The sequence below is a fragment of the Bos indicus genome, chromosome 5 (assembly GCF_029378745.1).
Source record: "Bos indicus isolate NIAB-ARS_2022 breed Sahiwal x Tharparkar chromosome 5, NIAB-ARS_B.indTharparkar_mat_pri_1.0, whole genome shotgun sequence".
Classification (NCBI taxonomy): Eukaryota; Metazoa; Chordata; class Mammalia; order Artiodactyla; family Bovidae; genus Bos; species Bos indicus.
Genome location: NC_091764.1, coordinates 30,183,276 through 30,254,509, shown reverse-complemented (window position 1 = coordinate 30,254,509; position 71,234 = coordinate 30,183,276). Strand labels below are relative to the sequence as shown.

The 71,234-nt window shown below is 44.1% G+C and overlaps 2 protein-coding genes and 1 long non-coding RNA gene across 9 annotated transcripts in view; 1 reads left to right on the top strand and 2 right to left on the bottom strand.

The window, feature by feature from the left end:
• The window catches only part of FMNL3 (formin like 3), a 51,524-nt gene extending 32,625 nt beyond the window's left edge, over positions 1 to 18,899 (bottom strand). For 4 of the 5 annotated variants that reach the window (XM_019960626.2, XM_019960627.2, XM_019960629.2 and 1 more), the window contains exon 1: positions 18,523 to 18,898. In XM_019960626.2, coding sequence (XP_019816185.2) covers positions 18,523 to 18,648 — 126 coding nt within the window. In that variant the 5' untranslated portion in view covers positions 18,649 to 18,898. Of the gene's footprint in view, positions 1 to 18,522 lie in introns of all 5 variants that reach the window. The other variant, XM_019960628.2, reaches the window with a different exon arrangement.
• Positions 18,900 to 24,740: 5,841 nt separating this feature from the next.
• LOC139183094 (uncharacterized) lies at positions 24,741 to 41,551 on the bottom strand. Of its 2 annotated transcripts, none has more exons than XR_011566566.1 (3): positions 41,349 to 41,551; positions 39,547 to 39,635; positions 24,741 to 24,888 (listed from the first exon to the last, which is right to left on the bottom strand). It is a non-coding gene; the product is annotated as an uncharacterized lncRNA (long non-coding RNA). The 2 variants fall into 2 exon arrangements; XR_011566567.1 differs by lacking the exons at positions 39,547 to 39,635; positions 41,349 to 41,551 and adding exons at positions 34,169 to 34,240; positions 34,680 to 34,853.
• Positions 41,105 to 57,788, top strand: TMBIM6 (transmembrane BAX inhibitor motif containing 6). Of its 2 annotated transcripts, none has more exons than XM_019960624.2 (10): positions 41,105 to 41,258; positions 48,369 to 48,456; positions 48,828 to 48,936; positions 51,585 to 51,705; positions 52,922 to 52,970; positions 53,078 to 53,175; positions 53,377 to 53,456; positions 53,944 to 54,044; positions 54,589 to 54,664; positions 55,777 to 57,788. In XM_019960624.2, the coding sequence occupies exons 2-10, from the start codon at positions 48,401 to 48,403 to the stop codon at positions 55,795 to 55,797; spliced, it is 711 nt and encodes a 236-aa protein (XP_019816183.1). In that variant the 5' UTR covers positions 41,105 to 41,258; positions 48,369 to 48,400; the 3' UTR covers positions 55,798 to 57,788. The 2 variants fall into 2 exon arrangements, with proteins under 2 accessions (XP_019816183.1, XP_070645251.1); XM_070789150.1 differs by lacking the exon at positions 41,105 to 41,258 and adding an exon at positions 41,860 to 42,009.
• The last annotated feature ends 13,446 nt before the right edge of the window (positions 57,789 to 71,234 follow it).

Below are 71,234 nucleotides of genomic sequence, written 5' to 3'. Positions count from 1 at the left end.
TTTTGAATGAGATTTTTCAAAGAAAGTTGTTTTTAGGGTTCCACCTTATCTCAAGTCCCTCGCTTCCCCGTTGTCTCCTGACTTCCTCAGGTTAAACCTGCGGTCTGCAAAGCTGAGGTTTGATTAACCACAAATCTCTGTTTTCGGTCCCCTCAGCTAACCATTTTTCTCCACAACTCTGTTTCTTCCCTTGTGACCTTGCAGAAGTCCCTGGAGTTGTCCCTCCCAGACACACTAAACGGCTGTGCTGTCTATGGGAATATAGAGAGAGGCATGAGAATGTTTAAGCCTCAAATTTTATTTGACCAATAGACACCGTGCATGCTGAGTTGCTTCAGTTGTGTCCGACTCTGTGAGCCCCCATGGACTGTAGACTGCCAGGCTCCTCTGTCCATGGGATTCTCCAGGCAAGAAAACTGGAGTGGGTTGCCATACCCTCTTCCAGAGGATCTTCTCAACTCAGGAATCGAACCCACAACCCACACGTCTTATGTCTCCTGCATTGGCAGAAGGGTTCTTTACCATTTGCATCACCTGGGAACACACCAATGACTCACTCAAACATGCATTTCTACCTCAAGCTAGAAATCTGAGTGCCATCCTGAATTCCTCCTTTCCCGCTTATCTCCACCTTTCCAATATCAAATTTGATCCATCGAGCTCCCTAAACTTACTCTTTTAAACTATTTGTTGAGTCTCTACCACACAAACCAGCCCTGGTTCGGGCTGCCACCAGCATCACCACACTGTTAGGCATCCACTTGGCTGTCGACCTCCAACTGATTCCCCTCCCACGGCTGCCACACTGACACCTCAAAATCTGATCGTGCCACCCTCCTACCAAAAGCATGATGTGTGGTTCATCCGCTGTGCTGTGCTTAGTCGCTCAGTTGTGACCGACTCTTTGCAACCCCATGGCCTGTAGCCTGCCAGGCTCCTCTGTCCCTGGGATTCTCCCAGCAAGAGTACTGGAGTGGGTTGCCATGTCCTCCTCCAGAGGATCTTCCCAACCCAGGGACTGAACTCAAGTCTCCTGCATTGCAGGCAGATCCTTTATTGTCTGAGACACCAGGGAAGCCCATCCACAGAGCAGTCAAAGTGCTTTCACCACTGTCTGCTTTACACCCTATACTCCAAAAGCCCCGAGCAGCTCCAGAAGGATTCTCTGAGCACATTACGCTCTGTCTCGTCCGGACGCTGCCCCTCTACCTGGAATGCTTTCTCCTCCACACTTCTCTCCAGCTCCTAATTATCCTTTTAGCCAGCAGAGATTTCCTCCTACAGGCAGCATTCCCCAAGCCCTGCTCTGTGCTGCCCAGGTGCTCCTCCCTTTCTACACCATCACACTTCCCAAGCTGAAGACTGCAATTAGATGTTAATGTGTTTGTCTTCCCCTTCAGACTGAACTCCTGGGGGCAGACACTGGCTCGGTCATCTTTATTTCTCTGGCACTTAACACAATCCTAAGTGCTTAGTAAGTGCTTGCTGAGTGAATGACCAGGCTGCACTCAGAAGGCTCTGAGCACTGGCATAGCATTCCTCTCCCTTCTTCGTCTCCAGGCGAGGAAGATGACACCTTCACCATTCTCAGTGCGCAGCCTCAGAAGCCCTCCAGAGTACTGAGTGACTCTATACCTAGCCGTGGTGGGATAAGGCCGGAGTAGCCTCTCTGCCCTCTTGCCTCTGAGACAATCAGAAGCAGCCTGCAGTGTTTTATAACACTGTGACACCACCTGACATTTCCCTACAGTCATCCATAGGCAACAAATACTAGATGGTTTCTTTACAATTCCCGGAGGGAATCAACCGAGAAGCCTAATGCCACCAGACACTGTCTAGCCGCCGACCCTTCAACTCCTGAGGTTTTACTCCCAACTTTTAACAAGGGTATTCTGGGGAAATGACAGATAAATGCTTTGGGAGCTCACCAGGACCTGCTGCCCCATAAATGCAGAAGAGACTCTTAATCCCTTACTCACCCACGATGCCAGCAGTAATTAGGCAAGCCCAAAGGGAGCAATTAATAGCTGCTATTGGACCATCAATCTGGAACTCATGCCAGATGCATCAGAAAATAATCTGCAGACGTGAGCACTTTACAAGGGATTTACCAAGTGTCCTGACTGCCAAAGGGGTGAGGATAATGAGTGTTTGTGTGATGCTGATTCTGCTGAGCAGCAAGTGAAAACAAAATAACCACAACCATAAACCAGAAATCTGTCCAAAGGGGCCTAAGCATACTCTGGACACAGACGATTCAAACAAAAATACTCTTTCCCACTTAGCTATCTCTCATCCATCTGTTTTAGAACATTATCTGGGCATCATTCTGAGGGAAGTTTTGAGAAGAAAGGGAGTCTGTGACCCTTTCAGTCTGCAAATGAGCCACCACCACCCCAAAGTTCAGTACAGTCCCAGGAGCACAGGTCTGGACTTCAGTAGGCCTAGGCTGGCTATTCTAGCCTTGGTAAATGCCTAAAAGGCTCTTCAAGTTCCTTCCATGGCTACGCTAGAGATGAAAGGTGCTAAAGGATAGGCCAAGGGCTACATTGGTTCCTGGAGGTCCTAAGGCCTGTGGGGAAGTCATGACAAGGCCAATAACATCAAGAAGGAAAGCAAGCTGATTAATGTGTGGTATGCAATTCAGTGATTTTACAACTTTGAGGTACATAGAACCAGCCTCTTACCCATCAACAATAACCCATATTTCTCAATTAATACCAGATCCCTGACTTTGAGGGCTTCCCAGGTGGTGCTCGTGGTAAAGAACCCACTTGCCAAAGCAGGGCACATAAAAGACACTGGTTTGATCCCTGGGTTCGGGAAGATCCCCTGGAGAAGGGAAACAACAACCCATTCCAGTATTCTTGCCTGGAGAATCCCATGGACAGAGGAGCCTGGTGGGCTACAGTCCATGGCGTCTCGAAGAGTCAGACACAAATGAAGCGACTTAGCAGCCCTGACTTGAAGAGGTTGGTGGACTGAGAATAATATTTCTACTTAAAATGTACTGAGCACCCCACCACACCAGACATTGCCCTGGACCCTTAAATGTTATTTAAGTCTCCTAAAATCCCTAGAAGCCAAGTACTCTTATCCTGATTAGACAGACATAGAAACTGAGGCTCAAGGAAGTTACAGCACTGGCCCAAGGTCATGGAGCTAATAAACAGCAGAGCTGGGATTCAACTCCAAATCCATGGAGCCCCAGGGTCCTGAAAAAAGGCCTGGCTGGGCAGCAGTCCCAGGCTGAAGGAACCCCAATACCGCTTATAGCTTCCCGGGCCAGACTCCTTAGTCCTCCTCTAGCCCAGAACACACAGTGGCTTCAGGAAATCTTAAGAGAATCAGGCTTGAGAAGCCCTGAAAAGACAAGTATCTATTTACAGTTAATCAGCACCCTGCCCGGCCCTGCAGACAGTTTTGACAAGTGGAGCCAGGAGGAGGCAACCACAGGCTCTGACTGGGCCCACCTGGGGCTAGGAGCCAGCCAGGCCCCTGGATGAGCAGCGTGGACCGGACCCTGCCCGGACGGGCTGTGCTGCCCAGGGACCCCCTGCCCTGGGGGACTCTCAGGAGCTGGGATCCAGAGTCCACAGAGAGCTGTCTTCACCATTTTACTTTTCTCTTGTACTTCAACTCCCCAAATTGCCACTTTACTAAAATATCACCGCTCTTCCTCTCTACCCCTTTAGCTTCTTTTTCTTCATGGCACTTATCCCTACTCAACATTCTATACAGACCTGTGTATGTGTTGATCACTGTCCCCACGAACAACGTGACATCCATGGGGCAAGTCCCTCTGTCTCTTGTTCACTGTGGGACCCCTAATGTCTAAAATGCTAACACTCAATATATTTGTGTTGAGTGAATAAATGAGTGATCACACAATCAAACATTTAAAAATTCTACTTTCGGAACTTCGTGGCAGTCCAGTGGGTAAGAATCCATCTTCCAATCCAGGGACACGGATTTGATCCCTGGTTGGAGAACTAAGATCCCACATGCCACAGGGAAACTAAGCCACAAGAGTCCACATGCCTCTCGCGTGTCACAACTAAGGCCAGATGCAGCTAAATAAGTGTTTTTTTTAATGTATCACTTATTAAAATGAAAAAATACGTGCTTCCCAATGGGTTATTTGAGAGGCAACTGAATAATGCCAGCTTCCTAGGAAGCCTCATCAAACCTGTTGTTGGACACTAACAACCCTTGCAAATATCTCCCTAAAGCTCACCACCCCCAGGCCCACAAACCCTAACTCACCCAGAGCAGGTACTCCAGGGAGAAAATGGAGCAGCGCCTAGGGAGGAGACACATTTCTCTTCCAGTTAAACACAGCCCAGGAGCTCTGCAAATTAAAAGCTCCCTCTTTACTGAATCCACTCAGCTTTAGTTATAGGTCGCACTTTTTATTTTTGTAACCAGCCAACCCACCAAATTATAGGCTCAGGCCACGGGCAGGCACGCCAAACACTGGGGCCAGCCTAGCAGAGGCACTGCCCTTTCTGGCCTGAGGTGGGTATAGGAAAGAGGGCTGGACACCAGTCAAACCTGAAAGAGCAGAGGGTTCGATCACCCTGCTGGGCAGAGCTGACTGAGGAGCCTGGTCTCACTCAGGCCAACAGGCTGCCCGGAGGAAAGCCAGATTCCAGGATTCTCCACACAGCAGCGACAGTGAACTCTTCACACTATACAACACATTGGGTCACTCCCCAAACTCCTTATCGAGGCTGATAAGGTTCCATGACCTAAGCCCTGATCACCTTTCTTCTACAATCCCTGACGTCTCTTTAGTATCCTTGTTGACCAGTCTGGCATTCCTTCAGTTCCTCAGATGTGCAAAGTTCTTTCCCATCCCAAGGTTTACTCTTTTTTCTTAGAAAACCTACCACTCAGATTTGTATATATGGCTGTGAAGATGAATGGGGGCGGGAGTAGTAGGCACATGGGGCTGGGTCTGCAAGACTGGAGGAGAGACCCCTAAGGAGTCTACTACAGCAGACCAGGCAAGAGATGAGGATGAACTACGGCAGTGGTGGCACACAGAGAGAAGGCAAGAGGAGCACAGCCAAGAGTAGCCCCAGGTGTCCAGCTGGGGTGACTGGCTGGGAGAGGGTGCCATCCCACTGCCCCCCACCCTAGTACAGTGTACAAGAAAACACTAGCAAGCAGAAAGGAGAACACACGCACTGGACACTATGTAATGAGTAGTATGAAATGAACACCTAACATAACAAGGTATTGTTAATTATATAAATTATTTAGTACACGACCACATTCCACTTTAAAGGAAGGCAAGATAAGTTTGGCAAAGGCAAGAATTAGCCCCAAACTTGGCGACTAGAAATAGAAGCATCTATGTTTTTTGAAAGTCAAAGTGTTCATTGTTCAGCTGTGTCGGATTCTTTGTGACCCCATGGGCTGTACGTAGCCCGCCAGGCTCCTCTATCCAAGGAATTCTCCACTGGAGTGGGTTGTCATTTCCTCCTCCAGGGGATCTTCCTGACCCAGGGATTGAACCTGGGTAACTTGCATCACAGGCGGATTCTTTACCGTCTAAGCCATCAGGGAAGCCCTTAGATTTCTCCAATTCAGGGGTGACATTTGGGATCATCTTCCATCCAGTTTTACTTAAATCAAATTATTCAGATTTTCTAACCTGTAAGGACTGAGTGGGTTTTTTTGTTTTCTTGTATATTTCAATCACTCATTGTTACAAGCAAGACCATGAATGGCCAGGAACCATTTATCAACGAATCTCTATTCCCCTCTGAAACTCTGGGCAGGAAGGCCTCCAGAGCCTTTTCTAACAATCAGGGGCTCTTCAGACCAAACTCTCTATGAACTGGCCAACTGTTCTGATCCAAGCTCACGTCTGTGTCTAGAGCTAGGATCTTCTACCCTGACAGGTGGGTCTCCTGGCTGCCCTTCATAGATCTGGCTCATTCCTCCTCTTTACTCCCCTCCCATTCTGCTCTAGCCTTCCGCTTCCTCTCTCCTAATCCACACCTGTCCCCTTTAAGGCCTGACTTCAAGTCCACTTCCTTCTGAGAGCACTGCCTGATTAGCAATCCTAGGCCATGCTAATCCTTCCCTAACCCTCTAGTCCTTCTGTGCTTGGAGCTATGCGGCCCCTCATCACCTCATGATCTCATTTGGTCTTCTCAAAAAACATGTGACTGGGCAAGACAAACAGTAACCCCACGTTATAGATAAAATTACTGAGGCACACAGAGAACCTCACAGATAACCCGAGGACATGTACTTGTTTTAATTCTCTAGTCATTCAAAGTACAGCTCTAAATGCATATTTTATCTTTCCAATTATCTTCTATTTTTTGGTATTCTCCAAAGCACTCAAGAAAGTGTTGTATATACAGCGGGCACCTAAGACCTATTTTCTTAGTAAAGCAAGATAGGAAGGAAAATTAGATGAACGTAGAGTCTCTCATAGATCCCAAGGCTGCCTCTGGCCTTCATTTAAAGGGGAGTGTTGGTTACATTCTCTCCTAACAACCTGTTCTTTGCCTTCCAAGGACATACGATTTGTAATTAAGTACTTATTCATTTAATATCTGCATTCCCATAAACTCCATGAAGGCAGAGGTGATATATGTTTTTCACCACTGTATACCCAGTGGTATCACTGGCACAGAGTAAATGAAGAAGGAAACATTTGTTGGACAGTGAATGTCCTACAGGATAGCTGGGATTCAAACCCAAACCTGGCTGGGATTCTGAAGCCCAGACCTTCCCACCACACCTCTCAGCAAAAGATGACTTGTCCTACTTCCCCTGATTTCTGTTGTAATGTACACAATCCCCACCAAAACAATACTGAAGGCGAGGGAGGTGCTGACCCCAGAAAGAGAAGGAGATTGTGGTTAAGGATGTGGGTTTTGGAGTCAAACTGCTTAGATTCAAATTCTGACTTCACCACCTACCAGCTGTGTGATCCTAGGTGAGCTATTTAGCCTTCTTGGACGTCCATTTCCTCATCTATAAAATGGAGATAATAATAACTACTTCATAAAGTTGTGGAGATTAAATGAGATAACGTGTATAAAGAGTCTGCCAGGTGACCAGCCTACCATTAGCACACAACAAACATTAGCTGTGAAAATGATGAGCTATTCGTGTTTCTGGGAGACTAGAATCTAGAGAACACAGTTTCCTAAGTCAGTTCGCAGCTGCTGAACTGACTTAACTTTGAGAAGCTTAGCTGCAGTGAAGCCCAGAGCTCATGTTTATTCTCTTTGCTAACTTTATCTGCTAAAGCTCTGCTGAGGCTGGAGGTGCAGCTTTCAATAGCCTAGAAATGAAAGAGGCTAAAAATACACAACCTGCCTGTGTCTAGGGGACCGAGATTGTGCCTACATTTATGAATTTAAAATACAGCCTCAGGGAATAAGGGCATCTCTTAGGATTCTTCCTACTATGAAAACTAGTGCCAACCTCAGTACAGAGCAGGGAATGACCCCAGTGGTGTCCTTTCTTCCTCCTGCTCTCTTCTTTTGGATCAGTGCAGAGAGACAGGAGCTTTCTTTTTTGCAGCAAAAGTTGAATCTTCCTCCCCTATTTTTATTCCTCCTTTTCCCTTAAAAGAGGAACAAATATGTGGATATGTGTAGCTTAAAAAATTAATCAACTCAAAAGCTTATAGAATAAAAAGGAATCACTGTTTGGTCCCCAACTCTATCCATCCCCCTCCACAGGTAACCACAGGAACCCACAACTTGGTATTGATTGTTCCAGGCCTTTTTTTCTATACATTTACATACAAACATGTTGCTTTATAAAGCATTATATGTAGTTTTCTTTTAATTCCCCTTTTAGACTATTATATTTACACACACACACATATCTTGGAGATTCCCATCAGCCACAACCATTTATTGAGGGCCTACCCAGTGCCAGGTATTGGGGTGGATAGTGATAAGCATACAGAAAGTCTCTACCCTCATGGAATCAACAGTGGGGAGACAGATAATAAACAATTAAACAAAGAATTTTAAAATAGAAAATGATACAAAAGAAGTTAATAGGATGCTAAGATAGAGAATAATAAGGAAGAGAGGCCTCTCTGAGAGGTGATATTATAAAAACTGAGCCCTGAAGCATAAACTAGATTGAACCATTTGAAAATCCAAGGACAAGACATTCCTGGAGAGGAAACAGCTTGTGCAAAGGCCCTGAGACAAGGAAGGAACTTGTCCTAACTCAAGGAAGGCTAACGTGGAGGCTAGCAATCAGGAGGGCGAGTAAGGTTAAAGAAGTCAGCAGGAGCCAAAATAATGCACTCTTAGGGGCCAAAGCCAGGAGTTTGCTGTTTTTTCCTTCAAGAAGGAAACCATTAAAAAGATTTCTCGGTAGGAAATGATGCTATTTGACTTGTAGTTTAAATTTGGCTGCTTTGTGGAAAATGGATGTGAGGATGGAGAAAGGGACAGTGGAAGAAATCGGGAGGCCAATTTGTTGGGTGTAATACAAGTCAGAGTTGATACTGGCTTGGACTGAGGCAGTAGAGATAGAATGTGTAGATCTGAGACATATTTTCGGAGATGGAACTGGCAGGGTAATAGAGTGGGTATGGAGAAAGCAGAAGGAAAAATGAAGGATAACTCCCTGTATTTGCCCAAAGTAACCAGATGAACGGTAAAGGAATAGATATGGACAGGAAATGGACAATCAGGTTTCTCCCAGATGTTTATTGTAAACAATGCTGTCCTGAGGATCTTTTCCATGCACCTTCATGCACATGCATAAACAATTCTGTAAGACAGCTTCCTAGATATGAGATGACCAAGTTAAAGGGCATGCACATATGAAACCAGTAGACCCTACAAAATACCTTCTAAAATGTCTGTACCAAATTACACTACCCCTAACGGTGTATTAATGTACTATTAGTGACAACCATGTCGTTGTGTTAGTCACTCAGTTGTGTCTGACTCTTTGCGACCCCATGAACTGTAGCCCACCAGGCTGTTCTGTCCATGGAATTCTCCAGGCAAGAATATAGAAGTGGGTAGCCATTCCTTTTTCTAGGGGATCTTCCCGACCCAGGGATCGAACCTGGGTCTCCTGTGTTGCAGGCAGATTCTTTACCATTTGAATCATCAGGGGAGCCCAATGACAACCACAGATGCTGTCAATCTTTAAATTTTGCCCTGATGATGAGTATATAAGTGTATCATCGAAATATTCATTTCTTTGATTTCTAATGAGATTAAAATTTCTTTAACTTTTAATTGTATAACTAACACATAAATATATTCTCCTTGTAAGAAATGTCAACATAATATATAAACCTAAATTCCCTTTGACTTTCCTGTTCTTCCTATTATGATTCCTTCCCTGCATTTCACAGGTATTCATTATTAGACTTATTTGTATTCTTCCAGAAAATTTTCTCTGTTCTTTAAAATCTATATGAGCATCTTTTAGAAGCTGTATTTCTATCAATCCTTTTAGCATGAACAAAAATATCTAAACAAAAATTTTTACTTAAGGCCTCTAAGTGACATTTAAGCTGAGACCTTCTCCAGGTTAGTTAACTCCTCTGAGTCCTGGTTTAATCACCTGTACAACAGACATAAAATAACTAACACATTTAATGAGATAATTCGTGTAAAAGTATGTGGCATATACCCAAAAAATGTTGAATTCTTTCCTTAAGCTATACGAGTTAAGTCTAGGCATTTGGTGGAGCAGAAACCGAGCCACTCCTATAAGGGTGAGATGGTAGACTCCACCCAGAAAAAACATTCTTAACACTGTCCTGAAAAAAAAAATTTTTTTTTCCATAATAAATAAAGCCCTCCAAAGATCTGAACTTTTCTTCACAAAATTTTGGTATGAAATATTCTGAGCAGTCAATAAAAGCAAAGGTCTTTTTTGTTTTTCTTGGCAAGGTAGAAAGCAAAAGGATTTACTCATAGAAGTAACTGCTAGAAACTGTATGTCAAAAATCCCCTTTAAGGCATGCCCAGGGAAGCCACAACCGCCTGGATTTCCCCAGAGACCTTAGGCCTGTGGGAGAGATCTGCAGATTGGGCAGGTAATACCTACAAACACAGGGAGATGACCTAACCTTAGGGCCTCACTGCAAGGATGCCCCTGGTTCCCCTGGCTTGTCAAAGTACATCCTGCCATCCCTACCTGGATGTTCCTGGAGGTTGAGGGTCTGGCTCAAAGGGGCAGACCTCACCACAAAGTATCCTTAGTCAAAGTTGATGTCCAGGGACCAGAATATCTCCCTCAGAATGGCAGTCAACCACGTTTCAACACGCTCTCTTTTTGGATCCACCAACAAAGGCATCCTTTTATCTGAACTGATAAACGACTCCTTTCCTCTTATAAAAATATTGAGTACTGTCTGTATGAAGGAGCTCCTACAGTGGCTTCTCCTCGTCTCCCTTCCTATTCCTCTAGGCTCAAAGCCAGGGGTTCCCTAGCAGACCCAAGAATGGGTTTAAAACCCTAAAGGGCTGTGTGCACGCCTAGAATTAGGAGTCACAAATTTAAGTGGATTTTCAAAAGGGTCCTTTACTCAAAAGATCCAGAAACACTGTTTAAAGAGCTCTTAAACATATTCCCAACCTAAAAGAACACTTCTCCTGGCTTGAGGAGCTAATGGGGTTAGTAAAGGTCAACAGTGAAATGTGTACTCCAAATTGCTCCTTGACAAGTTGTAGGATAGAACTCACAGTACAGAAGGAACCAGGGAATCCGCCCTTAAACCTATAGATAGAGGTAATAAAAAGATGGGAGGTCCAGCTCTTCCTTGAAGGTGTACCAGGAAATGGGAAAACCATGAGAAAAACGAAAAAACTGTTGCTCTGCCTTTACTTTTACTGCCCTTAAAGCTTCATCCCCAACTGGAACACAAAACAACGAGGTACAGATCAACAGAAGATAATTCTCAGCAGAAGTGCTATTAGCATTTTGGGTAGGATCATTCTTTATTGTGTGGGACTGACCCAAACACTGTGGGATGTTTAATATTCCTAGTCGTTGGGCACTAAATGTCAAAAGCCACCCCCATCTCCCCTAGTCAGTGTGATACCAAAACATCCTCACTTACCAAAAACTCCCCCTGGGACAATACCTCCCCCATCTGAAAACCACATTAAGAGGCGGTATACAGTGGGTAATGTATATGCCACAGACATTTAACTGTAGAACCTTTACAGATTACACAGTATTTTCACTATGTTGTCTACTTTAAACATCTTCAAAACCTCGTAAAGTAGGTATAATCATTTCATAAAGATGAGACTTGAATCAGAAAAGTTATAGACTTTGCCAATGGTCATCAGTTGGGGGAAGAAAACAGGCTATCAAGCTGGATCAGAACCCAAGTTTCCTGATTCCAAAACTGGTGCTTTTTCTTTCAAAATAACATGTTTTTAAGGCTTCATGGGAAATACTGGGAGGATCTAGGGGCTGGCTTCCCAGCTCCCTGCAAGGAAGCTGGCAAAAACTGAGAGGAAACTAACTCTGCTCTAAACTGTAGATAGTTTGTAAAACTAGATAACCATCTCTGAAAGTACCCAAACACCAGGCTCAGGCCCTGCTCTTCCTTAGAGAGGGGCTGAGCAATCAGAGGAGGGCTGTGACACTCTAGTCTAGATCTGAGTGGAAATGAGCGAGCACGGGAGGAGGAAAGTGCATCACTTCCTCCTTCGTGTTTTCAGGGCTGACCATCAGCCCAGCCAGCCCTGGGAATAACCTGGGAGAAGGGGAGAAGGTGGTACAAGGAGGGAACAAGGAAAGAGATGAGGACAAGAACTGAACCTTCATGGGAATTCAACAGCCTAAATCCTTCCTCTACTTGCAAAACTAGTCACATAAATAATTCTGCTCTCCCCCTGTGGTTCTGAATATTACTTAGAACACCCTTCAAGTACCTCAAAGCACTTTATAAACTGAGAAGAATATGCATATTAGTAAAGGGAGTGGGGAAAACTGTTTCCCCAAAACCTATCCAGGTCCTCCTCTACCTAACACACAAACTCCCAACCCACAATTTTGTTGTGAAGTGATGAAGACAGAAAGCATAAGAGAGTCTGGGAAGAGGATTCAGAAAGATGAAAACAGAAGAAGTATAGAGGAGGGTGGGAGGCGAAGACAACCAGAGTATCTCAAAGACAAGAGGCGGCCTGATACCTTTACATCTTTCCTGGGGGACGCATTCTCCCGTGCAAGGAAAACAAGATATAAAAATGTGGCTCTGCTGAGGGAGGCAAAGACAGACTGGAGATGGGAACTCGGGAATTCTAGCTGCCTAGTTCATCTCTATTCTGGAACCTTCTTCTTCGTGGATGACAACCTTAATACCCTACGTTTCCATACGGTGCTATTCAGAGAGGGGACTCTCAAGTACGCGGCAAGAAGCAGAGGGTGGGGGCTGTGTGGAGACAGCACCCTCTCTTATCTTCAAAGAAAAAGATCCTTCCTCTTCTCTGAAGAGCATTTCCGAACTGGAATGAACCCCCAGCCTTTCCCTGGCACTGCTTCAACTCAGCTCCGACTTGGGAGAAACATTTCCCCGGAATGGAGGTGAGCAGCCTGGCTGACCAGATCACACGCTGGCTTCAGGCGGCCAGGGCTGCTGTCCCCTGGGCCTTCTGCACTCGGCTCCGGGGCAGATTCTTCGGTTTCGACCACAGAACTGGGGCCCTGGCTCCGTCCAGCCTTCCCAGGCAACCCCAGGGGCAGGGGAGGATCTGTGGTCTCATTTCCTCTCCACCTTGGCTTCTTTTTTCACTTCACTGAAGATTAGCTATTTCCACCACAGCCGGTTCCTGCTCTCACCAGTGCAGCAGTTGTTTCCCCACAGACGCAGCCATGAAGCGCTGGTGCGGCTGCCACCTGGACCGCCCCCGCTGCAGCCACAGATCCCAGAGGTCCTGAGCTAAAGGGCTTTCTCATCCCAGATAAAAAAGCAGGGAGAAGAAATTAAGGGGCAAGAAGCAATTCTAAGAACTCCCCAGCGGATATACTAGTACCCATTTTATCGTTATTTTAATCTTACATTATCGTTATATACGCTCTTTCATACACGCAAAATATTTTATAATGAAAAAGTATAGAAAGTGTATACATTTTTTTCTACAGAAATATGTATATATAATAAAATCCCCAACAGAGAACTAAGAACACATATAAAAGATGGCCAAAACACTTATGAGGAAATGTTCAAAGAAATGCAAATTAGAACAAGCTACTACTAATACTACAAGATACTACAAGATACTGGCTAATTAAATTGGCAAAAGTATTTAAAGTTAAACTATTCAGTCATGATTAGCTTATCAAGAAAGCAGACACATGGTCAGTGGAAAAGCCAACTGGTACAACCTTTTCAGAAGGCATATTTCTCAAAGGCCTTTGATCCAGTAATTTCTCTTCCAGCAATTTATCCCAAGGAAATAGAGATGCACACAAATATTTATGCACAGAAAATTCATCACAGTGTTAATTATAGTAACAAAAAGGAGAGAGAGAGGAAATATAAGGCATTAATAAAATACTATATTATGGAATATTCTGCAGATATGAAATCACGATACTGAAGAATAAACAAATGAAAAAATGCTTAAAATAGTCAAATTAAAAATCAATTTACAAAACAATATGCACAGTATGACTAATTGTTAAAATATAAGTACATCAAAATGTTAAAAGTAAATGGAGAGATTATAGGTGATTTTAATTCTCTTATTTATATTTTTTATGTATTTTATACTTTACAAACTTTTTACTTCTAAATTTGCTTAAAAAGTGTTTTATTTTCATAATCTGGAGAAAAGAAGCTATTCTCAACCCTCCTCCCTCCCTTTAAAGACACTCACATGCATTAATCTCTTTTTTAAAAAAAACATTTGGAACATATTTAGGACCTGAAAAACATTATTTCCTACAATCTGGCAAGATCAATTTTGGGTTTCTATCCCAAAGAAAACTCTACTGAAAATGTACACCAAGATATTCATCACAACACTGTTCATGCCGGCAAACAGAAGCAAACAAATGTCCAACAATAGGAGGAGAGTTAACAATAGTACATTCACTTGATGGACCATTGTGCAAGCATTTAAAAATGTTTACAGTGACTAGCCTGGGAAAACTACTGAAATAACAAAAGCGAAAAAAAAAAAAAGCCATATTGGATAAATATGTATGTATACACACACACACTACTATCACAACATTGTATTGATACAAAACTCTACACAGAGAAACAAATATGAAAACTTTTAGAACACATGTCTCCATTTGCTAAAGGAATGGAGAAAATCTGGACTTTTTCCTTTAATCTAAATTATAAATTGCCCAAACATTTTTTTTTAGAGAATGAGTATTACTTTAAGAAAAAAAAGAAAAAAAGGTTGAATCTCCTTACGAGCAATGAAACATCCTCAAATCACAAGGAGTCTACTGCATCAGTTCCATCCCTCTCCCACCCAGCCCTACACCTCCCCAGTCTAAAGCAGGGTCACATGGAAAAGTCTAGGAATTAGGCTCCTCTCTGTGGCCTAGGGTCTTCTAAATGGGGTCTCTTAACAAGGGGGTTCCTCTGGCCAGAGCTGCTGTCAAGAGCCTTTTCCCTCCCCCAAGTTCTATCCCAGCCTGAACTAATTCACCACAATCCCCAAGGCTGGGAAAAACATTTCCACCATGGCGATTTGGAACTTGATATTTAGTCCAAGTTTTTTCCAGCCCCTTTCTATGTCAAAGGAGGCCTCTCAAAGTCTCTTGACAACTAGCACCCAGGCCAGTTTAGCTCCCACATCAATGCTACACTTCTAGCAAAACCCCAAGTCATCAGTCATCACCAGGGAAATGTGAAAGGAGGGGCCATGGCAGGGACAGGCTGTCACACAGCCCCTCCCTCGTGCCCTGAGAGCCTCCTCTTGCGGAATACCCAGGGCTTTTTCTGGCATCAGAACCTTTAGACTTCATCTCAAATCTGTAATAAGCTAGCAAATAGAAAAATCAGGGTGCAAACAAGAAAAGCTATCCTTTCAAGACCATTAAAGCTCGCTGTCTCCCCTCTCTACGCCAGCACTGGCCAGCATACTAGCTTCTGAGCAACTAAGATTGGGTAGTAATCCAGCCAGGACCAAAACACAGAAGGGGGCCTTACCAGACCAGAGATCGGCTCTCATCCTGGTGTTAATAAAGAGGAGCTCCAATAACTGCCCATCCTAAACTCTCAGTTCTCAACAGAATAGGCGCTGCTGTCAAGACATGGGGTAAGGGAGGATCCCAAGGAAACAGTGTAACATACATAGCAGCTTCACAGCTTTTTAATATGAGGGCACATCTAGAAAATAAAACTGTTTGTACTGTACACAGAATAAATGGTGGAAGCTGATCCAGCCAGAGGGGATCCATCCGGGATGTCAGCTGCCCCCAGAGCAAAGAAGGGCAGCATCTCAGCATACCAGGAGGAAAGCCCCAGGGGAGGACACTGGACTGGGGCAGCACTCTTGGGAATAATGTCCTGCACAAATCACCTCATGGCTTCAGACCGGAGTTCTCCAACCTCAGCTGACAGATTGTGGGTCAGATCACGTGTCTGCACCAAAAAGCAGGGAGCCTGTGGTCTTGACTCAGCAGTGATACAACTTCCCCAGCCAGGGTGTTTTTCAGGGGGGGGTTTCCATAGATATATTGGGACTGGGGACGCCCTCCATGTGACAGCAGCAGCATATCCTGGGACTGGCTGTACATAATGGGGTAACTGGTTTCATCAGATTTCTGAACTGAAAATACTTTTCTGGGAATACAAGTGCTCTCAGATCTGAGTCATAGCTGAGAGTTACACATTTAAAAACTACCATTTACTGAGCATATAGTAGATGCCAGACTATGCTAACTAAGGACTTCACTTCTAGTTTTGTTAAATTCACACAATAACCTCATGTGGGAAATACTATTACTATCTTCATTTATAAGAGGAACCTGGGACTTACAGAGATTAAGTAACCTGCTGGAGGTCAAATACTTTTCTAACTGGAGACTGTGAGGAGCCATATATGAGCCCATTTTGACTTGAAAATGCATATGCTTAACCAGGACACCAGCGCATCACCTCAGCAAAACCAACAAATAACTTTTTCATAAACCACGTCAATCACAGTGAGGCTGACAATCTGGGAAAGAAAATGGTGAAAAAGGAGCAACCTGTCACACAATCAAAAAAAGAAACAAATCTATATTGAGAACCAGGTGCTAAGCACTTTATATACATACTTCACTTAATTCTCAAAATCCCACCAGCATGGGAATCATTTGCCCCATTGTACAGATGAAAAAAATCTAGGCTCAGAGAGGTTAAGACAATTGCTAAGTCAGAGCCCCTGCCTTTTCTACTTTACTAAGCTTATCCTCGCTGTTAGGATATACACCTGAGCCTGTTCCAGGGTCAAACAGCTAATAGCCAATGGAGTTCCCAAAGGATAGTGGAAAGGGCATGTTTTAGGAACAGAGGAAAAAGGGATCTTTAAGAGCCCCCGAGAAGAACTGAAATCTCCAAGAAAGCATGATTTCCATGTGTTGGAAAAATGAGGTAAAATTCCCTCTTTTCTTAAGACAACTAGCCCCGGGCCTGCCCTGTCCCAGCTCCCCATCAGCAGTAGAAAGATCAAAACAAAAGCAACAAGGAAACAAATCAAAACTTTATACAGAAAAGAAGGCTTGTGAGTGGGTGGTCAGGTCTCTGGCTTGACCTGGGCTTGCTGGCTAGTAATCAGGATACCTTGTACATTTTGTGAATATTAAGCCATTAACCTGCCAACTAAACAAACGTGTCAACCAAACCCCCAAGAGGACATGACCAACTCTGGTTTTGAGCTCTCACAACAACCAGCCTGGTAGCCCCTACCTAAGGCAGCCCCCAATCAGTCCACCTTTGAACAGCCCTTTCTCTCCAGTTCTGTAGCTACCTCATGCCACTGGGGGGTTTTCACACCCTTAGTGGAGTGCAGATTCCCTCCTACTCTTTTCCCCAACAGTTGAGCTCTTGTTCTCAAGGGCACCAAATCCCAGGCTCTCCTCCTCAGCCTCTGAGATGGCCTCAGCACATTAGTAATCACTGACTCACCCCATCCCCCTGAAGAGGCTAGGGGAAATGCAGAGGGCCACAGGATGTGTGGCTCAGATCCCTCAGGCCCTTCACAGAGCTGATGGGCAAGAGAGGTGCCAGCTTCCCTTTGGAACTCCGTGGACCCTCTCTGATCCCGCTACGGTGCCAATGGGCTGATGTCAGGCTCTGCACCATTGGAGAGGCCAGGATCTCTAGACAGCTTCACTGATGCCAACAGATCTAATCTGCCTATTCCAAAGCAGATGAAATCCAATAAGGCTGCTAAGTCCACAACTTATCCCTCCTCACAGGCAAAGGCAAAGTCAGCCTTTCTGGCCACAGTAACAATAAAGGCAGCATTGGCACTGCCTCTAACAGAGTTCTTGGAGCAACTGGGAACTATTTCCCCAAGTTTCTCTAAGATTTACCTCTGTTAGCAAATGTTCCATCACCTAGTTCACTTTCTCCAAAATATCATTTTTAGCTCCAACATATTCTCTGTCTCCATCTCAGTGATATCAATCAGATCCTCTGGTTCCAGACAGCCACTAACATCAATGTCCAATCTCCACATCAAAGGAGGGTCCCAAAGTCAGCCCTAAAACCTCACTCATACAGATCACTTAGGAACCTACAGAAAGACTAAAAAGAAGCACAGGCACAAAACAAAAACCAACCACTAGGGCTTAACATAAAAAGGGGGGTTGTGGGGGAGGCAGGATGGTTTGTGTATTGTTTCAATTGGAAAAATACACTAGTGAAATGGTTTATCCACATGTTCAGCCCTTTTAGGCAAACCCACTGTAACTTTGCAGGATGCCTGCAGGCCGTTCTGAAAATAAGTAGAATGGCATCACTCTTTATTCCACCCCCTTCACGAGCTGCCAGCCCCTCTCCATTCCCCCTCCTCTCCCCTAAACATCTGGTCTGGGCTGGGAGTAGGACCCACTCCCTGGAAAGCCTCCATGTTAACACGAGAGGCGGTCTCCCCAGTCAGAGAACCCGGACTGAGGCTGAGGAATGGGCCGGCCCAGAGCTTCTGAATTCCCCCTCTCCCGCCAAAGATTTAGAAATGAGAATCCCAGGGATCTGGGGAGACTGTCAAGGAAGTGGGGAGAAGTGCGAAGGGCGGCAGAAGGGGGAGAGAAGAGGAAGAACTCTGGATACTGGGGCGGTCCCGGGTTAGGGACCCCTCCTCCTAAGTGTCTAGAGGTAGAGGCTTCGCTTGGGAGGTCCCCGACGGGGCTGCTCAGCGCCTGGAAAGGCGCTGGGGGTCGAGGGCCATTGGGGATCCTGACTGAAGGGGTGGGCCGGACCGAGGAATCCGGGCAAAGTCCCCCCCGGGGCGCTGAGATCGGGGCTTGAGCGGGGGTGGGGGTGGGGGGGCGGTAGGAGGGGGAAGGGACAGGATCGGCTCTCACCAGCACCAAGGCGAACCTCTCTTCCAGCTCACAGGGCTCCGGCATCGGCATCTTGCCAGGCGGCGGCAGGAGCGAGACAGAGGAGGGCTCGCCCGGGCCCCCCTCGGCGCTCTCCAGGTTGCCCATCGCGGCGGGGCCCCCTTGGGGGCCTCAGCCCCCCCACCTCCACGCCCGGGGCTCCTGGGCACGGCCGCTCGGACCCAGCTCTTCCCTCAGTGCCAGCTACCCCGGTCCCTACTCCTCCGCCGGGTCGGGGGCTCCTCGGGGTCCGACAGGAGGCGGTGCAGCGGACAGCTGCACCGCAGCGACAGGCACCGCGGCCACGGCTCTCGCTCACACCCGCCGCCTAGCCGATCTCAGCGCGCCGCCCCGGCGCTGCCCCTCCCCGCCCCCCGCGCTCTTTCCCTCCCCCCAACACTTCGCTTCCTCCCACCCACTCCGGGCCAGGACTCTTGCTTCCCCCCCGAGCGCCGACTGCAGCCGCGCGCCGCGCGCCCCATTCATGCAGACCCCGCCTCTCGCCCACGGGCCTCCCTGGCGCCCCGCCCCGCCCCGCCCCCGCCTGCGTCCGATTGACTGCAGCAACTGCCAATCACAGCGCCTCCTGCCCACTCTTTCTCCGACTCCCTCCCGGCGGCCTCGCGCCTGGCACTTGGCGCGCCCTGGCGGCCCTGGTGCGTATCTAATCACCGCAGTTGCTGAGGGCGTGAGGTGTGTCGGCTTGGGCGCGGAAAGCGGCCGTTTTCCACAACAGCTCATAATATACACAAATAAGTAAGGTATAGTGCACATTGTGAAAAAAATAACTACAAGAGAAGTAGAAACAAGTAGGATGCTCAGAAGTGGGAGAGAGACCACATCTGTTAAAGAGTCAAGATGAGGGAGATCATATTTGGGCCATTCAGGGATAGGGAAATACCGTAACTGACAGGTGAAAAGGCAGTTGAGAGGACCTTACCAACGTTCAGAGGTTGATCTGATTGGATGTGAAAATGGAGAGGCAGGACAATGCTGTTCTGGCCGAGGTCTGCTGGGTGGGTCATCATTTATGTGATGGACATCTGTTGTTTCTGCCAGCCGAGCCTATATCCCTCTTCAAGTGATAGCACCCCATTTGGGAACTTAACGTTCTGCTGTTCTGAGTCTATGTAGAGCGGAATTTCACGCCTGTGCCAGAAGGTCCCCATGACCCAGGCTTTTTCTTGCTCTACCTTTAGGACTGTTGTAGGGATTGACACTTGACCCGGAATATAAAACTCATTTCTAAGGCTTTCACTGGAATCATCAGGAAAGAGGCACTCTCTTCCCAGAGTGGGAAGGCTGCTGGATTGTGAGAATGTAAATCTGGAGCTGCTGGTGGCCATCATGCCATCACCATAAGATCTCAAGCCTGTTTGAGAATGAAGTCAGTGCAAAGGAAAGCAAAACTAAGAAGGAGTTCTAATAACATGCTGAGAACCTGACTCCAGCCATGTCTGAAGTTATCACCTTGACTTTTCATTCATTTGTTCAACAAGTATTTACTGAAAAGTTCATTATATGTCAGATACTATTTGGGGCATTGAAGACATATGTGTAAACCGAAAAAGGCATACAGGGAATTCCCTGATGGTCCACTGCCAGGGGCCAGGGTTCGATCCCTGGTCAGAGAACTGGGATCCTGCAAGCTATGTGGTATGACACCCGCCACCCCCACCCCCACCCCCCCACCCCCACCCCCGCAAAAAAAGAAAGAAGCATACATCTCGCTCTCCTTGCTCTTCTGGGTAGGAAAAAAGGTGGACAATAAACTAAATAAAATGTACAGGTGTTAGTGATCAGTGTTAACAAAAATAAAATCAAGGGACTACTCTGATGGTCCAGTGGTTAAGATTCCACTCTGCCAATGCAGAGGGCGAGGGTTTGATCCCTGGTCAGGGAACAACTAAGATTTCATGTCTCTTGGCACTGCCAAAATTAAAAAAAAAAAAAAATGAAATGGAATAGAGATGAGTTCAGTTCAGTTCAGTTCAGTCACTCAGTCGTGTCAGACTCTCTGTGACCCCATGAATTGCAGCACACCAGGCCTTCCTGTCCATCACCAACTCCCAGAGTTCACTCAGACTCACATCCATCGAGTCAGTGATGCCATCCAGCCATCTCATCCTCTGTCGTCCCCTTCTCCTCCTGCCCCCAATCCCTCCCAGCATCAGAGTCTTTTCCAATGAGTCAACTCTTCACATGAGGTGGCCAAAGTACTGGAGTTTCAGCTTCAGCATCATTCCTTCCAAAGAACACCCAGGGCTGATCTCCTTCAGAACGGACTGGTTGGATCTCCTTGCAGTCCAAGGGACTCTCAAGAGTCTTCTCCAACACCACAGTTCAAAAGCATCAATTCTTCGGCACTCAGCTTTCTTCACAGTCCAACTCTCCCATCCATACATGACCACTGGAAAAACCATAGCCTTGACTAGACGGACCTTTGTAATTTTAAATAGGATGATCAGAGCAGACCTCACTATTAAGGTGAGGTCTTGGATACAAAGCTGAGGGAAGTGAAGAATTGAGTCATGGGACTATCTGGGGGAAGAATGATCCAGAGGAAATGTCAAGTACATGCTATACTTGATGTGTTAGAGGAATAGGAAGGAGGTCAATGTGACTGGAATGCGATGAGCAAAGGAAAGAGTAGTAAAAGATGAGATCAGGGCTTCCCTGGTGCCTCAGTGGTAAAGAATCCACCTGCAAATCAGGAGACTCAGGTTCGATCCCTGGTCCGGGAAGATCCCACATTCCATGGAGCAACCAAGCCTGTGCACCATATCTACTAAGCTAGTGCTCTAGATCCAGGGAACTGCAACTACTGAAGCTCAAACACTCTAGAGCCTTTGCTCCAAAACAAGAGTCGCCTCTGCTCACCACAACTAGAGAAAAGCCTACGAAGGAACGAAGACCCAGCACAGCCAAAAATAAATAAATTAATTTAATTATTTTTTTTAAAAAGATAAGGTCAAAAAGGTAACCAGAAGCCATATGGTGCAGGATAGTGTAGACTGTTGCAAGGACTTTGGTTTTTCTTTAACTAAGATAGTAGCCATTGGAAGATTTTGAGCAGAAGAGTGACATGATCTAACTTATGGTTTAAAGGATCTTCTGGCTCCTGCATGGCAAATGAAAGGAATAGAGGCATGGGCAGGAAGACCAGTGAGAAGGCTATTACAATAATACACGTGAGAGATGATGGTGGTTTGGAGCAGTGTTGTAGTTGCACAAGTAGAAATGATCGGATTTTTAATGGGTTTGAAAGAAGAACCAATAGAATTGTTTGACAGTTTGGATGTTGAGAGTGATTGAAAATCAGTGCCAAAGCATTTGACCTGAGCAAGTGGGAGGGTAGAGTTTTCATTGACTGAAATGGAGAAAGTTTGTGGGAGGAATAGACTTGGTGAAGGACAGCCAGAAAGGGAAGATCAGGGACAATGTTTTTAGCCATGTTGAGCTTGATTTGCTGATTGGACATCCAAGTTGAGGTAGCTACTAGGCTTCTGGTATGTGTGAGACCAGAGATCCACGCTGGCAATATCAATTTAAAAATCTCTATCATCTCCAAACCCCAAGGCCTCTTCAATCTAGTTTTCCTATCTTGCTGCTGCTGCTAAGTCGCTTCAGTAATGTCTGACTCTGTGTGATCCCATAGACAGCAGCCCACCAGGCTCCCCCATCCCTGGGATTCTCCAGGCAAGAACACTGGAGTGGGTTGCCATTTCCTTCTCCAATGAATGAAGGTGAAAAGTCAAAGTGAAGTCGCTCAGTCATGTCCGACTCTTAGCGACCCCATGGACTGCAGCCTACCAGGCTCCTCTGTCCATGGGATTTTCCAGGCAAGAGTACTGGAGTGGGGTGCCATCACCTCTCCTATCTTACTTGGCTCTAATATTCGTGAGTCCTTTGCTTCAGCAGGAAAGGTCCATCTCCTAACATTAGTTGTGCATTTTTATGTCTTCAGCTTTATTCCTTGTGGTAGACAGAATAATGGCTCCCCAAAGTACCCACATCCTAATCCCCAGAACCTGTGAATATGTTATTTTATGTAGCAAAAGGGACTTTGCAGATGAGATTAAGTTAAAGAGCTTGAGAGGGGAAGATTATCCTGGATTATCTGGGTGGGCTCAATGTAGCCACAAGGGTCCTCAAAGAGGGAGACAGGAGAGTCAGGATGAGAGAAGGAGATGTGACAACTGAAGCAGAGGTCAAGAGGATGCAGGGTCGTCAGCCAAAGAATGCAGCAGTCTCTAGAAACTGGAAAAGGTCAGGAAACAGATTTTCCCCTAGAGCTTGTAGAAGGAACACGGTCTTAACACTTCAATTTTAGCCCTGTAGGACCTGTTTTCAGACATCTAATCTCTAGAACTGTAAGATAATGAATCTCTATTGTTTTAAGCCACTAAGTTTGTGGTGATTTGTCAGAACAGCAACAAGAAACAAATTCCTTCCTGCTGTGTCCCTGATCTGGATTTCTATTTTTCTTATCTGCAGCCTATTCTGATCCCCCCAGGTTCAGCATAATCTTTGGTTTTTAGCAAAATGTAAAAGACATTATTGGATGCTTATCATGTGCAAAGCATCTGGCTAAATACCAACAGATAAAGAATGCAAGATAACGAAGATGAGTAAGAGACTCTCGTGCCTCCCCACTTCAAAAGAGCTCATAGTCTGGAGCAGAGGAGGTAAGGTACAGAGGAATAGAGGTATGGACTAAGTTTGAGGGCACCAGCTAGGACCTTTGGTTATATTAGTAGGTGACAGTGAAAGTTGCTCAGTCATATCTGACCCTGTTTGACCCCATGGACTGTGTGTAGCCTGCCAGGCTCCTCTGTCTGTGGAATTCTTCAGGCCAGCGTACTGGAGTGGGTGGCCATTCCTTTCTCCAGGGGATCTTCCCAACCAGGAATTGAACCGGGGTCTCCTGCATTGCAGGCCAATTCTTTACCAGCTGAGCTACCAGGAAAGCCCATATTAGTGGGTACCAGCTTTGAAATCCCATCCTGGAGTTCTCCCAGATTTGTGATTCTTATTTTCTCTTACTTTTCATTTGAAACCTAATTCAGTGATGTTACTGAGTCTACTGTGTACAAGACACTGGGCTAGGTGCCATGGAGGATACCCAATACATAACTTGTGGTTCCTCAACTGCCATTGTTGTTTAGTTTTTTTGTGTATGTTTTGTCTGGACTCTGGGTCTTTTTGGTTTATGTAAGACACGTATATCCAGTACCTGCTTTGTTTCAAGTACAAAAGAAGATTCAGTGATGAATAGGTATCTTTCTTTCAGGTTCTCAGAATCTAGTAAGGAAGACTCTGAAAATAATGTTTATAAAACAATGAGATAAGTTTTATAAGAGAAGGGTGTGCAAAATGCTGTCTAAGGCTTCAGGGAGTAGATGTCACTTGATCCAGGGCTGAGGGATAAATAGATGTGCCAATGGAAAAAGTGAGACAGTGTGAATGAGAAGGTGATGGAAGGAGGGGTGATCAGGAAGGGGAAAAGGCAGTTTAAGGAGGAGGAACTGTACAAGTGAAAATGGAGAACTGTAGAAGAGCACAGAACGAGCAATAATAAGAATTTCAGTGAGGCTGGAGCATAGGGTATGTGGTGGGAGGACAGGAGACAAACCTAAAAAGTCAGGTGAATCAAGTTTAGAGGAGTCTCGTGTTCAGCTGAGTCTTTTCTGCTGTAGAAGATAGTCCTATGTTCTAGTCAGGTTTTTTGTATTTTATTTTTGTTTTTCTGACAAAGCAAAGAGTCTTTGTTGAGAAGAGGTGACTGTGCAGACAGCAGCTGGGTAAGAAAATCCAGGAGAACTGCTTTGCCACATGGCTCGCAGTCTCAGATTTATGGTAATAAGGCTAGTTTCCAGATTGTCTCTGGCCAATCATTCTGATTCAGGGTCCTTCCTGGTGGCTCACGCATTACTCAGCCGAGATTGATTCCAGCAAGAAGGATTCTGGGAGGTTGGTAGGACATATGGACTGGTGTCTCCTCTCCCTAGTCAGTTTTTGAGTATACTCTTTGGAAGGATTCTTTTAGCAGCATTTGAGAATTCAGAGATAATATGGAGGAGATAAAGGCCTGAACAAAATCAGGACCAGGGGCAGGGGTCGGGTGAAGAGAAGTAGAATTGTTGGGAAAGATTACATTAGTCTGTTCAGGCTGTTGTAATAAAATCCTGGAGCCTGGATGTCTTAAACAGCAGATATTTATTTTCTTACAGTCCTGGAGCTTAGAAATCCAAGATCAAGGTGCCATCAGGGTTGGTTTCTGGAGAGACTTTTCTTCCTGGCTTGTAGATGTCTGTCTTCTCGCCATGCCCTTATGGGACCTTCCCTCTGTATTCACATGGAGAGAAGGCTTTAGTGGCTCTTCCTCTTTTTGTTTTTTTTTTTTAAACTTTATTGCATTTTCTTACAATATTGCTTCTGTTTTATGTTTTGGTTTTTTGGCCTTGAGGCATTTGGGATGTTAGCTCCCTGACCATAGATCAAACCTGCACCCCCTGTATTGGAAAGCGAAGTCCCAAACACTGGGAAGTCCCTTTCTTCCTCTCCTTAATAAGGACACCATCCTGTCAGGTTAACACCCCACCTTTATGACCTTTAACCTTCATTGCCCCCTTTAACCTTCATTAATCTTCATTAACCCTTCATTAACCCCCTTTAACTTTCATTGCCTTCTTAAAGGCCCAGTTACCAACTACAGTCACATTATCATCATATGAATTTGCGGAGGATACAATTCAGTTTGTAACAGAGATATATCTGAGACAGAATCAACAAGACATAGTTACCTATTTGATAACAGTGACTAATATTTTTATAGTGTTTGTAATTTACAGAATTTTTTCCCACATCTATTATCTGGTTAGACCTTCACAACACTGTGGGAAAGGGATATTATTATCCCCATTGCACAGATGAGTAAACAGATTAAAAGAAGTTAAATAATACATCTGAGGCCTTATAGCAAGTAAGTACAGACCCTGGCACTGAACCTGGCCTTCGACTTGGAATTCCATGCCATTCTGATTTTCTTGTGAGAAGTGAGGGAGTAAAGAGGACTGAAAAGTTGAGGCCAGCTTGGATCCCTTACCCTTATTCTCTGGGGAGCCCAGACTCTCTCTTAAGTCAACTGCTTACTCAAAACACATTCAAACTCCTGCTACTCCCTCCTACCTAGGAAACTCTATATTATCTCTAGCCCCCTCCTCTAAGGTCTTTAGAAACACACATCTGCTCTCTCCTTTCTTGTGGGAAGTTATGTTGGGGGGGGGGGGTGAATATAGAAATTTTAAACTTTTTTTTCATAATTTACACTGGTACCGAGAGAAGGATTTTCTCTTTCCTCTTAACTGGCTAATTCTTACTCATGCCTTAAAACCAGGCTTATAGGTCACCTCCTTCATGACCTCTCCAGAATTGATGAGAACATGTCTGTGAGCACATAGTGCCCCAATATATTTCTGTCATCATATCTTGAATCATAAGATTGTGTAAGTTCCTTCAGGGCAGGCTGATATTCCTAGTATCTAGCAATAGCACCCACTTTGTGTCTGTTACATGTTGAATAAATGAATGATTTCATACATTGTGACATTCCTCCCACACCACAGAGCCCTTTTACTCTTTATCATTCCTCTCAGATACAGTCTGACTGCTTGTATCACTGAAGGTTCAATGCAGAAAACAAAACCCCCTCCAAGTAGTACAAGGATATGAAGACATACGTGCTTACAAACTCACTTGGAATGTCTAGAAGCACCCACTCTGGGCTGAAACTCCAGCAATGGAGCTCCAGAACATGATAAAAGTGCTCTATCAGACGAGCTGCTACCTCTGCCATAGTCAGAGAGGGTGGAGCACCTGGACGTCTCCACTGATGATGGGGCTTGAGAACAAGTGGTCGCAACTGTGATCCAGGGATCTGGAAGCTATAATCAGGACATTGCCACCGCTGCACTCTGATGCAACCACCTCTCAATGTTTGCAAAGCTTGAGACATCACTGGGCTGCTGCAGTAGAAATAGATCACATCTCCAAGGCCTTGCTTGCCAGGAGAAATAGCCAAAGTAGCAGAGGGATGACCTTTGTCTCACTTCTGCCTCTTAAATCTCACCCAAGTACATCTGACTGACTACAAGGTATGTTGAGAAATATAATCCTTATTTTTTTCAGCCTCTGCAGTATAGGAAAGCACACTGGAAGGAAAAAACATGTTAGGAACGTGGGAATATATGCTGAATGCTAATAAACATATCCACTACTCTGCTTGTATGACAATCCACCCAATGTCTTAATCACCTGTAACTGGGTCTCTTCGTCTCCCCTCCCCCCGCCTTCCCTCCCCAGCCCCCATCCCACTCCCACTCCCCCAACCCACCCAGGGGCCCCTGCTGGTGACTATCTCTGGTCCTGTCTCTCAGTCCTCTCCTTTAGGCTACAGTTTGCCCTTTTCTGTGACGTGGATGAGGCCAAAGTTCTTAGTTATCCTTAGCACAGTCCTTTATAGGACAAATGGATATACTGGACTTCATCAAAATTAAAAACAAATGCTCTTTGAAAGACATTGTTAAGAGAACTAAAAATAAGCCACAAACTAGGAGAAACGATTACAAATCACATATCTGACAAAGGACTTGTATCTAGAACACAGAAATAACTCTCAAAAATCAATAATAAGAAAACAAACAGCCCAATAAAAGAAATTGGGCAAAAGATTTAGAGGCTTGTTCAGCAAAGAAGATATATGCATGACAAATAAACACATGAAAAGATATTCAAATCATTAGTCATTAGGGAAATACAAATTAAGACCACAGTGAAAAACCACTATATACACACCTAAAATTTAAAGTGATCTGAGTGTTGGAAAAGCTGTGGAGAACTTGGATCTCTCATATTCTGCTGGTGGGAGTGTAAAATGAATGGTACAACCCTCTGGAAACAATTCGGAAATTTTTTTTTAAGTTAAACATACTGTGTAAGATGGTATGGGTAACCCAAACAAACTTCTTGGCCAACCCAATACCTACTATATGATTCAGCAATTGTACTCCTAGATATTTACCCCAGGGAAGAAGAAACCAATGAGCACAGAAAGATTTGTACACAAATATTCTCGGCACCTTATTTATAAGGGGAAAAAAAAAAGTCCCCTGGAAGCAACCCCAAATTCATCATCAGGTAAATGAATAAACGATTTATGATAAATCAGATCAAACCAGTCAATGCTAAAGGAAATCAACCCTGAATATTCACTGGAAGGACTGAGGCTGAAGCTGAAGCTTCAATACTTTGCCCACCTGGTGTGAAGAGCTGACTCACTGGAAAAGACCTTGATGCTGGGAAAGATTGAGGGCAGCAGGAGAAGGGGGAGACAGTATGAAATGATTGGATAGTATCACCGACTCAATGGACATGAGTTTGAGCAAATTCTAGGAAATAGTGAAGGAGAGAGGAGCCTGGCATGCTACAGTCCATGGGGTCACAAAAAGTCGGACATGACTTAGTGACTGAACAGCAAAAAATACAATGGGATACTTCTCAGGAATAAACAGAAATGAACTATGATTTCTGTTTGAACAATAAATAGAAATAAACAATAAACAAAAATGAACTGTGATTCATTCACATCAATGAATGAATCTCAAATTTATGGTGAGTAAAAAGAGGCAAAAGAAAAAAGAGTATATATTGTATGAGTCCATTTACATAAAATTCCAGAAAATTCAAACTAATCTAATAGTGATAGAAAGCAAGTCAGTGGTTGGCTGGGGATGAGGAGGGTGAAGGCAAGAGAAATCGTCGCATGAAACAAAGGCGCATGAGGAAGTTTGAAGGGATAATGAATCATTCTTTATCTTGACTAGGGTAATGGTTTCATGTAAAAAACTCATGAAATTGTACACTTTAAATATGTGCAGCTTATTATATGTCAATTATACCTAAATAAAGTTGTTTAAATTTAAAATAAAGCAGAGGCCTTTGAACTGGGAAAAAACTGCTATGCTCCTCGTGTGTGTGTTTTCCAAGATCTTATTTCTCCAATCAAGCATCACACACAGGCCCCCTGGGCCCAGCAGTGAAAGCTCGGAGTCCTAACCATTGGCCCACCAGGGAATTCTCTCACTTCTCTCACTTCGTGAATGTCTGATGTCTGTCTTCCCCTATACAGTGAAAACATCATAAAGGCTAAGGCCATGCCTATTTGCATCTCTAATGTTTAACACAGAACCTGGTGCTTGTTAGGGATTTGACAAATCCATGTTGAAGAAAGAAAAGAGAGAAGAGTTGAGAAGAGCTCCAAGTTTTAACCCTGAGTGAAAGAGAAAATGTGTCGTTGTTGATAGATAGGGAGGAATCAGGAGGCAAGGCAGAGGTGGAACACCCTAAGAGGGTGAAAGGGAGCCACGTGACACTATGTCCGCAAAGCCAAGGGGAGAGATAATCTCAGGCAGGAGGGTTGGGAAAAGGCCTTCGGATTTTTGGATTCCGCAGTTAGACAGCATTGGCTCCCTGAAGAAAGCGATTTCAGACAGATACCGGGTTGTTTTCCCTCCCCAGTCTTCCCTATATACAAAACACAAAACTTCCCTATACAGTAGAACACCTACTTGGCTTCCTCCATCTTCAACAAGCTGCCATTCTAGTCCAAGCCCTCATTGTTCCTCATTTGTTCTGTTCCAATAGGAGTTTCTTGGATGCCACTCTTGTTCTCTTCTGTCACAAGTTAGAGTGATTTTTTTTTCAAGTTGTACACTTTATTTATTTTTAATTTTTGGCCTCACAGCATGTGAGATCTTAGTTCTTTGATGAGGGATTGAACCACATTCCTTGCATTGGAAGCAGGGAGTCTTAACCACTGGACCACCAGGAAAAGTCCCTAGAGTTTTAAAACTAGAGACACAGGTCCTGTGCCTAGTTCTTCCTTGGAATCTCCTTGTCATTCAGTTTATCTCTCCACTGCAATGATTGGCACCCAAATGTGTTCAAGCTATGAAACTCTCAAGCTACATCACATCATCAGCTGGAATCAAGAAAGGAAACTACATAGGATATTAGTGATATATTTCTGCCTAGCAAATAACCCCAAAACGTTGAGGCTTGAAACAACAAAACCAAAAAAAAAAACCTATTATCTTACATTTTCTGAGAGTCAGGAATCTGGGAGAGGCTTAGTTGGGTGCTATTGTCTCAGGAACTCACATTAGGTTGCAATAAAGCTTTCGGCTGCAGCTCCAGTCATCTGAAGGCTTGATTTCTTTTTTTTTTTTTTAATATCTATTTATTTGGCTGTGCTGGGTCTTAGTTGAAGCGTGTGGATTCTTTAAGTTGCAGCATGTGAGGTCTTTTAGTTGTGGCATGCTGAATCTGTTTTAGCTGTGGCATACAAACTCTTAATTGTGGGATCCAGTTCCCTGATCAGAGATTGAACCTGGGCCCCCTGCATTGGAAGCACAGAATCTTAGCCACTGGACCACCATGGAAATCCCCAACTTGATGTACTTTTAAGATGCCTCATTTACATGGCTGTTGGTCAGATGCTTCACTTCCTTACTAGTTGTTGGCAAAAGGCCTCAGTTCCTCCACCACCTGAGCCTTTCCACAGGGCTGCTTGAGTGTCCTCCTGACATGGCAGCTGTGAGCAGAGAGAGAGCAGAGAGGAAGCTGCAGTGCTTTTTCTGACCTAGTGTTTTTACCTAATCCTCATCACTTCCACTTTATAGACAGTCCCCAACTAACCATGGTTAAACTTACGATTTTTCGTGTTTATGATGGTTTGAAAGTGATACACATTCCTTAGAAACTGAAGTTAGAATTGTGAATTGTAATCTTTTCCTAGGCTATTGAGATGCAGTGCCATACTCTTCCCTAAAGGGGATCATGACGGTAAACAACTGATGCTGTTACAACCATTCTGTACCCATACAAGTATTATATTTTTCACTTTCGGTACACATTGAATAAATTACATGAAATATTCAACATTTTATTATAAAATGTTGTGTTAGATGATTTTATTAGCCCAACTGTAGGCTAATAAGTGTTCTGAGCACATTTAAGTTAGGTTAGGCTATGGTGTTATGTGGCTTAGATGTATTAAGTACATTTTCAACCTAAAATATTTTTAATTTTTGATGGGTTTATTGGGACAAAGTCCCATAGTAAGTTGAGGAAGATTTACATTCTATTTATTAGAAGCAACTTAACATCCAGCTCATGCTTGAAGGGAGGAGAATTAAGCTCTGCTTCTTGAAGGGAGAGGACTTCTCATGTGAGGCAGTGGTAGAGAATCCCTCTGCCAATGCAAGGGACAGAAGAGACGTGGGTTTGATCCCCGGGTCAGGAAGATCCCCTGGAGTAGGAAATGGCAACCCACTCCAGTATTCTTGCCTAAAAAATTGCATGGACAGAGGAGCCTGGCAGGCTATATGCTGCTGCTGCTGCTGCTAAGTCACTTCAGTCGTGTCTGACTCTGTGAGACCCCATAGACGGCAGCCCACCAGGCTCCCCCGTCCCTGGGATTCTCCAGGCAAGAACACTGGAGTGGGTTGCCATTTCCTTCTCCAATGCATGAAAGTGAAAAGTGAAAGTGAAGTCGCTCAGTCGTGTCTGACTCTTAGTGACTCCATGGACTGCAGCCTACCAGGCTCCTCTGTCCATGGGATTTCCCAGGCAAGAGTACTGGAGTGGGGTGCCATTGAGATCGCAAACAGTCTAAGCACATGCACGTATACCTGAAGGGAGAAATCTTAAAGAACTTGTGTTTATCTATTTTAAAACCGTTAAAGGAAGGCAAAAGAAAAAGGTATGTTGAAGCCTTAAGGCAAGAAAGATTTTTGTCATCAGTTGTGAATAGTCATTCAAGGAGCCAGTGCAGTAAAACAGTGGTTATACAATGCAGTGCTTCTCTACTGAAACCGAGTCCCTCTAAAACTTAGTTCCCCTGCAGAGTTTGTGATTAACTTCTCTGTCCAAAACTTATTCCCTTTCTTGTCTCCTCTGACTTCAGTCCTGTGCTAACTGAATGCTAATCAATCAGAGTCAGATGGCTAAAATTGTTGTTGTAAGTAACACAACATACAAACAAACACCATACAAACTACTACCATACAAACTACCACCATACAAACTCAGGCTGTTCCTCCAGGGCAAGATGAACTAAAAGACCCCCAAGCCATGAACCACCTGGCCAGAGAGAGAATCATAAACCAGAGATATCCTGGCTTCCAAAACTACAATGAAGAAACGTCACAAAGTTGTCACAGGACAATGATTAATCCCAGCCTCTTGGCTCTTCCCTTTTAAAAATCCACTAACTCAGGACCTAGTGGGAGTGGATCTGAGGATTGTCTCCCACACCCTTGCTTGGCACCCTGAAATAAATTCTTGAAAGTGAAAGAGAAAGTTGCTCAATTGTGTCCAACTCTTTGTGACCCCATGGACTTATCCAGTCCATGGAATCATCTAGGCCAGAATACTGGAGTAGGTAGCCTTTCCCTTCTCCAGGGGATCTTCCCAATCCAGGGATTGAACCCAGGCCTACCCGCGTTGCAGGCAGATTCTTTACCAGCTGAGCTACCGGGAAAGCCCAAGAATACTGAACTGGGTAGGTTACCCCTTCTCCAGCGGATCTTTTCAACCCAGGAATCGAACTGTGGTCTCCTGCATTACAGGCGGATTCTTTACCAGCTGAGCTATCAAGGAAGCCTAAATCCTTGCTTTGCTGCAAACTCCTGCTGCCAGGGTTGGCTTTCTGTGTGCCCTGGGCACACGAGCCCTTTGCTGTGTTTCACTACCTGCACCCATGACAGAGGCAGGATGAAGATGAAGTGGATGAAGAGGTTGGCCAAGTGTCCGGAGTTTGGAAGTGGTGATGGAATAGAAGAGTGTAGACTTTATTTATTTATTGGCTGTGCTGGATCTTCATTGCTGCAAGCCGGCTTTCTCTAGTTGTGGTGAGTGGGGGCTACTTTCTAGTTGCGGTGCGGGGGCTTCTCATTGCAGTGGCTTCTCTTAGTGTGGAGCACAGGCTCTAGGCGAGTGGACCAGTAGTTGCAGAGGATGAGCTTCGTTGCTCTGTGGCATGTGGGATCTTGCTGAACCAGGGATCAAACCTGTGTCCCCTGAATTGGCAGGTGGATTCTTAACCACTGGACCACTAGGGAAGTCCTGAGTATAGATTTTAGAGTGCTGGGAAATACTAAAGTAATTGATCTGAAACTCAGACTGAAACTCAACAGAAATGGAGAGAGCTAATTACATCTAAGACCAAAGCATCTCTCATAGCTCTTCACAGAAACTAACTTAATCTATTTGAGTTTCAGTTTCCTCATCTATAAAATGGGACTGATAATATCTGCATTACCTTCTCCACTGGAGTTTTTATACAGAGAAAGTGAAACGACAGATAGAAAATTATTTTGAAAAGAGTAAAGCATTCTTCTAATACTCTTGCTACTGTTAATCACTGCCCTCTGAAAAGTTACAATGGGCTGAGTTGATAGTAAAAAATACTGTAAACTGTGTAGTTTAGTTGTTTTCTTCTTCTGGTCTTCAGTAATAATAGCCTACAATACTGTGATTTGAAAAAGAAAGCTCAAGTTTTGTTTCTTCACTTCTGTCCCTCAGATGTCAATGGAAATGCAAATGAGATCTGGGAAGTGAAAAGGCTCCTCCTGAATCTTAAGCAGAATATTAAATACACATTTATGGGTGATGGTGCGGGTTTTGATGTGTTTCAATCCTGTTCGCTGCTTGTTCTCATAATCACTGGGCAGAACAAGGTCAGCAAGTTTGAAGGAGGGATTGGAGATATAAGAGTAGACAAGGAAAAGTGTAAGATTCAGGGAAGCCATGTTTATCGTTATTGTTAGGAAACCAGTCAACCTCCCTATGGCTAAGTTGAGAGTAGGACCCGCAGTCATTCCAAGCTATCCCTCTCATCCTCCTCTCCTTCCTTACCCTGCTTTTCACCTCCTCCCTAGCTTCTGGAATGTAGACTCTGTTGCTGTCTTCCCACCTCCTTCCTATCATTTTTCTTTTTTAAAAAATTTATTTGTTGACTGTACCAGGTCTTAGTTGTGGCACGTGGAATTTTTATTATTATTATTTATTTGCAGCATGCAATGTCTAGTTCTCTGACCAGGGATGAAACCTGGGCCCCCTGCTTGGGGAGCTCAGAGTCTTAGCCACTGGACCACCAGGGAAGTCCCTTCCTCACCATTTTTTAAGCTCCCCAAGCTCTTAATGTCAAGTACAACTGCTCTTTTCTTTCAAAGATTTTATTAAAATACAAAAACACACAGAACTTTACAAAATTGCATTAACAACACATGCCAATTTTATGAGATGCAGTATAGCTTAATGATTAAGAATAAGGGCTTTAGAATGAGATACCCAGAGGTCAAACTGAAGCTCTGTGACCTTGGGCAAACTGAATCTTAATTTCCTCATCTTAAATGTAGTATTCGTTGCTGCCTCGCAGGGTGATTATAAGAATTAAATTAGTTTATACATACAAAACATCTTATCCATTGACTAACATGTAAGAAACAGTGCACAATACATATTTACTAGTATTATTATAGAAAGCAAAGGAAAAAAAAATTACCTGAATTCCCTAGCAGTCCAGTGGGCCCGGGGTTTAGTACCTGGTCAGAGAACTAAGACCCCTCAAGCCGTGCTGCATGATCGAAAACAAAAAAAACAGGAACAGAAAAATCTTACCTATAATCACAAGTGTTTTGCTTCTGCTAATAAAAACAGACCAAAAATAACACTACAAATATGCGGAAGTTATGAAGCTTAAGAAATCTTTCTGGAGTCTTTTGCTTCTTGGTCATTAGTTACATCTACACTCCTTGAAATGACTGGAAACCCAACAGAATTTTCCTTCAAATTCACGTTGTGGGAGGAGGTCGCTTAGCTTTCTCTTCTCCTACTAGCTCCCTGCCTAGCCCTGTGTCCCATAACTTCCACTCTGTCCCAGGTTTGGGGCTGGTAGTTGTCCCAAATTGCCTGTCCTGCTTTTAGCACTAAAAGTCCCGCATTCTGAGAAACCTCCCTGACCCAGGTAAATAGATGGTTGGTCTTTTGTTCCCTTAATCTGAGGTTGGACATACACACTCGGAGGATCTTCAGGTAGACTGGGTGATGGCCATTTCCCTGGGTCTCTGTGCTATCTGGAAATAGTCTCCTTGAGTCGTTTCCAAAGAATATGTCTATGCTTTCTAAAAGCCAAGTTCCAGGCCCTCCTGGGAGGTGCATTTTATGTAACTGAACTTGGCATTGGTGGGTAGAATGGGAACCAAAGGGTAAACGGTGAGACGGACAAATAAAGAAGCAATGGGAAAAGAAGTCAAAGTCTAATTTAGGAATCCTGTCAGCTTAAATTTCGCAATGTTTTTAAAGGATCTAGAGTCCAGTGCCTATCAGATAGTAGGTACTTCAACAGCAGCTATGGCCTACTGCTTTAAATCACATTTTAAGATTTTTCCCTTGGTTTTCTTCCTATTTCCCCCCATCAAGCAGTCGGTGGACTTTATGTTTATTGTCTTCGTGGAAGATATGGCAAGTAGAGCAGGGTCGGTGAACAAATGATGCCTGCTAAGCATTTCACTTACTGGCAAAGTACTCAAGGGCATGGGTATAGTGTCTTGGACAGATAAAAAAGGACCTTCATTTCACCAAACTAAGAAGAATCTCCCTCCCCTGGATTAGAGACAGGATGGAGGGGAGGTCTGTAGGGGCCTGAGAGCAGAGGGTTTCTGGACCAAGTAAACCCATCTATATCTTCAGGGCCAGGAGAATGATATGAATGGGGTGAAGCAGGCAGGGTTTTTAAAAAAAGCTATTTGTTTTATAAGCAAACTCTATCTGCTCCATCCATTCATATTCTCTCATTAAATTGGATTTCACTGACACAGACCCAGTTAAATGCACTTCCCAGGCAAGAATACTGGAGTGGTTGCCATTTCCTTCTCCATAAATGCACTTCACACACACCTAAAACAAATAGGAATTTTTAAAATATTTAACTTTTTACTTTCTTTCAATTTGAAAAATTTGGGAGAAAAAAAAGCACAGACAATAATAATAAATGCCCATGTTCCCATTGGTTACAATTAATGAATGTTAAGATTTCATAACTTTTTCTTCAGAAAATTTCTCGTAAAGATAGGATATTATAAATACATCAAAACTTTCCTTAATCTCACTCACAAAGCATCCTCTGAGACCCCTATTATCATGATTCCAAACCCGAGTCTCCTGCATTGCAGGCAGATTTTTTACCATCTGAGCCACCAGGAAAGTCCAATGTTTATACAAGTTTTGGACAAAAAAGTCCAAGTTTTTAAAAAAAACTTTCTAAAACCTGTAAAATGTTACGGAAAAAAGCCCAAAGAACTTTCTGGCCAACCCAATATTTAAACAATATATACATTACTGTTCTGAGTGTTACTTTATATTTAAGTCAGTTGTACCATTTTGGGTGTAGCATTATATAATTTGTTTTCATTCATATTGTGTTGAAGATGTGTCCATGTTGATACATATGAATCTACTACATTTTTTGTAGCAGCTGCACTGGTTTTTCACTGTGTAAACTTGTTTCTCAACCTTTCTTTTGTTATTTTCCCCAAAGAGAAAATTTTGTTAACTACCAGTTATTAAATGAATAACATTCAATTTTAATTTAATTTCTTCCAACAAGAGAAAAAAAGTACTAAGGAATAAAATTTTCATTGGCTAGAACTGAGCTTTGGGGAGTTCACAAACCACAAGCCACACCTAAGTTTCGGCCCCCTAAGAACCAACTTTCACCATTTTCAGGGTGATATTTGCCCCTGTTGAGAATGTATGGTATAAATATACCATGTTTCTAACTTTTTGTTGCAAAGAAGAGTTTAGTTTTATATTTTTATACATACGCATTAAAATATTAATATATCCCTAGAAGTTATGAGGTATGTTCATTTAAGCTTTGCTGCTGCTGCTGCTGCTGCTAAGTCGCTTCAGTCATGTCCGACTCTGTGCGACCCCATAGACAGCCTCCTACCAGGCTCCCCCATCCCTGGGATTCTCCAGGCAAGAACACTGGAGTGGGTTGCCATTTCCTTCTCCAATGCATGAAAGTGAAAAGTGAAAGGGAAGTCACTCAGTCGTGCCCGACTCTTAGCGACCCCATGGACTGCAGCCCACCAGGCTCCTCCGTCCATGGGATTTTCCAGGCAAGAGTACTGGAGTGGGGTGCCATTGCCTTCTCTGGTCCCTGGGATAGATCTTGTTAAATTGTTCCCCAAAATGTTTATGACAGTTTTCCATTACACCAGTAGCATATTATTTTCTGTTTTTCCACTTCTTTACGAAAGCTGGAGTTATCAGGCTTTTTGATTTTGCCAATCTATGTAAAATGGTCTATCATTGTTTTAATTTGCATTTTTCTAAATACTAGTGAGACCGAACATACTTTCCTTTGTCTATTGACCATTTGGTTTTTCCCTTGGGTGAACTGCCTGTTTATACCCTTTGCCCATTTTTACGTTGGTTTTGGTCTTTTTCTTACTGATTTGTAGAAAAAACACACTTGTCCATGCCACCCCATGACAAAAACCAACAATCACTTTATTAAGCCTATGGAATCTATGAGATAGGAATTTGGAGAGGACACAGCAGGATATCAGCTGGGAAGATGAATTGCTAGAATCATCTGGAGGCTGGGATCATCCAAAGACTTCATTGCTCACATGTGTAACATCTGGGCTAGGATGACTCAAAAGTTGGTTCCATTGTGACTGTTGATGGGAGAACCTATACAAGGCCTCTTCAAGTAGCTTAGACTCACAGGCTAGCAGTTGGGTTCTAAGAAAGTCTTCAGAGAGTATTCCAAGAAACAGTGCTCCAAGAGAAACAGGCAGAAGCTGCATGGTCTCTTATGACCTAGCACTAGCAGTCACACAGCAATACTTCTATAGTCTATTATGGGAAGTAGTCATGAGCTCGTTCAGATCCAAGGGAGAGGGAATAGACTTACTCTGTTGATAAGTGTCAAGCATTCAAGGCCATTTTAGAAAACCTACCCCAATTATGGCTCCAGATTCAGCAATTCCACACCTAGGAATAGGCCCAAGAGAAATCAAAACATATCTTCACACAAAAGCTTGTACATGACTATTCACAGCAGCATTATTGATAATAGCCAAAAAGTGTAAACAACCCAAATGTCAATGGATGAATGGATAAACATCCCTTCTCAGCATGTCTTCTCTTATACTCTTTAAACCATAATCCTAGCATTCTCAGACTGTGATCTCTTTCAGTGTTAACCACATCCCTACCCTCCACATATCAAGGATAGAACAAGAGGCATAATGTCATATGTGCACTCATGTGGCACGACTTAAGACTGATGTGGGTGGGAACACGGCATCATCACAGCATTCAGAAACAGAAGAGGACATTAGTTGGGAAGGCCTTTTGACACTGTGGACCAACAGTTTTAAAAGCACTCAGAAGCGATCTTGGAGGAGAAAGGTGGGGCTACTCCCAGAGGACTGCTTGACATACATTCCACAGTCTTTGAAGGAGATGCAGTGAATGCCCTGGATGTCAGTGGTAGGATGGGTGGGGGGTGGGGTGGTGGGGGTGGCTTGTGTGTGGTGATGTACAGAAGAAGAAATGCCTGCGGTCACTCTGTTTCCTCTGGTGCTATGGACCACACACAGCCCCACAGTCAGAACACAGACAGGAAAGGATCAATACAGGGACCCATACACACAATTCGAGCCCAAGGCTTAGTAGAAGACTCTTGGCAGCCCAGAGGCCTCAGTTCATCTTCTGTCTGACCCCCAAGTAGGCCTATCAGCATGATCCTGGAGATCCAATCTCATGGATTCCACAAAAGAAATACTATCCTGGCCAGCAAGAGTGATCAGGCTGCCCTCTTGGGGCAGAGACTTGATCACAGGGCCTTGGGATAATGCTATAGACATGAGTTCCAGAGTTCCTTGGGCATCCTGGAATTGGAGAATCCCATGAAGGGGAGAAATTTGAACAAGAGCTCAGCAGGACCCGATCTGGGCTGAACCTTGATGCCATAACTGGCCCAGATTGGTCCCAGGCACATGAGGAAGACTTAGAAAATTTCTAGAAGGCCCTCCAAAGCATGAGGCCCTCTGAGGCATGAGACGCAGGACAGGGCTCTGGTAATAAGGGTATTATTATAAGGAAGTGATTGTTATGCAACTGTGAGGATAAGTTGTAAAAAGGGCTTCCATCTAGTTGTCTCTGCTTCTGGGATTGCTCTTTCTGGAAAAAGCCAGGCCTCAAACTTGAGGACATTCAAACAGCCCTAAGAAGGAACGCATTTGGAAAGCTTCTAAGGTCTGCTACCAACAGTCAGCACCAAATTGTCAGCCGTACCTTGGAATAATTCCTCTAGCTTCAGTCAGTCCTTTGGATGACTGCATCCTTTGTTGACATCTGATTGCAACCTCTTGAAAGACCCTGAGCCAGAAATGGAGTGAATAATCTATGTCTTCAATGAATGAGTAACCTATGTCAGTATATACTATCCAGGCCAAATTCTTAGCAACCTCTTGTTCTAGGTGGATAATTCAGTATTAGCCTGACAAAAGGTTTCTTGTGCCTTAAGTATAGAAGGAAATAGTTACTGCTATACCTTAAAGGACACCAGTACAGATGTAAAAACTTCTGCAGCAACCTGTGTAGATCGAAGACCAGGAACCAGATAGGCCCTGTTCCCAAGCACTTTAGCCCCAGAAATGTGACAGAAATTAGGGTGGAATAGGGACAGAAATCTCAAGGAAGACTGATAATACATATTTTTTCCACTCTGATGGAATAAGGTTCAGAGTAAACATTAGGTTGCACTACAAAAAATAAAATGTTATTGCATATCTGAGTTTGTGTTCCAAGAATCATACCCTGCCCATTTGTATTCTTTATGAAAAAAGATAACCATTTTACCCTTCTAGGGAATTCCCTGTCAGTCCAGCAGTTAGAATTCCATGCTTTCACTGCCCAGGGCCTGGGTTGCACCCTGAATCAGGGAGACGCTGCCAAAGAAAAAAAAGGAAAAATAACCTATCCTTCTAGAAAGCAGTTTCCTAAATCTTTCATTCTGATTTGATATTCACTGATGAAATCCTTAATCTAAATTTCTTCCCTTGTTTTGCTAGAACCTTTTCTGTCCAGGGGCTTGTTTCCTTATTTGTAAAATGAGGGTCAGGGGTGGATCTATGCTTTGTACAGCCCAAAACATCTACAATTGTAGGGCTGTATTTCAGAAAAAGAATACAAAATTATGTAATAAAGTCAATATTTATTTAGAATAAGAATATTAATAAATCATTACAGATTTTAAAATAATGACAAAACCACAAACATCACCACAATCAAAAAAATTACATTATTATTACTAACTGGGAGGGATTGGGGGCAGGAGGAGAAGGGGACGACAGAGGATGAGATGGCTAGATGGCATCACTGACTCGATGGACGTGAGTTTGAGTGAACTCCGGGATTTGGTGATGGACAGGGAGGCCTGGCATGCTGCAATTCATGGGGTCGCAAAGAGTCGGACACGACTGAGCGACTGAACTGAACTGAACTGCTTGCAAACCACTTTAAGCTTTTTTTCTTTTTCTACTTTTTTTGGCTGCATACTTTTTGCCTCTTCGTATGACCATGTTGTATTATTTTTGTAGAGATATTAGAAAAATAAATCAGCAAAAAAAAAATAGTTCTGAAAAAAACTGATAGTGTAGAAACTTTTTAAAATCAGTTTCATAACTCCTTACTGTAAGTTCTTGTGCAAGTATTGCTTAGGAGTCCTCGGAGAGCTCGAGCCCTTTGATCTTCCATGGCTTAGTTTCTTCAGGGCTGTCAGGGCAGCTCGGCCAGACAGCCACCCTCGTTCCCCTCCCACCCATCGGACTAATAATATCCACCTCCCCGAAGCAAGGTGGACAGGGAGGTGGTCCTGGCAGCCCGCTGGCCCCGCCCACGACCCCAGATCCACCATTAAGGCTCAGAGAGGGACTTTCAGGGTGGGCTCGTGCGTCCGATGCAGGACTGGGGCTGTTAATTCTTCCTCGCGTTCCTGGAGAATTCACTGAGCCTCCGTAGGTGTTCTGAAGTTTAAGCTTCACTAGATTCACGGTAAATTGGCCCTTGTGACAGCGTTTTTCTACGTGTTTTCTGAATCTGTTTCCCCCTTTAACATTACATGACAAGCCTAAAACCAGAATCCTGACACTTTTGCGGCGCTACCTCACGCGTTTTGCAGGCTGCATTAGTTGCCCTGTGTTTTGGGTGGGGCCTGCCCCTCTTCCCTTTGTCCACTAGAGGCGGCTTTGGACCGCGACCCTTCCTTACTATGCAGAAAGAAGGTGGAGGTCTTTTGCAACGACGCTGGTTGGCGGCTAGAGTCCTGATCGACAAGGGAGTTAAGCAAATAGCTCTGAAGTAAGTAGTCGTTGTTTATGCACGTACAACCAATGGAAGGGCAGAAGTGCAATCAACGACCAATGAGGACTGGCCTTAGGCCGAATACGGAGGCGGGGCTTCCCTCGAGGGGCGGAGACGCAAGGTAAAGAGTCTGGAGCGGACCCTGGGAGCGTCAGAAGCACATCCGGTGTTAGAAGAGCTGTGTGGGCTCCTGAGAGGCGGGTTAGAAGGTATGTCTGAAGCTAGGAGTGCGCAGGCTGGGAGTGAGAAATGGAAAGAAGGTTAGCAGTTATTGCTTGAGAAAGAGTGGAAGTAGTCACCGTTTTCGGACGGACTGCATCCTGGGGGAACTGGGCCTTGCTCGGCCGCTGGACTCCGGAAAGCTAGGCGGAGAGGGAAGCGAGGAACTACAATGGCGCATGCGCAACTATACCGTAGCAGGGGAGAGGCGGCGGGCAGGGTTGCTGGGTCTTTGCGCGGCGTCGAGGCGGGGATTCTGCGCAAAAATGTTATCGCAGGCCCCTTTCTTGGCCTTCCTGCCCCGCCCAGGCCGCGTCCCTCCTTCTGCTCCGCCCAAGTGTAAACTGCCTAGGCCTAGCCTCGATCCCTTGAATTCGGGGCGCGTTTCCCCGCCCCCCCCTCCCCCCCCGCAACCCCTTCCTTCGGAGGAGAATGAAAGCGAAACCTTACAGGCTTGTGGTCATCCCAACCCCTCCCGACCGATTGCTGGCCTGCTGGGAGGCCTCTGGCTAGGCTGCCTGTGGGTGAGGGGCTGGGGCTTGGACTCGGGAGTACCTGGTCCGACAGGCTGCCCTGTCACGGCGGGGCGGGTGATGCCACACTCTTTTGTGACATGGGAGGCACCTTAGTTACTTGGAAGCCAACAGCAGAGGCGGGAGGTGAGGAGAGACCAGGGCTAGGCCTGGTTTGCCAGCCCCGCTGGGCAGCCCCGCTCTGACCTGATTGGTTACCTTTGGACAGGTGAGGTGGCTTTGGCTTTGCTGGGCCTGGGCCTTGTGGGCGTCTTTCTCAAAGTTCGCCCAGGAAAGGCGTCATCGGGCAGTTTTTTGTTTTTTCCCTTGGACCTACTTGCTGGAGCTGTGGTATTTTTGTGTATTTATTAAGTGAGGAATTGCAGCCCGGTGCCTGCCCAGGTTGCGTTGCCTGCTTCATCAGCCTTTCATTGACCAAACAACAACAAAAACCTTTCTGAACTTGAGACTCTGTTCCAGCAATAGTTTAGTTGTGAATGTGTAATCATGCAGAAGAGCTGACTGTGCCTGAAACATAGACAGAAATTTCAAGGTTAAAGGTTAACGGCAAATGGGCTTTCCTAGTTAATTATTTATTTCAAGTTTATCTTGAATTTTGGTTGAATGTGTAGTTTAAGAATTAAGTTCAGGAAAGATAAAAATTTCATAACCACATTTCTTATGGCTTCTGCAAACACCTTTGTGTAATTACTTGACTTATTCTCTTCAGTGTTTTCTTTTTCCTCGTCTAATGTTTTTTTCTGTCCTTGCTTCAAGAGTATGTTGACATTTAGATTTTCTGCCATTTTCCTCCAGTGGAGTCAGAATGGTTGAAGCCTTGAGAAGTGCAGTCTGTAGTTTCCCTTTTCCATTATTTTGTTGTGGATACCTGGCTTAGTACCCTCTTTCTTTCCTTCTCTCCCTTCTCCCCTGTTGATCCACTGAAGTCTCACTCTCCTAAAGAATAGGAAAGGTAAAATTAATCCAGATATTTGGTCAGCCATTGCCAGGTTTTTTCCTGACATATGTGTATGGTTCGTATTTACTGTAGAAATGCTGAAAAATACAGAGAAAAGTATAAGAGGAATCGGGATGTGTTTGTTGTCATAGTTTTACAATTTCTCTCGACCAGCAGCTGAAACTGCTTTAAGGAAAACTTGCTTTTCTGCTGTCGGGTGTAATATATAAAGAGCACTAGAGTTTACCTAACCGGTCCTGGCTCCACTGTTAACTTTCTGACGTTTGTCAGCACTACTGTCTGTTCAGTGTCCACTGTAGTGTTTAATACTTTACAGTAATTTCACAGAGATTTTCTTATTGGCATTCAGTGAGCTTAATAGGGAAGGTGTTAATCGTCGTTCTCTCGCAGATGAGGAAGCCTAGATGACCTTAGGTAAAGTGATTTCCCCAAAGTTATGTGGTAGACTATGGCAGGAGTGAACTCCGGGAGTTGGTGATGGACAGGGAGGCCTGGCTTGCTGCGATTCATGGGGTCGCAAAGAGTCGGACGCGACTGAGTGACTGATCTGATCTGATCTGATGGCAGGACTTGTAACTTCAAATCCAGTGCTCATGATACTATTATGTTACTTTTTTGAACTGTCTTTTTAATCTTTAGAGAGGTACTAATCATTTTTGTCCTTTCTTCATGTGTATGATGATCAAAGGGGATAATGTACATAATACAATGCTTTGAAAGTTGTAAAGTTCTATATAAATGCAGTCGGTGGTATTGTTACAGGAGGTACCGTTACTGGCCTGAAGAGTTTCACTTTATTTCATAAACTACCCAAGGGTATTAGTCTCCTCTGGGAAAACACTGAATATTCTCTTGATGCGTTATCTTGCTAAATTTTTCTTTGCTACTTTGATTTGGGTGTAGAAACTGGTAGAAATGTCTTTCACTCCACCTTGCTCTCCTCTAGAGTTACTAACCAAATTGTATGGAGTAGCTTTTATATGACACATACACATTTTTGTTTTCAAAAAACAGTATTCAAACCAAGGAGAGAAAAACTGTAGACTGGCTTTTAGGGCCACTTGAATGACCCTTTAAGGGAAGTTCCTCTCTGAGCCAGCTGAGAAATCTTGATGTGTGGTTGCAACGCTTCATTAGATAGTAGCATCTAGATTTACTCTGGAGATTTAAGTGTGGGGGATAGCCAGATGAATCACATGCAGGTTCTTAAAGTGATTACAACAAAATGTGTGAGAACAGTTCCTGCACAATTAACTGGAATCCAAAACACTTGGGGAAAAAAGAGCTTTAGGAATGAGGGTTGAGTGAGTGTGCCGTTTGTCCTAATCTATGCCTGCTCTCACTTGGGCTAAATACGGTTTTATTGGGGAGGGATTGCTGGTTTATACTGGAGGATGATTATGCATTTAGGACATCGAGACCTTCTTAAGGCGATTCAGTGTCTGTCAAACAATTGTGCTTTAGTGAGGGAGATTTAGTAGTGTCAGCTTGATGCAAAAAAATAATTTATTGAAGGCAATAGGCATTCCATCTCCAGTTACTTGTTAGGTTCTGAGGCAGCCTCCTAGAGATGCAGTGTTACCTGATCCAGGAATTTTGGTCCAAGTTAAGGGATGGGCTGGGACATCTGGAATCCAAATCTAGGACAATCAGAGCTCAGCCCTAGCTGAGACAGAATTTCTTGGATTTCCTGAAACCAAACTGACCTGCCTCCTAAGGGTGGCAAGGAAAACATCAAGCTAATAAATAACCATTTATTTCATCAAATTCTTTGCCACATCAGACGATCACTTAGTGGTTATTAGACTGTCTCAAAACACCTTTGTGGTCCTGGGGGACAGGAGAGACAGTGTAAATGTACCAGCAGAGAGACATGCCATTTAAACCTTTTAATCGGTAGTTAGCTTAACCAGGTTCCTTTCAATTCCAGTTTATAATTTTCCTAGACTCTCCCCTCCTCCCATTTAATTTTACTCTCTCATTGTGTAACTGTTAAGCCTTCAGGATATAGTTAGTTATTGGATAATATATATTTTTTAAGTAAAATACAGAGTGTATATAAATTAGGTCTAAGATAAATGTCTTCTAAAACTAGACTTTTAAAAAAGGGAAAGCCACCACCTGTAGCCCTGTGAAGGGTGTGTTTGGAACATCTGTTAAATGATTCTAAACAAATTAAAAAAAAAAGGGGAAGTCATGCACTGAGGACATGAGAGTAATGAATTACACTGGTAACAACAATGGTTAACATACTGAGCTGGTCTTACGAAAAAAAGCACTACTCTGAGCACTTGATTTGTATTCTCTCGCTTAGTCCTCATTCCTATGAAGTAGGGAATATTAAGTGTTACTATTTTACAAAAGAGGAAACTGAAGCACAGTGAGGTTAAGTGCCAGAAACTTGCTGCATCATACAGCTAAGGAAGTAGCCAGGGTTCAGAGGCAGCTGGCCATGTTAACCACTGTTCCAGGGACATGGTTGTACAGAGTCTACAAGCTATTTAGTAGGAAGAACTGCTAACAAAAATTACTGCTCCACACCCCCCCCCCTTTTTTTTTAACATGAGATTTTTCTTAAGTATCAATCAGATCCTTTTGGATGTGTGGGAACAGGATTCATCTGGTTGAGTTTACTACAACAGGAATAAAGAACCATATAATTCACACACTGAATGTTGAAATCAACGTGTGACCAATGTTTCTTTGACTTAATTGGTTTAATGTTGTTAAATTGTATACACTGAGGCAGCTTCTGTGCTGGCTCCAAAAGTCAGCAAGCTTTTCTTTTTTTTTTTTTTTTATTAGAATGCTAAATGCATGGTTGTTTTGCATAGCTTTTGGCCACTTGGCCATGTTTCATTTGCCTTGTACTTAATATGTGTTAGAATAAGATTGAGGAGAATTTTTTTTTTTTAATTTAAGACTTGGCTGTTATGTTTTAGAACAAGTTAAGGGAGATGCTTAGAATAAATCAGATTTAACAGTATGTGAGAAGACATAGGTGTTCTTTGATCAGACTATCTGACTCCTGTCTCCCTCTGCCTGCCCCTGCTGCCCTTCCTTCCTCAAACCAAAGCAGACCTCATGAATACCGACTCAAAGCAATGTGTTCACTTAAGTTTTTCTTTCTTGGTAGAACTATGCAATGTTTTTGGGTGCCTCTGGCAGAGAGGCTGGCCTGGGAAACCACAGGTAGTGACTTACAATAAAGCTTTAGCAATGTATGCGTGACCAATTTTGACAAGTTTTGGTATTCTGCTTTTCTAAGGATGAAAGCATAAAATGAGTCTCTAAATTAAAGAAATTTAGTTATGATTAACACTTGAACATTTACTTCTCATTTACAAATGCAGTGCAGGCAAATTTCCCATGAGTCTCAGAGGCACTGTCCACTTTACTGTTTCAGATCGGAGTGTAGAACTGTGTACGAGTTGGGGTCCAGAGTGAGACAAACCAATGCTGGTATCCATTCTGTAATGGGTTTCAATGTATGTTAGGGGAAATCCTTTATTGAGTACCTTTTTAGATACTTGCAGTATACTTTTCTCCTTTATTTTGGTAAAATACACATAACATAAAAATTATTTTAATGTGCTTTTACATTTTATTTATCTATTTTGATCAAGCTGCTCGGCCTGCAGGATCCTAGCTTCCTGACCAGGGCCTGAACCTGGGCCCTTGGCAGTGAAAGCATGGAGTCCCACCAGACTTCAGGGAATTCTTTGTACTTTTTTAAAAGCAAATTTTTAAACAAAGATTTTCACTTAACTGTGGGGGCCCTCTGGAATGTTAACTGAGTTACTTGGTTAATGGTTTTGAATACTTCAAGCTGGGCTGAGAACTGACTGTTCCTGGACTGAAAATACTTTTGGTATGGGTGCTGCTATTTTTGAGTTATGAATGCAATTTAATCTTGTTCAGCTGAGTTTACACAGGAACCACTGAATGTAGGTATCTCTTCTCTACGCTTCTGAGCACAGGTAGTTAAGGCTAAGATTGAAAACTGGTGCGTTTAGTCTGTCTGGCAAAACTTGTAAGAACAGTTTTAACTCATTACTTGTCTGTATGTTAGTGTCTATTTGGAACAGACCAAGAGGAAACTGTCATATGTTTCCTTGATTCAAAGTCCTAACTTTTTTCCCCTCTGATTTTAACACTTCTGAAGTTGTCATATACACCTTGTCATATTTATTAAATGTTTACTTTATTGCATTTTCCCTGTAAAATTGCTACTACAATTGCTGTTTACCTTTGCATCTAGAAAATTTGATAATTACATATTTCACTTAAATTTTAGAGTTGATAGATTTAAAAAAACTTAGAGTTGATAGTAATGGTGGAAAACTAGTTTTATTTAATTAATGAATTTTTTAGTGATTTTAAATCACAAGACACTAAATCATGGAGAAATTCTTATTTGACACCTCCTTCCCTATCTTAACAGCTTTTGATGACTTTGGTTTTTCCATCAGCAGTTTTAAGAGAGAGAGTACCCCCTGGGAAATGCCAAAGAGCAAACTGCCATTCTCCCCTCTTACAATTTCCACTCAGTGGGGTCTGGTTACAGAATGTTGGCCCTTTCTGACTAACAACCTCCAGGGTATTTGAGGATTTAACCCCCCTTCCCCATCCCCACCTTTAACTCTTGAAATTGGAAGCAAGAGGCACTCTAGCTTTGTTGTAAGAGAAACTTAGCTCTGCAGGTTGCTTCAGTGCTGTTGCAAGTTCTGTCTAGGGATGTCATTAGGGCACTTAATGGAAGCTTTAAACAAAGACACTTTCCAGATGCTGGATTCTGCCATCCTATAAATGTATTCTCTAGAGGGTGGATTCATCATGGTTATGGAAGGCTGTGGTTGGCCGTGCAACAGCCTGCAATCATTGCACCATCTCGATCAAGAGGGCCAGAGTCCCATGACTTAGAGGTGAGGGGAATGGCTTTAGTAGGTTCTGGAGCTTCTCACTGTATCCATCCTTAAGAACAAAACTGAAGGTGCTGTTGAGGTGAGTAGGGATGCAGGTGAGAAAGGAAAGAGGAAATCAGGAAGCAAGCCCGCCATTGTAGTTGTTTTCATTTGTGAGAGAGAAACCTCAGGGAACAAATGGTAGCAGTGCCTGTGAACTCTTAAGGATGGCCCAGGATTCCTCAGGAAGTTAGTTTGGGGATTGTAACCAAAAAAAGTTTCCTTCTTTGTTTCTCCAAGAAACAGAATGTCTTTTAAAGGGGCAAGTTACCTACTGAAAAAATGGAAATCGATTGCTGGTAATGAAACAGTTTGGGCAGAAGATGAGTTTGTCCCTTTTAAATTGGTTGCATATGATTGCAAATGTGTTCTAGAAGGAAATATGTAAAAATGAAAATGGTTGTGTTAGGGCAGTGGGATTTTCAGATAACTTTCATGTTTCCCAACTTGTATGTTGCTGTTTTTCATAACAAATGCCTGTGGCTGATTCATGTTGAGGTTTGACAGAAAACAACAAAATTCTGTAAAGCAATTATCCTTCAGTAAAAAGTAAATAAATTTTTAAAAAATCAAAAGAAAGTTGTTTGTTATTTTGTGTGTCCCTGTATCTTTCGGATAACTTTTCTTATATCCTTGATTCCACAGAGCGGAGGCTGTGTCCCACAGACACTAGCATCATGAATATATTTGATCGGAAGATCAACTTTGATGCACTCTTTAAATTTTCCCACATGTAAGTGCTTTGACCTTGACTGTGCTTCCTTTTACATTTCCTTTTATGTCTTTTTTCTTTTCCTTTTCCTGTTGTATTAACTTTTGCGTGTATGAACTAACATATTAACTTCGCTAGAGTCCAGAGGCTCTGATAAAAGCATCCAAACTCTTAAGGGCTGCTGTGTGGTCACTGAAAGCTAGTTAGTTATTATAGTTTGGGTACTGATTGTTAATTCTGGGCTGTGGGGCCTTCCTCAGAATTTAAGATTTTCTGTTCTTTCTTTATTGTATTAAAACTTTCATATATTCCCTGAGAAGAAGGAAAATTATTCTTAGCTTAGAGAATAGATTGGTCCTGGAGTGATGGCCATTATTAACCTTCTTTCCTAGAACCCCCTCGACACAGCAGCACCTGAAGAAGGTTTATGCCAGTTTTGCCCTCTGTATGTTTGTGGCGGCTGCGGGGGCCTATATCCATGTGGTCACCCATTTCATTCAGGTAAGAACAGTTTTCTCCTCTAGTCGCTGTGGCATAAATTGCATTAGGAAGAAACGAGCTCAGCAGGGTGGTACAAGCCTGTGTCTCTCCCTAGTCTTTTTCAGTAGTTTGGGATCTGCACCCAGCCAAGCGAAAGTCATTCAGTCATGTCTGTCGCTTTGGACTTTCTCCAGGCCAGAATACTGGACTGGGTAACCTTTCTCTTCTGCAGGGGAGCTTTCCAACCCAGGGATCGAACCCAGGTCTCCCGTATTGCAGGTGGATTCTTTACCAGCTGAGCCACAAGGGAAGCCCAAGAATACTGGAGTGGGTAGCCTATCTCTTCTCCAGTAGATCTTCCCAACCCAGGAATCGAACAGGGGTCTTACTGACTGAGCTATCAGGGAAGCCCAGCCAAAACCAGTCATGAATCAGGACATGCAGAGCCATTTACTTTTTCTGGTAGTTATGCCCTCTCTAGGTACTGAAAACAGGATGTCTTGACCCTGACACTGAATGCTGAGCTGCTGACGTACGAGGCCCCCACCCACTGAGTACAGACTTGACATGCATGCTGGGGTGACTTTGCACAGTAACCTTTTTATCTGTTCTTCCATTCTTCCTCTTTTTGCCTGAATGACTGTGGAGTACTTGGATACAAAACACTGATTGTATGTTTAATTTCCAGGAGAGACAGGGTTGAGACCTTTAAGGACTTGGTCCATTTTATTCTATGATACAACGCATTTTCCTTTGTTGAGGGAGAGTTTGAGTTTGGCTAGCATCAATAAAAGGAACAGTTGAGGAAAAACCAGAAAGTTTGAGGCTCACTAACCAAGACTGGTCCCTTTTAGAGTTGTCCTTTTTAATGTAAATATGGAGATGTAATTATGTTGGCATTTGCCGCAGCTGGGGAGTGGCATGCTCAGACACCCCAGTGCTCAGGCATCTGGCAGAAGCTGTGTGAAAAATTACTTTGGACACTCAAAGATAGAGCTTTGATCCTTCGAGTTTAGACCAAAACATTGTACCTTTTAGGCAACAGTGGCCCTTTTGGTTTCTGGTCGTGTTGGCTTTTTTAAGTGAGACACAGTCATCCTCATTATTTGTGGATTCCATATTTGTGAATTCACCTACTTGCCAAGATTCATTTGTAACTCTAAAATCAGCCTTTGTGGTGCTTTTGTGGACTTTTGCAGCCATACACAGAGTGGCAAAAAATTTGAGTTGTCCGCTGCACCATGTTCTAGCTGAGATTGAGCAAAGCAATACTGCCTTCTTTCAAACTCTCATACTGTCAACAAGTGTCCTTTTCATAGTCTATTTAGTGCCACATTTTTTGCATTTTTATCATTTTTGTTGGTGATTTTGATGTTTAAAATGGCCCCAAGCATAACGCTCAAATGTCTGGTATTGCTCAATGCAATACTGTGATGTGCCTTCTAGAGAAAATACGTGTGTTAGATAAACTTTGTTCAGGCATGAATTACAGTGCTGCTGAGCACGAGTTGTGTTAAAGAGTCAGTACTACATACCCAAGTGTCTTTAACCAGAAAACACACATTCAGTAAGGTTTTGTATTTTATTTAGGCCAGTTGATAAAAATGTTGACAAGACGCTCGAAAGAATTACACCTTCATTTCCTCCAGGAGCATTTGTTGGGCATCACTGATTCATTGCTCACAGTGACTGTGCAGAACATAACTACTGTGAACACTGAGGATTGACTCTACCTTTAAAAGAAGGAAGGAACTTCGGTGTCTGCATACATCTTTAATTATTTTTTTCTGTCTCTATTGCCTGTTACTTTTCCCATTTGCTTTAAATTTTTTTTTCTTAAACTAATACATATTCACCATAGAGAATTTAGAAAACAGATTCGTTAAAGAAGGAAATATAAAACCCTGTAATCCCATCACCCTAAAATAACTCTTTAACATTTTGGTTCTTACTCTGTCTCAGTTCATTCACGCTGCTATAACAGAATACCATAAATTGGGTGGTTTAAACAAGAAACATCTCTCACAGTTTGGGAATTCCATGATCAAAGCACTGGCAGATTTGTTGTGTGGTGAGGGCTTGCTTCCTGTGTAAGTGGCCACCTTCTGTGTCCCCACATAGTAGAAGGGGCAAAGGAGCTCTCTGGAATCTTTTATAAGATCATTAATCTCCCTTCAAAAAAGCTCCACACTTGTGACCTAATCACTTTCTGAAGACTCCACCTCCAAATACCATTACATTGGGGATTGGGATTTAAACCTGAGTTTTGGGGTACATGAGTACACGGTCATTCAGTTCTCTCTCTCTATGTGTATTTGTGTGTGTATGTTTTAAAGGGATCAAAAAGAGGTCATTCCTACTTAATTCTGCAGATTGAAATGTTCTTTAAGCACCTGTCAATTTTGATTCATCTTTTCTGTTTCTTGGGCAAGACTCATAATTTGACTTGGGTAGTTCTAGTGGATGGACTGCCTCCAGCATCTGTCATGGTTCTAAGCCTGTTCCACAAGGCTTTTGGTTTTTCTCCTCTGCCTTCACTGCCTTTTCCACTGCCTCCAGGTTAAGATCAAATATTAGGAAGTTCAGGTGAATATTTTAATCCAATAAAGTCTCCTGTAAGATAAATTTGATAGTTTCAAGTATTTAATTATTGATTCTGGATCTGACAGGCTGGCCTGCTCTCTGCCTTGGGCTCTTTGGGGTTGATGATTTGGCTGATGGCAACACCTCACAGCCATGAAACTGAGCAAAAAAGACTGGGACTTCTGGCTGGATTTGCTTTCCTTACAGGTATGTTTGGGATGGCTCTGATTTTTGAGGGAGCGACACTGTATTTTAGTATCTCTTTAAACCAAGGCCCAAGATATGTATATATTCTGATGCATCCCAATTGGCACACTGTATTATCCTGTCTTGTATTTGAGTGTGCCTTGTATTACTTTCTTATTTCATATAAGTACATCTTGCTCCCCCATCCAGAGGGTAAGCTGTTTGTGACTCGTGACTATGACTTCTACTTTTGTACCCAAAAATAAGCATTCATGTGCTTGAATGAATGAAGTTTAAGAGCTTAGGTAGCATGACTTGTTAACAGTGGACATGGGACTAAACAGCGGCCTGAGAATCTGATTTAATGAATTAAGGACTCAACGCTGGCAACTTTCGTAGGAGCATCTGTTCTGAATCTTGCAGACAGTTCATTAAAGCCATACATCGAGATTCATCCTACAGGGCACTTTGCTGATTCTCAAGAAAAGAAGTACAAGCACAGCTCTTCTAGAATAATCATTAAGGAAAACAGTTCAAGCCTACCTAATAAAAATACTCACAGAGCAACATTTGAGTTAATACAACTTGTTCTGAGTGCGTCTAATCTGTACAGTGTTGAAGAAATTGTAGGAAGGAAGGGATTTAGAGATTAGATTTTTAGATCAGGAAAAGCTGGTTTTTGAAAGTGTTAAGAGGTGGGATGAGCAGAAGGAGAGGGCATGGCCAGAGTAGAGGAAGTGTTTGGAGCTGGGACAGGTTTCCCTCCTGTTGGCAAGTGTCCACCTGCAGAACCGGTCTGGCCTTTTCTGCTACACAGGGAGTCAGTCTGCATGACTACAGGTTGTTGGCCACTTTTCACCACTTTGCTCTTTATCCTTTTCTTCTATTCTGATTCCTGATCTGGCCCACATTACAGTCTCACATCACTGCTCTTCAGAATTTTTCAGCCTTACAGTTTAGCTTGACAATGTTTGAACTCCCTGCTTCATTTCTCCTAATCTCTGTTCCTTCTGTGTCATCCATGATTTTCAACCAAGGACTTGGTTTTGCAGCTCTGTCCATAAATAATTTAGTCAAGTATATGTTCTCTGGAAAACAGTTGAGGATGGAAGGGAGGGAGACTGAATTATCTTAGTCCACATGTTTTGTTTTCTAGGACTGTAGGCATGCCCATGCTATTGATTAATCCTTCAAGAATTGGTGTTTATTTTATGTTCTGGGGCTTTTTGTTTTCTAGGAGTTGGCCTGGGCCCTGCTCTGGACTTGTGCATTGCCATCAACCCCAGGTAACTATGTTAGTAGTGTCTTAGGTCTTTCTACCTTAATGAAGATACCTTCTAAACAAAGGTTATATGCCTGTAGCCCTTGATATAACGGCCTTTTCCTTTAACAGCATCCTTCCCACTGCCTTCATGGGCACAGCAATGATCTTCACCTGCTTCACCCTGAGTGCACTCTATGCCAGGCGCCGTAGCTACCTCTTTCTAGGAGGTATGTATGAGCTGGAAAACAGGGAGAGGATCTCGGCTTTAGCCAAAATTCTCCCTGGGACCCTTTCCCTCCCTCCAACTTGTAACTGTTGGGTTGAGAATGAAAGCCTCTGTTTTGGGGGAAAAAGTAAAGAATGGCTTTAATGAGATTGCTGAACTTTGTGTTAGCTTTTCTCAAGGTGGTTTTTGTCTTCCCTTCTAGGTATCTTGATGTCGGCCATGAGCCTCATGCTCTTGTCTTCCCTGGGGAACCTTTTCTTCGGATCTGTTTGGCTTTTCCAGGTGAGATTTGCATATAACTTTCCAGTCCCCATTTACCTTGTGTTTCTTTTCCTTGTTTAATCTCCTAAAACCAGGATAGGCTAGGAATCCTCCAAAACTCTTATCTTCATGGGCAGTGCTCTTGAAGCCTCCCCACTCACCCTTTCAGAGTGGAGCCTTCTGCTCCAGGTCAGATACAGACTGAACAGGGGTTGGGCATTGCAGTGGAGATGATGGTTTGCTCAGAAGTCATTTTTCTAAAACCAGTCCAGCAGTGGCTTCTTGTTAAAATGGTCAAAGCTCTTTCAGTGACCTAAAAAAAAATAAGTGCAGAATTGTGCTTGGGAAGGTAATATGGTCTTCATTGTGGGCTTCAATTTTCGTGAATGTTTATGTCTGTAGGGTTAGTGTTTGATGTACTTTGAAGTGACCAAGGACCAGAGAGAGGTATGACTGTTCTTCTCTACAAGGTCTACCACATGGTAACATCTCATTCTTCTTTTGCCAGGCAAACCTGTATATGGGGCTGGTGGTCATGTGTGGCTTTGTCCTTTTTGATACTCAACTCATTATTGAAAAGGCTGAAAATGGAGATAAAGATTATATCTGGTGAGTGTGAAAATGGTCTTTAATAAGTATGGAGGAGGAGGCTACTCTTCAGTGGCTCTTTCCTGAATCTCTGGGATGATCTTTTGTCTGACTCACCTTTCTTTGCACATTGGTAGGAATAAGAGTGGACCAGGTGGCACTGGCTGACTTACGTGGCCAGCCTACCAGGGGTATACATGATGGAATATCCAGGGTTCTGGAACTATCCATTAGAAAGCATTGTCTTTCTCAGTTCCTGAAAGACATCAGATTTTTAAAAGTTGGACTATTGATAGATGGTTAATTATCTTATCCTTTGAATAGTGGTTACCTCTAGGTAGACGAGAGGGAGAGGAATGTAACAGTCTAAATTTTCTTCTTTCTGTGCTTCATGGATTCATGGAGTCAAAGAGGGTCTGAGACAATAGGGTACTTTGTTGGTGGTAGGGTGCTGGTGAGGTTGACTCTTGGGGTTGGGGTGAGGTTTTTATGCCCTGTACCTCTGTGGGCTTGTGGATAAAGACACATGGAAAGTGCAGTTTATAACCTGGTGGTTCTCTTTCAGGCACTGCGTTGACCTCTTCTTGGATTTCGTAACTCTCTTCAGAAAGCTCATGATGATCCTGGCTATGAATGAGAAGGTTAGCACCACCCGAAGAGGAAAGACGGGCTCCTGAGCTCAGCATCTGTGTGTCCTTCAAACCTGAGAGCTTGCTCACACTGTGTGTGGGCCCAGGGTACTTGTAAGGCAGGCCACTGCATATAAGTTAAACTAGAAGTCATTAGCTGTTGGATAAAAAGGAACAAGTAAAGACAATTCTGTTTTTTTTTTAGAAAATGTCTCCCCAAGATTAGTATCAGAAGGAAAAGAGCTTCAGTGGCAGCAAGAAACAATTAGTATATATGAAGAATTTAAAGGCTGTAAAGATAGCTTTGACTCAAAAAGAGATCCTAGAGGATTTGGATAAAATGACAGCCAGCTTTTTTATCTTTATTTCAGAAATAGGCCAGTTGTATCCATTTGTTGGTCTAATTTTTTTTTTCCCAAGTGAGGTATGCTAGGTAGGGTTAGTGAGGAGCAAGCATTGTCCACTCCAGTAGTAGGGGAACAGCTGAAAGCATAGCCTTTCTTCACGGAACTTAAAATGGAACAAGGGACAGTGCAGCAGTGGTGGGTGCTGGCGACTGGATAGGATTTGTGGCCCCTGTCTCGGCTGTGCCACGAATGGGCTGAGCACGAAGCCAGCCTCCCAGTTTCGGTCCAAACAACTTGCCTTTCTTTCATGTAATTATACACTGGGCTTCCACCCCCGTGCAGTGAAGAGTTTGGCTGGACTGGATTATTTTGCATGTTGGCTTACGCCCAGGATTTATGTTTCCGTCTCAGGCCTAATGGAAAGTTGGTCTTGGCCTCTGATTTAGTTCTTTTAGGATAGACTGCCAGTCTGCAGCTTTTGGTGGTGGGTATCTGAGCTGTCACGGTTGTGAGTACCAGGAGTGGTCAGGCAACGCACCTAGCTTCACGCCGGTTAGAAGCGGGAGCGAGAGCGTAGACTTTTTTCTTGTCAAGTCTGGCAATTTGGGGGACTGCCAGTGGAAGACGGTTAAGCTTTAGCTCCTCCTACACCAAAGTAGCTTCTCTCCTTCCGTCTTACAGTACCTAATCAAAGGCAGTCAGCTGTTGGCTCACTCAAGAGTTTTAGCTTAACTGTCAACACCAGAAGTTAATTGGGTCATTTTCCTCCATTTCTAGGATAAGAAGAAGAAGAAGTGAAGCAGCCATCCAGCCTTCCCCAATTTGACTTCCTCTCCCTCCGCCCTTCATTTCCTCTTTGCACACATTACAGGTGGCGTGTTCTGTGATAATGAAAAGCATCAGAAAAGCTTTTGTACTTTGTGGTTTTCTCTATTTTGAATTTTTTGATCCAAAAAACTGATTAGCAGAATATAGTTTGGAGTTTGGCTTCGTATTCCTGGGGTTTTTCCCTGCTTTCGTTTTCTGTCAGCCCCCACCCTTAGCCCCTTCCTCTCCTCAAGCAGCCAGCCCACCGTGAGAAGGAGCGGGGTCTGCAGCAGAGGCAAGCTCCAAGAGTCCGCTCTCCGGCCGAGCTTCACCAAGAGGACCTGGACTGTTTGGTAAAGACGCCTCGGCCCTTCCTTCCTCAGCGTTGTTTGGTTTGTGCACAGTTCCTGTGGGACTAGGAAGTGTGTTTTCCACTGGAAAGACTTCTGGTCCCATTGTTACTTGGGCTCATTGTATCTGAGCTGTCAGCCCCTACAAGGAAAAAGCCTCTTCTGGTGGATGCTGAGCTTCCTCTGAGCTGCTTAAGTCTCCACTGGTCTGGCAAACACACCTTTCTGCCTTGCTATCACAAAAGGAATGTGGATTTGTGTGTGTTCCCTTCCCAGTCCCTTATCTGATCCTCAGGGAATCTGCCTGCTTTCCTTCCATGGGGATGGGAGGATTTCAGTACAAAGGGAAATTCTTGTCAGGCATTTATGAAAGGCTGATTATGTATGGCAAGATATGGAAAATTCCCAAACTGTCCCAGTGTTTTTTTTTTTTTTTTGATCACTGTCTTAATTACTGAGTGGCCTCTATTAGGTGACTATGAATAAGGATCCCAGGAGAGGAAGGATAAGGAAGGGGCATGGTTGTGCCTCTAGGGTGATTGTAACTAATCCTGCCAGACAAACCCAGATAAGGACCTTCTTGAGGCAGGAGAGAGCAAAATCTCCACTAACTGCATCTTTGTTTAGACCAGGGGAACCGGCTGTGATGACTCAGGAGGCAGCATTCAGAACAGTCCTTAGGTGCATTTTTGTCTTATCCCACCTGAGCACTAATAAGTAGTATCAGGCCAGAGATTTGGGGCAGTCGATAAATGTCCGTTTTACAGATGCACTTTTAGGTTTTGGTCTGTTCACTGATTTCTAGAAGTCTGTAGCTGCCTTTAGGCAGGGGCCACGCGACCAAACCCCTGATTTCCTGCAACTTTCTGTTTGCAGGTGTAGGGGGCAGTACTAATGGGGATCACCAGCTGCTCCCCGTGAGCTGCCACAGTCAGCTGGCCCGGAAGGGCAGGCAACCTTGGGAATGGTTGTGGCTTTGGCTGTTCACAGAGCTTCAGCCTAAGGAGGGCTGGAGCCATTGAAAACTCATTGCTCGTAGGACACCATTTTTGGCTTTCCTTGTTCACAACCAGTATACAGTTTGACCCAGTGGCTGCTGGTTCGCAGCGTACCACATCACCGTACCCTATGAGACAGTTGTGTTGGCAGGCCGTGTGGTTCCTTGAGTGGCATGCCACCCGGAAGAATGGCTTGCTTCTGCAGAGGATGCTGCTCTGATTGAGCTGCTGTCCCCAGCCTGTCACTTGACATTTACCAGAAGGAATTTCCTTCCTATCAACCCCCCACTAGCAACTCTCCATAAATTTGTTGATTCTCTGCTAGGCCTGAGAATCTGAGTTACATCTGAAGCCGAACTCCACCTCTTGTGCTTTTTTGCTTGGGATTAAAGGAGTTTTTCTTTTAGAAACAGTGCCAAGAATGACAAGATATAAAAAACTACTTTTAAAGAAAATGCCTAACAGGTTTTTAATACAGTAATCACTGTAGTTATCACTTTCTTTTCTAGTTCCTTGGTTTTCAGCTCAGGCTGCATTCTCTAACTCATACTGTGAAGACAAAGGTGTTTTTGATCCAGAAATATATGAAATCTACATAGTCTTAATTTGTAAAAAATAAAATTCCTTAACCTTTTCTGGTGTGTGTGTGTGGAATTCAAGGCTACAGCTGAGTTTGAGGTGCTGTTGACTTCTTGTTCTTGGGGCTGGGAGTGGGACAGGATTAAGTTTCTGCTCTAGGTATCAATAGAAACAAAGAAACCCCACTTAGGCCTCCCATTCTTGTAGACCCAGCTTGCCACAGGTGTTGGGAATATTCTGTGTTCCATACACAACCCAGGCCTTTATTGCAGGGAGCTCATGGCAGCAGCATGTATATCTGATTCCGGAATACAGCCAAGCTTTGAAGTTTGAGGCTCAGATGGTGAAGAATCCACCTGCAATGCGGGAGACCTGGATTCGATCCCTGGGTTGGGAAGCGCCCCTGGAGCAGGGCATGGCAACCCACTCCAGTATTCTTGCCTGGAGAATCCCCACGGACAGGAGCCTGGCAGACTGCAGTCCATGGTGTTCCAGAGTCCGACGCAACTAAGCACAGCGTGTAATGGAAAAAGCATCACAACCCACTCATTATGCAAGTATTCATGGTTGCCCAACTGGGCCAGGCTCTGTTCTTGATGCTAGAAATCAGTGAAAATAAAAATCCTTGTCTTCATAGTGTTTATGTATGCCATTAAAAGCCAAAATTTGCATTCCAGTTGCTCCATTTTGGCTCGCTTGCCCGCTGCTCAACAGCTTCCTGTTAGTCTGACTGCTGGCTGAGGCTCCAGCTGTGGTGGAGCAGGAAATAGGAGGGGCTTCAGGGAATAGTTCCCCCTGCCACCCAACCCCAATCTTTGTAACCAGAGCAGGGCAGTGAGCTCTGTTTTAGTCTCCCAACCTGCCCACCAGTCACAAGTTAAAATTTTAAGAGATGATGTAGCTACTCATTCCAGGCCTAACAGGTCTGCAGGCTGATTTAGAGTGGGGAAAGTCTTGATGGACGTCAGAAGTGGAAAGGTGTCTGTTGGGAGAGGAGACAGTCTCCTGACCAGGCAGGGAGTCAGACGGGGCGTCCACCTGGCACCAGGTAACAGGCTCCATGCTGGGGGTAAAGATGGATAAGGCACTTACTGCTATTCAGTCACCACAGAAATGCAGGGCCATGGGACAAGAGAGAGAGAGCCCTGTGCCCTGATTCAGGGAAAAGTGTGTAGGAAGTGGTATGTGAGCAAAGGTGAGATCTCAAAGATCGAGTCAGAGGTTAAGATGGGCAGTGCTGGGAATGGGCCTTTTCAGGTCGAGATTAGTATCAGAAAATGCACAGGAGTGTGATTCAGCATGGGGTGCACTGGGGGCTGCAATGGCCGGGTTGTAAATTTTGAGAGAACCAGGAGGACATGAGGAGGAGGAAGGGAACTAACTAATTTAGGGCCTGCCTTTGGGTGCTAAGGATCTGGCCTTGTCCTGAGGGCAGCTGAGAGCACTGAAGAGCTTGGAGGGAGGGAGTGGTTGGATTTGTGTCCTCACATTTCAGGTGGCTACAGAGTAGAATGGGGAAGGGGCTAGTTGAAAGGCAACTATTAGAGTAACACCCAGATGTGGTCTCTCACATGTCAGTAAAAGGAAGCAGAGCTCCTTGGAAAGACGGTGCTTAGAGGTCGGCCCAGGAAATGTACAAAATCAACCTGGAACATAATGTTAGGCCAGAAAGCAAAGGAACTATCAAAAATGACTACTGCAGTATCATTCAGAAGGACTCGGGGGCTAAAGAGGCTTCTTCTGGCCAAAGATGGGATAATTTGAGCATCACTAAGAATTATAAGAGTAAAGGGTTGAAATCAAATTTTTTAAACTCATAAGTTCATGATGATATTTTTAAAATATTGATCATTTTTGGTGGATGCTAGCTGCTGCTGCTAAGTGCTTAGTCGTGTCCAACTCTGCAGTCCCACAGACTGTAGCCCGCCAGTCTCCTCTATCCTTTCTTTTCTGTATAAACTGTACTTAAGGGTAATCAAAAATAAGTTCAAGTTTCTCTCTATAGACGTATACCAGCTAATAGATGAAGAAATTAGAAGATTGGTGGTTTAGCCGCTAAGTCGTGTCCAGCTCTTGCGACCGCATGGACTGTAGCCCGCCAGGCTCCTTTGTCCATGGGATTTCCCAGGCAAGAATACTGGAGTGGGTTGCCATTTCCTTCTCCAGGAGATCTTCCCCACCAAACAACTGAACCCAGGTCTCCTACACTGCAGGCAGATTCTTTACTGACTGAGCTACCAGGGAAGCCCCAGAAGATTAGAATGACTGTTTTGTAAACCTCTGATGAAATAATGAAGCTGGGTGATGCTAATCAATAGCTACCAACATCATATTAAGAGACAACCTGACATGCCTCCTGATGAAAGTAAGCAACACGACCAGTAAAGGTTAATTGCAAAAAAAAAAAAGTTGAATCTCAGGCATATTAGGTTCTAGATCTACATACCAGTTTATGGGAAAGACAAGCGTCAGAGGACTATGTAAATGACATCATGGGGAGGTGGGCAGAAAAATCTAGTAAAACTCTAAGGACAAACAACCTGGTTTCTTTAAACAACAAAAAGATAAAGCAAGAACCAAAAAAAAGGAGGGAAAGAAATCTAGAAGTTAGTTATGAGCCAGGGATGAGGTGGGGGAAGGGGTCACATGTACACCTATGGCTGATTCACGCTGATGTATGACAAAAACCATCACAATGTTATCATTATCCTCCAATTAAAGAGTTTGAGCCGTATCAAGAAAATGCAGTGATGTAAAACTGAATTAGACCCTGCCTGCAATATGGGAGACCTGGGTTCGATCCCTGGGTTGGGAAGATGCCCTGGAGAAGGAAATGGCAACCCACTCCAGTATTCTTGCCTGGAGAATCCCATGGACGGAGGAGCCTGGTAGGCTGCAGTCCATGGGGTCACTAAGAGTCGGACACAACTGAGTGATTTCACTTTCTTTCACTTTCAAAAATTGTAAATGAGAGACGCGTGGGGCAACTTCAGCCTGTGGTAACCATTCTCCAGGATGCTTGCCTCCCCCTAAAAAATTCCTGGCCTGGCATTCACACCCTGTATACATTGAAGCAGGCTGGCACAGATGGTGGGAGGAACACCACAGAAGTGTGTGCGATTTATGAAGCTTGGTCATGAAAGGCATTGTAGCTTCCTCCTTGGCTCCCTGGTTCACTAGCTCCGAGGGAAGCCAGGCACAGGTTCTGAGGCGGTTCAAGCTGCCAGGTGGCGAGCCCTCTCAGGAGAGGACCTGAGTCTCCAGTCAACAGCCAGCTCTGACTTGCCAGCCAGTGTGAATGAGCCACCTGGAAAGCAGATCCTGCAGGACCTGTCAAGCTTTCAAGCGACAGAAATTTCAGGAGATACAGACCCAGAACTAGCTAAGCTGTTCCTGAATTCCTGACCCACAGCAACCGAGTGACAATGAATGTTTATTGTTGCTTTAAAACACTTTAGTTACACAGCAATAGATAACTTACACCAACCTGGACTAGATAGTTGATGATTTAAAGAAATATTGCTAATGCATAATGCTCATCATGTAATTGTGATTTTTTTAAAGTTATCTTTTAGAGATACATACAGAAGTATCTATAGATGTATTAATATACTGCCTGAGATTCACTTCAACATAACGCAGTTGGGTGGCAGCAAGGAGTGGAGGGCATAGATGAAGTGAATGGTCATGAGTATATGTTGGTTGTATCTGGGCTTCCATGACAGCTGAGTGGTAAAGAATCCACCTGCCAATACAGAAGAAGTAGAAAATACGGGTTTGATCCCTGGGTCAGGAAGATTCTGGAGGAAGAAATGGCAACCCACTCCAATATTCTCGCCTGGAAAATTCCACAGGCAGAGGAGCCTGGCAGACGACCGTCCATGGCGTCCCAAAGAGTCTAACACAACTGAGCCCTGGTGCACGCGTGTGCATACACACACACACACAGCTGGGCAATAGACACATTCGTTGTTCTATTCTCTCTACTTTTTTCTATTGTTGGAAATTTCTATAATATAAAGTTGGAAATAAATGGTCCAGGCAAGAGAAAAGATGGTTTGAAAAACAGCAGTAATTATAAGGCCAGGAAGATAGACAATGAGATAAAATAAGGAGGCGAAACGTTCAGGACTTAGTGACTGAACAGATGTAGAGAGGGGAGAAGGAAACATCTAGGGCGGCTGTCAGGTGTCTGGATGGCCCTACTGTCCGCTTGTAGCTCTGCAAACTGGGGTGGACCAACCAAGATGTCTGTGCCTCACTTCCCCATGTGTGAAACAGAGGCAGAAACAGTACTCACCTCACAGGATGACTGTGAGGATCCAGTTACTTAAAACATATAAAGCACTAAGGACAGTGTTTGGAACAATAGTAAACCCTCCCAGTGTTAGTTCTTCCCTGGGGAGGCCCAGGGGGATGGCAGTTCTGGTTTTGGATGTGCTGAGAAGGCCAGCATGAGGGACTTCCACGAAGATGTCAGCTCTGAGGACAAGTGAGGGATAGACATGCAGGCTGTTTGGCATATTGAAAAACCATACAAATGAGTCAGCTCCTTGAACAGACACTTCACCAAAGAAGATACACAAATAGCAAACTGGCACATGAAAAGCTGTTAAACATCAGTAGTCATTCAGTTCAGTTCAGTTCAGTTCAGTTCAGTCGATCAGTCGTGTCCGACTCTCTGCGACCCCATGAATCGCAGCACGCCAGGCCTCCCTGTCCATCACCAACTCCCGGAGTTCACTCAAACTCACGTCCATCGAGTCGGTGGTGCCATCCAGCCATCTCATCCTCTGTCGTTCCCTTCTCCTCCTGCCCCCAATCCCTCCCAGCATCAGGGTCTTTTCCAATGAGTCAGCTCTTCGCATGAGGTGGCCAAAGTACTGGAGTTTCAGCTTTAGCATCATTCCTTCCAAAGAAATCCCAGGGCTGATCTCCTTCAGAATGGACTGGTAGGATCTCCTTGCAGTCCAAGGGACTCTCAAGAGTCTTCTCCAACACCACAGTTCAAAAGCATCAGGTGGATCTCAAAGGCAATATTTTATGAAGGTATAGTGACCCCAGTGGAAGTCCTGCAACCTTAAGGAAGTTGTGGAAATCTTTTTAATCTGCCCTCTAACCGAACCCCTGCGGCATAGGTTCAGGCCCTACTGGATTTCACCTGGAGTACTGCTCCAGCCTCCTTACCGACCTCCTAGTTCCCAGCCTTGGTTCTCTCCCACGCACTCTGCACACTATTTCTAGATGAATCCTTCTGATGGTGAACACTGAATTTTTCAATGACTCATTTTTGCTGTCAGGATAAAGTCCAAACTTTACATCATACATTCGAGTCTCCTGCCTACCTTTGTCCTCTCATCTTTCAGTCCTCTAGGCATAATAAACTCAAATTTACGCTAGAATGTTCCATTTGATCCTTCGCTGCTAGGCCTTGGTATTTTTATTTTTCTGCTTAGAACTTTCATCTGCATCCATTCTGCCTGATTCATCACACCCACCCTGCAGGCCTTAGTTTTCTTACCTCATCTAGGAAGCCTTCTCTGAACCCCCAAGACTGGGTTTTAGCCCCTTCTGGGGCCTCTAAGCGTCTGGGCACCCTCCATCATAGCACTCCCCACATCCTCCTATGATCCGTCACCTGGTGACTGGCATCACTGGCATCACCCACCAGAACTGAGTCCTGAGGGCTGGGGCCTGCCGTGTTCATCCCTGGGTCGCTGGTCTAGCTCATTGCTTCACACCTACTAAGGGTCCAGTGAATGTTCCCTGAGTAAAGGACAGAGGGGGTGGATGAAGAAATAGAGTGAAAGGGGAGGCATGGCGTGGGGAGGAAGGGCCCCAGCTGAGTGTCCTGACTTCAGAAGGGGCAAGAAGAGAGAGGCAAATGAAGCCCAAAGTCCCCTCTGTTCCTTAGCCAATGCTGCCTGCCTTGGGACTGGCTGTGGGAAAAATGCCCACCACGAGTCCCAGGTGGGGGCGGACTTGGTGGGGGAGTTCAGGGGAAACAGACTCTGACAGAGACAGTTTATGTCCATCCAAGTCCACATATTCCTGTTCTCCGTACTTTTTGCAACTCATGTAGTAGGTGCGAGGAGATAGCAACCTAGGTTCCTTGCGTAAGGGTCATCGATGCTGAAGGGAGGCACCCTGCATCTCCTCTTCTCGCCACACGGTGGCCCTTCAGACCCGCAAACCTCTCAGATGGGCGCTGCCGCCTGGGCGCCACCTGGTGGCCATGTGTCTTCCAATTGTTGGATAGGAAAGGATTTTTTTGAAGTTGAAGAATCTCACACAGAACATATGTGGCAAACTTAAACATGAGGCTCTTAAAGAACTCCTTGGAGTGCTTCTGCCTTAGAAAATGCCCCCAGTGCTATCCTGTTAGCTTTCCCACGAGTCAATGACAGAAACCCGATGTCCTGGTGGCTTTTGCCCTCTTAGGCTCCAGCTGCTCTCGGTCCAGACTCTGCTCTGCAGGCTCACTCTCCTGCAGGAATCATCCACCGCACTTATTAGAGATCTGTCTTCAATTGTGCTCCTGTGGGTGGTCCACCCACTCCGTGGCTCGTGGATCTTCACCCCTCACAGGGCTTTCACCTCTGGCTCATCGCAGCCAGCCTCAGAGTACAAAAGTCCGTACAGAAATCTAGTCTTCCAGTCTCAGACCATCGCTCACATCATCCCAGCTCCTGCATGCTCTTTCCTCTGCGCTCTGGATGCGCTGAAACTCCAGTCCTGCCCCTTAACTCCTCTCTTAACTCTTATTCCACTTTCTCTGCTCTTTCAGCGCTTGCCTAGCATCAGCCTCTTTGCGTTTGTGTGGACTCTGGAGCTGGACTGCCTGGGTTTGAATCATAGGTCTTCCATAGACAAGCTTTGACTTTGGGCAACTCACTTAAGCTCTCTGAGCCTCACTCTCTCATTAAAATGGGGGAGGTGGTGAATACCTACCTTAAAAGGTTGCGGTGAAGATGTGTGACCACTTAGAACAGTGCCTGGCACACTGTAAATGCTGTAGAGGTGTTTGCTGCTATATGTTATTATTGCTCAAGCGGGAGCCTATGGCGGATGACCTTACCAGCCACCTCAACAAAGCCCATCCTTGCACTAAGCCCACAATCTTCCTTTTTCATCCTAGAACCAGGCGTCTGCACTCTGCTAAGAGAAGAAACAGAAAACACAAAAATCCCAATTTTGCCACTGGATATTTCTGATTCTCAGCCTCCACTGGGCTCCAGTCTCCTTTGAAAAATCCTTGACTTGTCTTTAGCCTCATTCCTCTCTTCTGTGTGCAGTGACCATTCCACATTGTCACCACTTTCTCCATTCACAGGATATGAAATTCAAAATATATAAAAGGTTACAGTGATAAAAGGGTCCCTCTGTGGTAATTTGATAAACAGAGCCACCGTATTCTATAGTCACTCCCCTTGACATGAGATGACCCTTTGGCTCTCACATTCTGATCCTCACATCCCCGCACATGCCCTGCTTTGTTCCTGTCTCCTGAAACCCTTCCACTGGATCCTCTTGAGCTCATGGCTCTTCATCAGCAAACTCCCTTGGACATAAGCTTTTCTTTTTTCTTTTTAAAATTTTGGCCACACCCTGAAGCATGTGGGATCTTAGTTTCCTGACCAGGGATAGAACCCACATCCCCTGCAGTAGAAAGGCAGAGTCATGACCACTGGACCACCAGGGATGTCCCTGGATCCAGCCTCTTTAAACATTCCTGGAGCAGCAGTCCAAGGGCAGGTTGGAAAAGAATTTCCAGACACAGAGCACTTGAGAAGGGAGCGAGCATATAAACAGCAAGGAGCAGAGATAATGAAGGTGCTGCAAAAGCAGTGGGCCGGGGAAAGCCGATGGTTCTATTTGTGGGTTAGTAGCCAATTTGTAGACTCGAGACAAGGAAAATTCCTGCTGGAGGGTGGCATTAGGTGGTTGGTTAGGGCGCTATAGGGTGAGTAGCAGGGTGGGCGTTTTCACCTAGTTTGGGGACAGGAAGCTGGTCAGTAAGGATCAAGGGGCTTTTGGCTGGTTAGTAAGGGTCAAGGGTCTTTTGGCAAGGTTACAATGGGGCACAGTCAGTTCTGGAGATGACCTTGGCTCTGGACTCCACTTCTCTGGCCTCAGTTCAAGGCCTCTCCTTGTGACCTAGGGATCAGTTCATTTCAGTTGCTTAGTCGTGTCCCACTCTTTGCGAACCCATGGACTGCAGCACACCAGCCTTCCCTGTCCATCACCAACTCCCAGAGCATAATCAAACTCGTGTCCATCATGTCGGTGATGCCATCCAACCATCTCATCCTCTGTCATCCCCTTCTCCTCCTGCCTTTAATCTTTCCCAGCATCAGGGTCTTTCCAATGAGTCAGTTCTTTGCATCAGATTGCCAAAGTATTCGCGTTTCAGCTTCAGCATCAATCCTTCCAATGAATATTCAGGACTGATTTCCTTTAGGATTGACTGGTTGGATCTCCTTGCAGTCCAAGGGACTCTCAAGAGTCTTCTCCAACACCACAGTTCAAAAGCATCAATTCTTCAGAGAGATGTCCAACTCTCACATCCATCCATATATGACTACTGGAAAAACCATAGCCTTGATTAGATGGACCTTTGTTGGTAAAGTAATGTCTCTGCTTTTTAATATGCTGTCTAGGTTGATCATAGCTTTTCTTCCAAGGAGCAAGCATCTTTTAATTTCATGGCTGCAGTCACCATCTGCAGTGATTTTGGAGCCCCCCCAAAATAAAGTCTCTCACTGTTTCCATTGTTTCCCCATCTTTTTGCCATGAAGAGATGGGACCAGATGCCATGATCTTAGTTTTCTGAATATTGAGTTTTAAGCCAACATTTTCACTCTCCTCTTTCACTTTCATCAAGAGGCTCTTTAGTTCTTCACTTTCTGACTTAAGGGTGGTGTCATCTGCATATGTGAGGTTACTGATATTTCTCCCAGCAATCTTGATTTCAGCTCTTGCTTCATCCAGTCCAGCATTTCGCATGATGTACTCTGCATATAAGTTAAATAATCAGGGTGATAATATACAGCCTTGATATACTCCTTTCCCAATTTGGAACCAGTCTGTTGTTCCATGTCCAGTTCTAACTGTTGCTTTCTGACCTGCATGCAGATTTCTCAGGAGACAGGTCAAGTGGTCTGGTATTTCCATCTCTTGAAGAATTTTCCATGGTTTGCTGTGATCCACACTAGTCAAGGCTATGGTTTTTCCAGTGGTCATGTACGGATGTGAGAGTTTGACAGTGAAGAAAGCTGAGTGCCGAAGAATTGATGCTTTTGAACTGTGGTGTTGGAGAAGATTCTTGAGAATCCCTTGGATTGCAAGAGGATCCAACCAGTCCATCCTAAAGGAGATCAGTCCTGGGTGTTCATTGGAAGGACTGATATTGAAGCTGAAACTCCAATACTTTGGCCACTTCATGTGAAGAGTTGACTCATTGGAAAAGACCCTAATGGTGGGAAGGATTGGGGGCAGGAGGAGAAGGGGACGACAGAGGATGAGATGGCTGGATGGCATCACCGACTCGATGGACATGGGTTTGGGTAAACTCTGAGAGTTGGTGATGGACAGGGAGGCCTGGCGTGCTGCAATTCATGGGGTCGCAAGGAGTCGGACATGACTGAGTGACTGAACTGAACTGAACACAGTCAAAGGCTTTAGCATAGTCAGTAAATCAAAGATAGATGTTTTTCTGGAACTCTCTTGCTTTTTTGATGATCCAGTGGATGTTGGCGATTTGATCTCTGGTTCCTCTGCCTTTTCTAAATTCAGCTTGAACATCTGGAAGTTCACGGTTCACATACTGTTGAAGCCTGGCTTGGAGAATTTTGAGCATTACTTTACTAGCGTGTGAGATGTGTCAAGTGTGTGGTAGTTTGAGCATTCTTTGGCATTGCCTTTCTTTGGGATTGGCATGAAAACTGACCTTTTCCAGTCCTGTGGCCACTGCTGAGTTTTCCAAAGTTGCTGGCATATTGAGTGCAGCACTTTCACAGCATCATCTTTCAGGATTTGAAATAGCTCAACCGGAATTCCATCACTTTCACTACCTTTGTTCGTAGTGGTGCTTCCTAAGGCCCACTTGACCTCGAATTCCAGGATGTGTGGCTCTAGGTGAGTGATCACATCATTGTGGTTATCTAGGGATAGGGCTCCACAGTTCCCCTTTGACCTCTTGGCTCTCCCTGAGCACGCCTTCCCTGTGGGCCTCTCAAGGGGGCACTGTTCTCTCCCTCAGCCCTGTGCCTGGAGGCCAGAGGGTTTGTAGGTGCCCTCCTTATTCCTCAGGGTTGCTTTCAGATGGTTCTTCTTCCTGAAATTCCCTCAGCTTTGAATCTCATGCTGACGAACTATTCCACCTACCATGCCCCCCACTCTTATCTATCAATCTCTGGGTTACTTCCCCTTCTTTCCTGAGGTTTTGGCTCCTGCCTCACTGTCACCCCCTCTGATGCTTAGACCTCTCAATACACACAGAGATAATCGTCACAGTCCCTGGCCTCTGCATTTCATGACCTCTTCTCCAACGCCCTGGCCCTCTGAGCCCCTCACTCTCATGGTCATTCCCTGGTCCTTAACTTACCCATAACTGCAACCTTTCTGCTTTAGTGTGGGGCTGCCATCACACAGTGTCACAGACTGGGTGGCTCAAAGAACAGAATTTAGTGTTCCACAGTTTTGGAGGCTAGAAGTCTGAGATCAGGCTGTCAGGAGTGTTAGTTCCTTCTGAGGGCTGTTGAAGGAGAATCTGTTCCCCCAGACCTGTCCTCTAGCTTCTGGTAATATGCAGGCACACTTCAGCATTCCTTGGCTTGCAGAGGCATCACTCTGATCTCTGCCATCATCATGTTCCATGGCACTCTCCTTATGTCCAATTTTCCACTTTTTATAAGGACATCAATCATTTTGGATTAGGGTCCACCCAAATGACCCCATTTTAACTTGTAACCTCAGAAGTTACTGGGGTCTAGGACTTCAGCATTTTTTAAGGAAGGAAGGGACACAATTCAACCCATAAAGTTTCCTGTTCTCCCATAATCTCAATTTCATGCAACTCACCCTCTGACCATCACCTCTTTTCTTCTCAACATCTTTCCAGCTCATTCCCGCTAGAACTTTATCTCCAAAACTTATTTGATCCCACCAGGCCCTTCAGCCTACTGATTCTACCTCCCTTCATGCCTCTCTCCTTTATTGTACTCTCTTCCCTCTTTAACCAGTGCAAAGCCAACAGCCAGTTAATAGAACCACTTCCTTGAATATATATACCTTCAGTACTCTTGCCTCTCTCTCTTTGTTGCTTATTTGACAAATTGGCAGCTCTGGCTAATCCAACTTGCTGCCTATTCTGCACCTAATATGGCAGAAGAAAACCTCCAACACATTCACATTAGTAAGACTTGTTTTTAATTCCTAATCACCTCAAGTGGACCCTTTATGCCTACTACATTTCTCTAACTTATTCACAAACTTTTGAAATCCTAGGGACTTTCTTGGTGGTTCAGTGGTTAAGACTCCACGCTCCCCATGCAGGGGGCCTGGGTTCAATTCTTGGTTAGGGAACCAGATCCTGCATGCCACAACTAAAGATCTTGCATGCTGCAACTAAGACCTGGTGCAGTCAAATAAAAAAACACATCTTTTTTTAAAATTAGTAAGTAAAAAAGTCCAAAACCCCTCAGATTAAAAAAAAAAACAAAAAACTTTTGAGCTCCTAAATGACTATTATATTATCTTCTCTCTTCTCAAACCTCCAACAACTTTCTCGCAGCCTTCCTCTTGGCTGATGATCTTGATTATTTGCTTGAGAAAACAGAAGCAATCAGGAGAGTTCTTCTCTAAGTTGACACCACCACATACGCTCACCTACCTGCCTGTGCTCCCTCCTCCTTCCTGTACCTGTAGATGATGCTTGAGGCTACCTGAGCACTGAATACCCAACCACTTCCTGGTTTCTCTCCTGCATCATCAAATGTTCTCTATCTGATCAGTCCCATAAGTACAGGAAAATGCTTTAACTTCTTCAGTCTCTAAGAAACCTCTCTTAGAACCTGGGGGAAGCAACTCCCCCATAACAATAAGCACACACAGCCCCCAGGTCTTGGTTTCTAGAGATGCCCTCACTCAAAGAAACCAGGGTTCATTGGAAAAATGGTTGATTTCAGAGCTGGGTTTGTGAAAATGAATCTTGAACATGTTATGCCAGAAAGTATGTACTCAAAAAGAATGATGGAGATTAGTAAAAAGCAAAACAAAAGCCAGTTTTAAGGGGGGGTCCTACTGGCCAAATCATGGACAATTTGAGCACCAAAGTAGATAATGGTAATAATGGATTATAAACCATTAAACAGGAAACCATGAACCTATACTGATATAAATACACAAATGGAAAGTTTCCTAAAAGTGAAATATTTACACAGTTTCAAAGTAGCCCCCACTATGTTCTGTGCTGTTTTTCTTAATTTCCTCTGCCCTCTAAAGAGATGGAGTACCCCCAGGGCTTAGGACTCAGACCTTTCCTCTTACTCTCTTGGTGATTTCATCCAGTCCCTCTGCTTTAAATAGCATCCATATGCTGATGACTTGCCGATTTATATCCCCAACCCAGGCTTCTTTTCTGAATTCTAGACTTCTATAACTCACTGCTTACTCCACATTTTCCACTGGATGTTGTCCAACAGACATCTCAAATTTAACACGTCCAGTATTTAACTCCTGATCTTCCCTCCCTCAAGTCTGCTCCATCTACTGTCCTTTCCATATCAGTTAATAGCAAATTCTACCAGTTGTTCCAAAAAACTTGGAGTTATCCTTTTTTTTTAATTTAAATATAGTTGATTTACAATGTTGTGTTAATTTCTACTGAACACCAAAATGATTCAGCTATACATACATTTACATTCTTTTCATATTCTCCTCCATTATGGTTAATCCCAGGACATTGAATGTAATTCTCTGTGCTATACAGGAGGACCTTGTTTCCTATCTATTCTATATGTAATAGTTTGCATCTACTAACCCCAGATTCCCAGTCCATCCCCTTTCTTTCCCCCTCCCCCTTGGAACCACAAGTCTATCTTCTATGTCTGTGAGTCTGTTTCTGCTTCGTAGTTAAGTCATTTGTGTCATATTTTAGATTTTTCATATAAGTGATATCATATGGTATTTATATTTCTCTTTTGACTCATTTCACTAAGTATAGTTCTCTCTAGTTCCATCTATGTTGCTGCAAATGGTATTATTTCGTTCTTTCTTATGGCTGAGAAATATTCCGTTATATGTATATTCCACATCTTCTTTATGCGTTCATCTTTCGATGGACATTTAGGTCATTGGCTATTGTGAATAGTGCTGCTATGAGCACAGGGGTGCATGTATCTAATCGAATTATAGTTTTGTCCAGATATATGTCCCAGACTGGGATTGCTGGATTGCATAGCAACTCTATTTTTAGCTTTCTGAGGAACCTCCATACTGT

Excerpts from the sequence above, each read along its gene's own strand:
- TMBIM6 (XM_019960624.2), top strand. The coding sequence starts at position 48,401 with ATGAATATATTTGATCGGAAGATCAACTTTGATGCACTCTTTAAATTT. Across the intron at positions 48,937-51,584 it reads TGGTCACCCATTTCATTCAG|GCTGGCCTGCTCTCTGCCTT; the intron begins GTAAGAACAGTT and ends TGGATCTGACAG. Across the intron at positions 51,706-52,921 it reads TGGATTTGCTTTCCTTACAG|GAGTTGGCCTGGGCCCTGCT; the intron begins GTATGTTTGGGA and ends TTTGTTTTCTAG.